The 71222-nt window shown below is 46.4% G+C and overlaps 2 protein-coding genes and 1 pseudogene across 2 annotated transcripts; all 3 read left to right on the top strand.

Moving 5' to 3' along the window:
• The first annotated feature begins 9080 nt into the window (after nucleotides 1-9080).
• LOC101610712 (transmembrane epididymal protein 1A) lies at nucleotides 9081-16058 on the top strand. The gene is given in 5 exon segments (XM_045143549.1): nucleotides 9081-9087; nucleotides 15190-15317; nucleotides 15319-15439; nucleotides 15555-15856; nucleotides 15858-16058. Coding segments are annotated over 5 exon segments (759 nt in total).
• A 10877-nt stretch (nucleotides 16059-26935) lies between these two features.
• On the top strand, nucleotides 26936-36531 carry Glul (glutamate-ammonia ligase). Its single transcript, XM_045141982.1, has 7 exons — nucleotides 26936-27089; nucleotides 29646-29824; nucleotides 30562-30723; nucleotides 32489-32635; nucleotides 33053-33180; nucleotides 33784-33983; nucleotides 34792-36531. The coding sequence occupies exons 2-7, from the start codon at nucleotides 29659-29661 to the stop codon at nucleotides 35108-35110; spliced, it is 1122 nt and encodes a 373-aa protein (XP_044997917.1). The 5' UTR covers nucleotides 26936-27089; nucleotides 29646-29658; the 3' UTR covers nucleotides 35111-36531.
• A 16875-nt stretch (nucleotides 36532-53406) lies between these two features.
• On the top strand, nucleotides 53407-54146 carry LOC101611297 (annotated as a pseudogene).
• The last annotated feature ends 17076 nt before the right edge of the window (nucleotides 54147-71222 follow it).

Here is a 71222-nt window from a genome sequence, read left to right on the forward strand (position 1 = left end):
GACAATTAGGGGCATGCTTTTGAAAGTTATGCCTGACCCATGGCTCCTATCTCTCTCTGCTTCCTGCCTGTGAAGTGAGCAACTCCCCTTCTCTACGCACCCCATCACCATGAGGATCTGTCCAAGTGCACTAGCCACGCAACCGTGGACTGAACCCTGTGAAACTGTATAAAGACTCCCTCTTTTAAGTTGTTTCTGTCAGGTATTTTGGTCCAGCAAGAAAAAGTAATACGACAGGGCTGAATAGATGTCTTAGCAGTCAAGACCCTTGCCTGCAAAGCCAAAGCACCCAGGTTCAATTCCCTAGGACCCATGGAAGCCAGATGCACAAGGTGGTGCATGTGTCTGGAGTTCATTTACAGTGGCTAGAAGCCTTGGTGTGCCCACTCATTTTCACTCTCTGCCTCTTTCTCTCTCTCTCAAATAAATGAAATATCAAAAAGAAAAGTAATATGCCAGTGGACTTTTATTGTTAATCCTTGGTCTCCTAGGTCAGCTGGTATAGAGGCATATGGCCAGTTACACAATCTATGTATGACTTCTACACAGAAATGAGCACTGTGAGGAAACTGGTCTGCATGGGGCTTCTATTCTGTCACACAAGTAGTGGCAAAGCTGGCAGCCTCTGTTCGTCATGCTGCACAGTGGTCCACAGGTCAACAGAGGTGGCATCTTAAGGCCATTCAGTGGTGGGGGGGTCTGGACAGCAGATCATAAAACTTAACCAGGAGCGTCCTTATCCAGCCCTCATGATGGTTCTGTGAACTAACGTGTCAATTTCAGTAATTTCCTTTTCTTTTAGTCAGATGGATTCTTACTATCAGTAGCAGAGAGCCTTCATGTAGTGTCTACTGTAGAAATCCACATATACATCAAAGGCATGTACCAGAATGGTCATAGGAAAGTTTAAGTAATAAATGTTTGCCAAGCAAGGAATGGTTAAATAAATTATGGAGTATTTTCGATAGCTAAAATAAATAAGAGAATGCAGGGCGTGGTGGTGCACACCTTTAATCCCAGCCCTTGGAAGGCTGAGATAGGAGGATCGCTGTGAGTTCGAGGCCAGCCTGGGATACACGGTGAATTCCTGGTCAGCCTGAGCTAGAGTGAGACCCTACTTCAAAAAATAAATAAATAAATAAATAAGTAGGAGAGAGCAACCACGTCCTACCATGGAAAGGTCTCCAAGATGAAGTGAAATAGGTAAGTGCAGACAATATGGGCCATTGGAAGTGAGGTTTGGGAGTCCAGTGTATTCTTGTTAAGTGTTTTCAGATTTTAAGGTGTCGCCCACCTGTTCCTTTGGTCACACTTTTCATCTCTGTGACAAATAACTGAGAGAAGCAGTTTCAGAGGAGGAAGGTTTCTGGTCTCATGGTTTCAGTCCTGGTCACTTAGCTCCTTACTTCCAGACCACAGTGAGACAGAGCGTCATGGTATCGAAGGCTGCGGGTCAACTTATGGCAACCGGAAAGTAGAGAGCAATGAGATGGGAAGGGACACAAGACCAGTCAAAGGACAGATACCACATCCCCTCCACCCCTAGGCACTACTTCCTATGGCTGGACCCCATCCTTAGTCTCCACCACTTCTCCAAATAGTATCACTAGCCAGAGACTGAACCCGCCCTACACAAGCCTGTGGGAGAAACTTTGTATTCAAACCATAACTTTCTGCCCTACCCCTCAAAGGCTCGGCCTTATAAGAGACCCCAGAATCTTAATAGTTTTAACATTTCTCAAAAGTCTAAAACAAAAAGCTGAGCGTGATAGCACATGGCTTTAATCCCAGCACTCAGGAGGCAGAGGTAGGAGGATCACATGAGTTCGAGGCCACCCTGAGACTACATAGTGAATTCCAGGTCAGCCTGGGCTAGAGTGAGACCCTACCTTGAAAACCAACCCCCCCCCCAAAAGAAGTCTAAAACAAATTGACTTTGAGCCCCTTCTAAAATAGCAAAACACGGCACCAACATCCAAAGCACAGAAAAAAAAAAAAAAAAGAAAATTTCATTCTGAATGGGAGGAATAAGTACACAAAAACATGCTCGAAACTCAACAGAATAAACATTTGTTCCTATGGCTCCACAGTTTCAGCCTTCCAGTCTCTTTCAAGGCCTAGATAGTGCTCCTGACATGGCCAGCCTCCACAGATCTCCACCTCAGCCATGGCTTCACCCCCGGCACCATTGTGCCCCTCTCACATGAATCTGACCCTGCCACACATGGCCTGGCTTCCCAGGGTTCAGAAGCCATGCCACATGGATGGTGCTAAGCTCAGCCACCAGCTTGAGCAGTAGCCAGTCTGCCTTCACTGGACCTTGGCTACAGTGAACTCTTGAAGTCCCTGATGGTGGGGCACGGTGAGGTGAATCTTGGGTGAACAACTTCTTAGGTGGCCCTGTGTGACCATGGACCCCTACAAAGCTTTCTTCTCAAGGAAAGCAGTTTCAGATGAATTTATACTTCCAGACCCTTGGGCCTATGATGGTGGCAAAACCATGTATTCTATAGTGAACACTGGAGGCATAAAAGCAATTGAAGTGTAAACAAGAAATATCACCCCTGGGCTGGAGAGATGGCTTAGCGGTTAAGTGCTTGCCTGTGAAGCCTAAGGACCACAGTTCGAGGCTCGATTCTCCAGGACCCACGTAAGCACAAGGGGGCGCACGCATCTGGAGTTTGTTTGCAGTGGCTGGAGGCCCTGGCACGCCCATTCTCTCTCTCTCTCTGCCTCTTTCTCTCTCTGTCTGTTGCTCGCAAATAAATAAATAAAAACAAAAATATTTTTTTTTAAAAAAGAAATATCACCCCTAAAAATTACATGTACAAGTTTTAAGGTATAGAATTAAGACCTGTAATTTTTTATTCCCCCTGGGGGCCACCTTCAATTCATTTCCTTATCTTCACACACGCCAGGAATTTCCCTCACACTGCATCCCATGTCCCTTTGGGCCTAGTGGCAATAATAGCGCCTTTTGCTACTCAACTATCCCTTGTGGCCTCTTTATCCCTTTCCAAATCTTATTGAAATACCTTTATGAAACCCTCTTTAAACTACCCAATTAGGCTTCTGTGCATTTCCCAGTGGATCTGAAACAGCACTGCAGGAGTCACACCTCAGGCTGAATTTCAACCGGGGTCATCAAGAATAATGACAAGAAGGGGAGGGGATGCAGTTCAGTGGTAGAGCATTTGTCTAGAATGCATGAGGCATTCTATGTTCAATCTTTAGCACTACCAGAGGAAAAGAAAGAAAGAAAGAAAATGCAAGCCAGTCATGGTGGCACATGCCTTTAATCCCAGCACTTGGGAGGCAGAGGTAGGAGGATGGCTGTGAGTTCGAGGCCACCCTGAGACTACATAGTGAATCCAGGTCAGCCTGGGCTGGAGTGAGACCCCTACCTTGGAAAAATAAATAAATAAATAAAAATATAAATAAATAAATAAAAATAAAAATGCCTGGGGCTTGAGACATGACCAGTGGGTAGAGTGCTGCTTGTACAAGCATGAGGACCTGAGTTCGGATCCTCATTTCCCCATCACAGCCCAGCAGGGTGGGGAGCACTGGAGAGCCAGCCCCAGGAGATGAGGATGGGAGAGCCCCTAAGGATTGCTAGTCTGGCTGGATCAGCACTATAGGGTCAATGTAAGACCCTGTCTCAAGACAAGCTGGGGCTGGAGAGATGGCGGAGTGGTTAAAGACACTTGCTTGCAAAGCCTTACAGCTCAGGTTTGATTCCCCAGTACCCACATAAAGCCAGATGCACAGAGTGGCACATGCAACTGTAGTTCATTCGCCGTGGCAAGAGTCCCTGGCATGTCCATTCACCCCTCCACTTGCAAATAAATAAATTAGTTCATAAAAAGACATGGGTTGGAGAAATGGCTCAGTAGTTAAGGTGCTTGCCTGCAAAGCTTAAGGACCGGAGTTCAGTTCCCCAATACCCACGTAAAGCCAGATGCACAAGGTGGCACGTGTGTCTGGAGTTTGTTTGCAGTGGCTAGAGGCCCTGGCGTGCCCCATTCTCTCTCCCCCGCACCCTCGATCTCTCATCTGCTTCTTTCCCTCTCATAAATAAACACAGGTGGAGAGTGATGGAGGAAGACATCGGGTGTCAACCTTTAGTGTCTGTGCATATGTACACACGAATCCACACACACAAAAACATGCCTAACCATATCCATGCATGCCACACACATGCATAATTTATGTAATACAACAAGGCTGACAAGAAAAATACCTTTTACAACTGAATTGCACATACGTTAATATAAATGCAGACTCATTGTAAACATGGTTAATAACTTGAATCTTTTACATTCCATCAAGATGAGCAAGGGACTAGTTAATCCCTTAGCATATTATAAGGAGCTACTTTCCAGGTACTATGCAAGGGTTCGTGATACAATAATGAGAAATAAAGATGTTGTAACTTATGGTAACGAACAGAGAAATGGATGGTGTAATCAGTACATTTCAAAATTCTGCCTCCACGTGCTCATATAATCCTTTCCTCGTGAGTGCCATCAAATGTAACGGAGTGTCACTCTTATGAGTAGGTACTAATAATTGACTTTGAATTAATAGGGAGATTCCCTGGATGTCCCCGTGTCAGGCAACTGGGAGGTTGGGAGGTGCAGTCTGGGCTGTGGTATCTCCTTCTTAGCAACAATGCAACCCTGTGAGAGAGACTGAGAAGATTTAGTGGATTTAGAGAAGGGTTCCCAAACTGAAGAGTCAAGACTCCTGGGTAAGTTCTCTGGGCTCTTAAGTGGTGTGGTGCTGGGCAGACAGTCATAATCAGGACTGGTAGTTGGTAAGTCAGTCACAAGCCCCAAGTTGGTAGTGTGTAAAGGATTGAATTTGGCTGGTTAAAAGATGCTTCGATCCTTAAGGGCAGCTGATGGGCTTTTGTAACTCCCGGCCCTTTACATGGTTCTTTGAGGAAATAATCCCATTTCCAGGTTTCGGCAGCAGCTATGAAAGCTTGATGTGGTTTCCTGATGTGACTTCTCTAAACCACCAGGATGTACAAGGTCCTTGTTGCAGTCATATTCGCATTGCTGGCAGAAATCACCTGATCAAGAGCAGCTTTTGGGAAAAAAAAAAAAAAAAGTTTATTTTAAGCCGGGCGTGGTGGCGCACGCCTTTAATCCCAGCACTCGGGAGGCAGAGGTAGGAGGATCATGGAGAGTTCGAGGCTACCCTGAGACTACATAGTGAATTCCAGGTCAGCCTGAGCTAGAGTGAAAAACAACAACAACAAAAAAAAAAAAAGATGAACTTATGGGCTGGAGAGATGTTTTAGCAGTTAAGGTTCTTGCCTGTGAAGCCTAAGGACCCAGGGTTGACTTGATTCCCCATTCTCTCTCACTTTCACCTGTCTTTTTTTTTTTCTCTCTCTCTCTCTCATAAATAAATAAAACAGCTTATAAAATATGCTTTTGGGGCCAGACAGATGACTTAGTTGTTAGGGCATTTGCCTGCAAAGCTAAAGGACCCAGGTTCGATTCCCCAGGACCCATATAAGCCAGATGCATGAGTGTCTAGAATTCATTTGCAGTAGCTGGAGGCCATGGTGCACCCATTCTCTCTCTCGTTCTCTTTCTCTCTCTTTCTCTCTTTATCTCTCTCTCTCTCTCTCTCTCTCAAATAAATAAATATAAAATATACTTTTATTTCTTTATTTTTCTGAGGTAGGGTCTCACTCTAGCCCAAGCCACCTGGAATTCACTATGTAGTCTCAGGGTGTCCTCAAACTCATGGCGATCTTCCTACCACTGCCTCCCAAATGCTGGGATTAAAGGTGTCTTAAAATATACTTTTCACAGCTGGGCATGGTGGCACATGCCTTCAATCCCAGCACTTGGGAGGCAGAGGTAGGAGGATGGCCATGAGTTCAAGGCTACCCTGAGATGACAGAGTTAATTCCAGGTCAACCTGGACCAGAGTGAGACCCTACCTCAAAAAAACCAAAAAAATAAAAAATAAAAAAAAAATATATATCCATATATATATATATATATGGATGTGTGTGTATAGATAGATAGATAGATAGATAGATAGATAGATAGATAGATATACACACTTTTCACTAAAATCCCACAGACACTCTAAATTTTAGAGTATAACTCCAGGGATGGTGGTGTGTGCCTGTGACCCCAGTGCTGAGGACTTGGAGGCAGATGGATCTCTAGGGCTGACTAGCCTTACTCGACATGTGAGCTCTAGGTTCAGTGAAAGACTATCTCAAAAATAATAAATATGTTGGGTGTGACGGCATTGCTTTTTTAATCCCCAAAAATAAGGTGGAGAGCAATTGAGGAGAATACCTGACATCAACCTGTGGCCTCCACATGCATATACAAGCACCTGTGTGTGCACGCACACACACACACGTACCCACATACATCACGTCTACACACCTTTTACTATATACATACCAATAAAAAGCTAAAAAAGATGCCACTTCTTTTTTATTTTTGATTTTTCGAGGTAGAGTCTCACTCTGGTTCAGGCTGACCTGGAATTCACTATGTAGTCTCAGGGTGGCCTGGAACTCACAGCGATCCTCCTACCTCCTGAGTGTTGGGATTAAAGGTGTGCACCACCATGCCCGGCCCATTTTTGAGCAATCATCTACCTCTCCAAAAACTGTTCTTTTCACTGTTTTAGTGGAATTTTCTTTTTTGCACGTGCGTGTGTAGAGTTTGTGTAGAATGGTGTATGCATGTGTGTATACAGATATATGGTACACATGTGTGCAGAGGCCAGAGGACAGCTTTAGATGCCTTTTTTTTTTTCTTTCTTTTTTTGGTTTCTCGAGACAGGGTCTCGCTCTACTCCCTCTAGCCCACGTTGACCTGGAATTCACTATGTAGTCTCAGGGTGGCCTTGAACTCACAGAACTCCTACCTCTGCCTCCTGCTGGGATAAAAGACATGTGCTATCACACCTGGCTAAATTGTAAGGTCTTTGAGGGTAAGAAGATCATACAGTCTGCTACATGCCCTTGGACACACGGCAGGACACCAGCAGTTAGTCATTTCTGAGGACCTTTTTGTCCACCGCAGCATCTTGTGATGAAAACAAAGAGCCCCTGAGGGTCTTGCAGGATGGTGGGTCCCTCTGGCAGAGAAATTATATCTGGAGGGAGTCTTTCTGTGGAGTAGCAGACAGGACCTCCACGGGCTTCTGTGGCTGAGTTGTGTTTTCCCCATGCAACACCTGTCCCAGGTACTTGGTGTCCCCAGACTGTGGATCTAGCTGTCTGGCCATTCCGCTAATCATTCACCATGCTTGGCTTCCTTCACTCCTGTGGGCAGTGTCTCTTTGGGATGGGCGGTTCCTATCTTCAAAGTCCCGAGATCAAGATGCTCATGTGTTAATGAGCAACATGGATGCTTTGATGCCTGGCCAAGGTGGAGGCCTGGTCACCCCAGATAGGAGCTTCAGCGGGGCTACTTGTCCTGCACAGATCACATGGCAGCTTCAACCGCCCGTTGCTGTTGGGTCAGAGCTGCTATTCTTCCCCTTCTGACCACTGATGCCCGGCTCAAGGCTGCCAGGCACAGTTGGGAAATGAGGGCAGGACAGCGGGGAGTGGGCCAGCGCCCTGAAGGACTAGATGTGACGCTGATGCCCAAAAGCAGATCTCCTTGAGGCCTACACAGGCCACAGGCCCTCTGGATCGACCCAGATGAAAGCACAAGGGAGATGGAACCCATGCTTCCTCCAGAGAGAATCCACGGGCCAAGGAGAACCCGGGAGTTCCCTCCTCCCTGGTCGCCTGCGGCACTGTCACTGTAGAGCTCCGCTCTGAGCAGCCTCCCTCCGCATCCAGCTCCGCCGTGCCTTCCCAGGACTTTGACAGTTTCTCAAAGGAAGAGTGCTCATCTCTGCATAATAGCATTCACGTATTTTTAAATTTTTCACTTTAGGGAAAATTAAGTCCAATAACCTTCCTTTTTCCTAAAGATGATGGTATCTCCAGGGGTGTAGCACACAGCTTTAATCCCAGCACTTGGTAGGAGGCTCTCGATCAGTTCAAGGCCACCCTGAGACTACGTAGGGAATTCCAGGTCAGCCTGATACCCTACTTCAAAAAGCCAAAAAATAAAATAAAATAATAAAGAAAAAGATAAAGGTTTAATATTCTTCAAACCAGGACAGAACTAGAAGTAGAATCCCAGTTCTGACTTCCAGTCAATCTACTTCCCACTTGCCCTTTTTAAAACCCCGTGTCTACATCTCACTGGTGACAATGGGCACAGCCAGGTTGCAGGACTATGGGAGATTTTTAATGTTCTTTTTGCTTTTATAGTTTATTTTCCTATAATGACTATTCACTAAAAGAAAATACTTAAATGTAAATTTAAATAAACAATGCATATTCACTTAAAGCACTGGGAAGTTGACTCAGTGGGCAAAGGTGATTGCTTACAAAGCCTGCCAGCCTGGGTTTGACTTGGTTCGATTCCCCAGTACCCACATAAACCAGATGCACACAGTGGCACAAATGTCTAAAGATTGGTTGTAACAGCAATAGGCTCTGGCATGCCCATGCTCTCCCCCCCCCGCCCTCTCTCTCTCTCTCTCGCACACACACACACACACACAAATAAGTAAACAAACAAATAATAAATATATTTCTTTGAAAAAGTTCCTTTAGAAGGCAGAATGAAATTTTGTTTTTCCAACTTGTCTTCGTAATCAATTCTGCCGCCACCAAATTTCACAGTAGCCAGAAGCAATCTGAGTTGTTGCCGTCGTTAAGGACAGAGAGAGATGTTTAATTTTCCCAGCATTAAGCTGACTTGGGAAAAAGAAGGTTATACAGTCCCTGTCTTAGGATGGCTTGACTTGGGAATTTTTCAACTTTACAATGGTGTGGAGGCAATCTTACTCATTAGGAACCCTACAGAGTCTTGCGATTTTTTTATTTTAGGTAGGGCCTCACTCAAACTCAGGCTGACCTGGAGTTCACTATGTAGTCTCAGGGTGGCCTCGAACTCATGTCGATTGTCGATCCTCCTACCTCTTCCTCCCAAGTGCTGGGATGAAAGTCATGCGCCACCATGCCTGGTGAGTTCTGATCATTCCCCAGGCTAGCCCAGGCAGTACTCTGCTGATGCTGGGCAATCTCCGATCCCAGTGAGCTATGGGGTGGCCAGGGGAAGCAATGCTCTGAGGTGCTCTTTGTCTGTCTGATCTGCTATAGCTTAGGTTCATTCATGTCACAATGGTGTATCAGGATGTAACCTTATCAGAATCTGTATCCGGTTAGCAGTAAGGGATTGGAGGCAATGCTACGACTAAACTTTGCTCTTCCCCACCTGGACACTATCAGCACACAGGTGTGTCCCCTGTGCTCTTCATTTGCTGGTAGTGAGAGGACAAATGAGCATGCAAAAGACTGACATGAGCATGGTCCGTGATCTAGGATCAGCTTCTCTTTCTTCAGATCACCCAGCCAACGTTCTGTGTGTGCTGCAAACCCAGGACCATTTGTATGCTAAAGACTTGCCTTAGCCGGGCGTGGTGGCGCACTCGGGAGGCAGAGGTAGGAGGATCACCATGAGTTCAATGCCACCCTGAGACTACCTAGTGAATTCCAGGTCAGCCTTGGGCTAGAGTGAGACCCTACCTCAAAAAAAAAAAAAAAAAAAAAAAAAAAAGAGACTTGCCTTGTTGCTCCTGTACTTTGTTCCCCATGATCCCCTCTGCCTATGTTCACTAGGTTATCTAGGACTTGCATTCCTAGGTGCACTGCTTCCTATTAAAATGCAAATGAAAACCAGGCTGACAGCCCATGCCTTTAATCCCAGCACTTGGGAGGCAGAGATAGGGGGATTGCAATGAGTTTGAGGCCAGCCTGGAGCTACAGAGTAAGTTCCAGGTTAGCCTGGGCTAGAATGAGACACTGCCTCGAAACAAACAAACAAACCAAAAAAGGTGTGTGTGTGGGGGGGGTGCTGGAGAGAAGGTTTAGCGGTTAAGATTCTTGCCTGTGAAGACTAAGAACTCCTGTTTGAATCTCCAGGTTCCACATGTCAGGTGCACAGAGATGCTAGTGCACAATATTTCACATGCATATAAGGGGCCGCACAAGCCTTGAGTTCATTTGCAGCAGCTGAAGGCCCTGGTGCACCCATTCTCTCTCTCTCTCTGCCTCTTTATCTCTCTCTCTCTCTCTCAAAAATAAATCATAATAATAATAGGGGCTGGAGAGATGGCTCAGCAGTTCAGGCACTTCTTTGCAAAGCCTAATAACCCGAGTTCGATTCCCCAGTGCCCATGTAAGTCAGATGCTCAAAGTGGCGCATGCATCTGCAGTTTGTTTACATTGGCTGGAGGCCCCGGTGTACCCACTGTCATTCTCATTCACCCCCTCTCTCTCTCTGTGCTTGTAAACTTGTAAACAAAAAAAGAGGAGGAGGTGGGCGTGGTGATGCATGCCTTTAATCCCAGCACTAGGGAGACAGAGTGAGGAGTATTGCCATGAGTTTGAGGCCACCCTGAGGATACATAGTGAATTCCAGGTCAGCCTGAGCTAGAGTAAAACCCTACCTCAAAAAACAAAAACCAAAAAGAAAAAAGAAAGAAAGAAAGAAAGAAAGAAAGAAAGAAAGAAAGAAAGAAAGAGGGAAAAGAAGATTAAAAAAAAGAAAGAAAGAAAATTCAGGGCTGGAGAAATGGCTTAGCAGTTAAGGCACTTGCCTACAAAGCCAAATGACCTCAGTTCAGTTCCCCAGGATCCAAATAAGCCAGATGCACAAGGTGGCACATGCATCTGGAGTTTGTTTGCAGTGGCACGAAGCCCTGGCATGTCCATTTTCTCCCCCGCCCCCACCTCCTCTTTCTCTCAAATAAATAGATAAAAATAAAATATTTAAAAGAAATAGGGCTGGAGAGATGGCTTAGCAGTTAAGTGCTTACCTGTGAAGCCTAAGGACCCTGGTTCAAGGCTTGATTCCCCAGGACCCACGTTAGCCAGATGCACAAGGGGGCGCACATGTCTGGAGTTGTTTGGCAGTGGCTGGAGGCCCTGGAGTGCCTATTCTCTCTCTCTCTCTACCTCTTTCTCTCTCTATTGCTCTCAAATAAATAAATAAAAATAAACAAAAAAATTTAATTAAAAATAATAAATCAAATAAAATACTAATGGCCAGCAACACTAGCTCACCAAAGTCATATCTCTTAATGGTATCTACAAAGCTGGAGAGATGACTCAGCGGTTAAAGGCACTTGCTTGCAAAGTCTGCTGGCTTGTTTGGGTTCAATTCCCCAGTATCCACATAAAGCCAGATGCACAACATGGCACATGTGTCTGGAGTTCATTTGCAGCAGCAGGGGACTTTGGCTCACATATACTCTCTCTATTTCTCAAATAAATAAATTTATTTGTGTGTTTATTTATGAGAGAGAGAGAGAGAGAGAGAGAGATTGGGGACACCTCTAGCCACTGCAAATGAACTCCAGATGCATGAGTCAGGGTCCTGGGGAATTGAACTTGGTCTTTAGGCTTCGTATGCAAGCAGCAAAGCCATCTCCCCAGCCCATAAATTGTTCTGCCCTGTTCTCAGCACCCTCAGTGACCACCAAGGAGAACCAAACACGTATTCAAGGACAAGGAGCTTAATTCGGGCTTAAGCTCGGTCTCTTGACTTCACCAACTCAGTGGATCCGTACAAGAGCCCCAAGTACTGGGAGGGTAGGGTTTTTATAGGGATTTGAATATAGAAGAAGGGGATGGCACATGATTGGTTGATTTAAACGGTAACTATATTTGTACTCTTCTGATTGGTTTAGGATACTGGTGGGCAGCGGTAACATTTGTGTGCTTGTGATTGGCTGGGGCAGGAAGGCAGAAGGAACAAGCCCTGGGCAAGTCTGAGGCGTGTCTAAGGGCATGTCTAGGGGTATGTCTAGGGGCTGCCTTAAAACTCAGGCCTAGCCAGGGCAGCGCCTTATTGAAGCCTGTCATGGCATCAGTCTAGTTTCTGGGTCCTTCAAAAAACTTTGAAAAGACGGTTCAGCTCCATGGTATCTACATTCTAGAGACTACACTTTAATTTTTTCATGTTAGTTAGGGATGGAAGGGGAAGGACGTCGCGAACACTCTCAAAGATGATTGGTTGAGAGGATTCCACCCATGAAGGTCAATGATACTCAGACATTGGCATACTTGCAAAGGAGTTTACTGGGATGAAAGTCACACACAAGCAAGTCCAAACTATCACAACTAATATTATAGCTAATATAATATATAACCAAATTATATTTATCACTACTAACACAAGAATATTTCTAACGAGTCTAACATGTATACAACCTGATATCGCGAGACTTGGGCTGCAGTAACGCGAGACTTGGGTTGCGACGTCTCGGACGCTTTACGACCTGGTAACGCGGGGTCGTGCTGCGACTTTTTTTCTCTTGGTTCGTGGTGTTTTCTTGGTTCACGGTGTTTCAAGCCGAGTCTTGATCGTTTGGACAGCGTGTCGGGCAGATGAATTCGGATCGGTGATGTGTCTCGCGGAGGTCTCGGTCCGGATTGCTGAGCAACCTTTCAGTCAGTCATAGTGTCGGGAAGACAGACAACGGTTGCTGAGCAGCTGGGGTTTTTATACTTTCCACTACTTATCTAGAGTTCCACACACACACCTGCTAATCTCTATTATGTCACCACACACATCTTAGTCTTAGTTTTTGCTTATAAGGTTTGATTTTGCATTTTTACTCTCACACACAAAAAAAACTTATTTATCTAAACTGGCCCTGGACCATATGCTGGTCCTTACATGCTCATAACAGAAGGATATGGAATGAGTGATCGGGATGTGGAATGAGTGATCGGGATGTGGATGGCTCTGAAAAAGCAGACTTGACATGTTTGTGGGACCTGGTCATAAGGATGAGGGAAGGTTATGGCTTCTCTGCTGTATGGTGGGCCTGAAGTCATGTCAGGTCAACAGGGCAGCGTGAAGAAAGGGACAGATTGGAAGTGGTGGAGGGCAAGGAGAGACGGAACCCTCCTATGCAAACTGGAGCTGATATGTGTCTCTCACCACCTCACATCCCTCAATGGCAGGAAAAGTACAGAAACAGCTGGTACTCTTCATACGGAGAGAAGCCCAGGGGGCCGCGGGCCTGGCTCCTCATCTTACCTGGAGGGAAGCCTGCGGGCAGTGACGTAAGTCATGAGGGACAGTGGGGCCTGGCACCAAACGCCTTCCAACCACGCTTAGGCTCTGCTCTACTTCCGCCTTCAGACCCTCATGAAAATGCCATTTGTAACCCAGCCCTAACCTAGAGCCATGTGCGTAGGGGACGTCTAGGAAATGTGGTTCAAGCTTAGTTACGCTGACACACTTAAAGGCGCCACCCGCCTGGGCTATACAGAGTACGTTCCCAGCCCCCCGAGGGCATGACCCTGCCTCAAGAAACCGTAACTGAAACAAAACACCCAACTGCACCACAGCCTATTAAGTGGATTTCAAAAGGAGGCTTTGGGGCTGGAGAGATGGCTCAGCAGTTAAGGCACTTGCCTGCAAAGCCTTATGACCTAGGGCTTGATTCCCCAGTACCTACATAAAGCCAGATGCATAAAGCGGCACATACATTTGGACTTCATTTGCAGTGGCTGGAGGCCCTGACATGCCCTCACTCTCTCTATATATATCTCTTTCTCTCCCTCGCTCTGTATCTCTAGCTTGCAAATATATTTAAAAAAAATTTTAAGGGCTGGAGAGATGGTTTAGCGGTTAAGTGCTTGCCTGTGAAGCCTAAGGACCCCGGTTCGAGGCTCGGTTCCCCAGGTCCCACGTTAGCCAGATGCACAAGGGGGTGCACGTGTCTGGAGTTTGTTTGCAGAGGCTGGAAGCCCTGGCGCGCCCATTCTCTCACTCTCCCTCTATCTGTCTTTCTCTCTGTGTCTGATGCTCTCAAATAAATAAATAAATAAAAATTAAAAAAAAAATTTTAAGGTGGCTTTGTAGATTTAGCTATGGGCCATAAAGATAGTGAAGTGATGGTGGAAGTGGTTGGGGATATAAGAGGGGTATGAGAGGAGCTAAAAGGAGATTTCTTGATAGTTTTCAAGATGCATCTACCACAGAAGACTAGGAAAGGCAGGTAGGTGGTGGTGTTAGATGGCCACATAACAAAATGTGTATACATACACATCCAGAAAGAAAGCATTTGGCTTTATAATTGGATCCAAAATTATGTCTGGGGGCTGATGGTTCAGCGGTTAAAGCCTGATGGCTCAGGCTTGATTCCCAGTACTCATGTAAGCCGGGTGCATAAAGTGGCACTTGGATCTGGAGTTGCTTTTGCAATGGCAGAAGACCCTTGTGTGCCCCTTCTCCTCTCTCTCTCAAACAAGTAACACTGTATTAAAAATGTCTGAGAATCAAGCTGGAGTGATATGACTTAGCACTTAAGGCACTTGCCTGCAAAGCCAAAGGACCCCAGTTGGATTCCCCAGGATCCACGTAAGCCAAATGAGCAAGGTGGCACATGCATCTGGAGTTCGTTTGCTGTGGATGAAGGCCCTGGCACACCCCATTCTTTCTCTCCATCTGCCTCTTTCTCTCTCTCTCAAATAAGTAAATGAAAATAAATATTTTAAGCCGGGTGTGGTGGCGCATGCCTTTAATTCCAGCACTTGGGAGGCAGAGGTAGAAGGATCGCTGTGAATCCAAGGCTTCCCTGAGAGTACATAGTGAATTCCAGGTCAGCCTGAGCTACGGTGAGACCCTACCTTGAAAAACCAAAATAATAATAATAATAATAATAATAACAACAAAATAAATAAACTACATAGTTTTCTAAAAGTCTGAGAATCGCTGAGGATACTGAGGAGATTGTAAATTCCCAGAATGTCTCTGTATTCCATCTCAACTGAAAAGCCCCCTCTATTTTCTTCTCCCCTCTCCTCTGCCCACCAGGCAGGGCAACAGGAGGGAGACAGTGAGAGACAGGGACAAATGAGACTAGAAGCTTCTCGAGGCCATATTTTACCAACTCGTGTAGGATTCTCTCAAGAAATGTTTCCTCTCCGTGGGGGGAGCAGTGAGTGGACGGAGATTATAAAGCTGAACGGAAGGCAAGTCTTTCCAGAGCCCAGACTTGAAGTGGCCCCAGCCGCTGCGGCTCTGTCTGCGCTCTGCACTTCTCCAGTCTGCCAGGCACATCTGGAGCCCGGTGGGAAGCTTCCCTGGTCACCTGTATACCCAGGCCTGTTTCTGATCTCGTGTGCACCGTATCGGGCAGCTGTGGTTTCCAGAGCTGTGATACTCAATGACTCGCTCCTATAGTCTTCATGTTTTTCCCAAGGGCCAGGGAAGATGGGCCAGGCTGTGGGAAATACCCCGCGGAGGCTGGTTGGAGATAGTGACTGACTCCCTCTTGATAGCCTATGAGTTCAGCTGCATTGAAGGAAGGTGGAAATGAGTGGAGAAGGGGATGCCCCCAAGGTTTATGCACCCCCAAAGGGTGGCAGCATGGCGCCGTGCTCACCCTCTTCACCCTCGTTGGCTGTGTAGACAGCATGGGCAAAGAGCGTGCTACCGCAGCGGTGTGTGGTGCAGGGAAGAGCCACCCTTGGCCCCAGTCTCCAGTCTCCGAGCTCCTGCTGACGCCGGTGTTGGCAGAGCCGTGGGCTCTTGGGGCGGTGCGCCTCTGGCTGATGGAGACCTTCCTCTTCCTGATGATGGGCACCTGGCTTATGCAAGCCGCCTTTATTCTCTACAAATCAGTCTCTGGCTACCCGTGGGAGGACGATGACAGCATGTTTGTCACCACCTCCTTCTGCCGGCATTTGGTCATCAGTGCCTTGTGCCTGCTGGGGAATCTACAGTTTTGCTTCCTTTTGGTATCGCCATTGCAGTCCCAGCTTGAAGCTGAGAGGGTCCAAAAAGGCTCCGGATCCTGAGAGCTCATCCAGACCTCTCCCCAGGTGGTTGCGGGAAGCCGAGCAGCTGGAGAAGGACCAGCGGGCTCTCCTCCTTGCAAAGGGCCCCGCCTGTGGCAGGGCCCAGAGCACCTAACACAGGTACCATCCCATCGTCCCCCTGTGGGTCCTCTCGGCCACTTGCACTGCACCCCTTGTTCCTCAATAAAGGTAATGGCCCCGGAGGAGGACAGTTGGTCCCCACATACTGGTGCATTTCCTGTCTCTGCGGGTCCTGAGAGAGGGCATTTGGGGAAAGGGAGGGGAAGAGATCTGTGTGCAAGGAGGAGAATGTCACGAAAGGCTTCAGAGGAAAGAGTCTGTTGAGAATCTAACGCAGTCTCCAGTTGTACTGTCAGGATTTCTTCTTGGGTAGCTTTGCTTTCGCTAAGGGGAATAACGACTCTACGATTCATCCTGATAAAACAGATACTGCTATGTGTGCACCAAAGTGGTGCCATCAGAAGTACAGCATACTCGAATTTACCATCAGCCTACACAGATTGAAACTGCTCTTTTGGGCTGAGGACACAACGCAGCTTAGTTAGAATGTTTGTTGGTATGTACCATACCCTGAGTTCAATCCCAGCATGGCAGACTAGGGTACACCCATAATCTTATGTAACACCAGCACTCAGAAGCGGAGGTAGGAGGATCAGATATTCAAGGACATCCTCAGCTACATAGCAATTCAAGACCAGTCGGGGATCCACGAGACCCTGCCTTTAAAAAAAAAAAAAACCTCCCCTAAAGCTGGATGTGGTGGCCCATGCCTATAATCCCAGCTCTCAGGAGGGGAAGTAGGAGGATCACTGTAAATTTAAGGCCAGCTTTGGCTACAGGGTAAATTCCAGGACAGCCTAGACTAGAGTACACCCTGGCCCCCTCCCACTCAGAAAAAAAAAAGAAAGAAAAAAAAAAGAAAAGCCAGGTGTGGCGGGCACATGCCTTTAATCCCAGCACTCAGGAGGCACAGGTAGGAGGATCACCATGAGTTGAAGGCCAGCCTGGGACTACAGGGTGAGTCCCAAGCCAGCCTGGGCTAGGGTGAGACCCTACCTTAAAAAAACAAAACCAATAAATAAAATAAAATATTTTCAAAAAGAAAAACAAAACAAAAATTGAACAGGCTGGAGAGATGGCTTAGTGGTTAAGGCGTTTGCCTGCAAAGCCAAAGTTCCCAGGTTCAACTCCCCAGGGCCCACATAAACCAGATGCACAAGGGGGCACATGCATCTGGAGTTTGATTGCAATGGCTAGTGGCCCTGGTGCACCCATCCTCTCTCTCTCTCTCTCTCTCTCTCTCTCTCTCTCTCTACCTGCCTATTTCTGTATCTTTTTCTCAAATAAATAAATAAAAATAAAAATATTTTTAAAAATGAACAATCCAGGGGGCGGGGAGGGAGGGTATTACCATGGGATATTTTTTATAATCATGGAAAATGTTAATAAAAATTGTGAAAAGGAAAAAAAATGAACAAATCCAATGCTCCTTTGTCTCTTCCTTCCAACCCAGTAAACTGTAAAGATTGGCTTCATTCAGATTTTACCCACAGTGACTTTAAAAATACTTTAATAATACATGAACTTGAATAACTCGATCTTTTATAGACTTTAAATGCTTGGCACATTCTACTCTAGCAAAAGCCTACCTGTTTCACCATCTCCCTCCACCCTTGCATATGTAACTTATTAGACACTGTTCTTGGGGGTTTACAATTTTTCTCTTTTGCCTAGCACCAAAAGCCAGCCCACAATCCCATTTTTACTATTATATACACAGAATAAAATCCACCTCTTTTTTTCCCCCACACCTTTAAATCCCAGCACTTGGGAGGCTGAGGTAGGAGGATTACCATGAAACACACACACACACACACACACACACACACACACACACACACAATCACCACTAAGTACTGAGCAGTACCACAAGACAGTGGTCTGTGAAAACGCTGATCTACACCTCTGTTCTCGCACTCTCAGAATTTACAGCCAATCTGCCTTTTTTTTCCCTATACAGTGGATTCCCTCTACTTTTAAAAAATATTTTATTTTTACTTATTTATTTATTTGACAGAGAAAGAGAGAAGAAGTGAGAGAATGGGCGCGCCAGGGCCTCCAGCCTCTGCAAATGAACTCCAGATGCATGAGGCCCCTGTGCATCTGGCTAACGTGGGTCCTGGGGAATCGAACCAAGGTCCTTTGACTTTGCAGGCAAATGCCTTAACTGCTAAGACATCCCTCCAGCCCAAATCCCTCCACTTTTGAAATCATTTCCTTGGGAGTGTTTTCCCTTATCAACTTGTATATAGGGTTCTAAAGAGTAGAGACTTCGCTATATCCAAGTCACACAATTGCCTGGTAGATCCCAGCTATGTGACGTCATTGCTGCTTACTAATAGCTTATTCGTTTCCACAATCCTTACCCAGCCCCCACTCATCCTGACAGGTTCTGTGACACTCTGTAGAACACCAGGTCCTAAAACCAGAGGCCATTTTCTTGAGAATGAGTCTATTCTCTTCTTTATTTGGGGAAAGAGAGAGGGGGAAAAAAAAAAAAAAACCCAAACCTCCGCATCCTGTTCCCAAACTATTGTCTTTTGTTTGGTTTTGTTTTTCAGTATTGAGGATCAGGCTCACGTGCTAGGCAAGTGCTCCGCCCACTAACCCCACCCCACCCCCGCAGCTATTACCTATCGTCACTATCTATATTTTTCTTTTTTGTCATTATCTATTTAATCATCACAAATGTTCTACGAGGAACCTCCAGAAAACTGAAGCTGAAGTAGGTGGACTTGCCGGAGGAAGACTGGGACTTAAGTGCAGGTGTGTCACACTCAAGCCTGTGACAGTGTCTTCCGGGCGACAGTGACTTGGCTAAAGGCAATGGAGAAGGAAGTGATCCTCAAAATTAAATAGGAAGGAAGGAGGGAGGGAAGTAAGAAGGAAGAGGAGGAAGGGGGAAGAAAGGGAGGGCCCGCCAGCGTTCCTGGTAGATGCAGCCCAGTGCACTTGCCCCAGACATCCCTAAAGGATTCGGTCATACTTTCTGCCCCTCCCCCGTCCCTTCTGGGAACAAGATTATCTGGCATACTCTCAACTTTTGGCTCAGTGTCTTCTGTTTATTCTTGGCTTCTTGACTCTTCTCGATTCCTTTTCTTCTCACCTTTCTTGCTCACAGACATCATTAGCTACCTAATTTCCAGTTATTTGAAGGCTAGCTTTTTGTTCGTTTTTGCTGTAGCCAGGCTGTCCTGGAACTCACTCTGCAGCCCTAGGCTGCCCTCGAACTCCTGCATCATCACGCCCAATTCGAAGGCTAATTTTAGGATAAACCTTTGGTAAGGCAGCAATTACAAAAGAATACCTCTCAAACAGTCAGTGTAGGGAAAACATTTGTGATTATTAATTTACTACATGTATAACTGAGAAGCCATCCCCATGAAGGAAAGCCAAGAAAAAAAATGTCCCCCTAGAGCCTTAGCGGAGAGAAGTTCGTAATTTTCACAGAAGCCCACCAGAGGGCAGTGTGGTGCCATCACCCTGTCCAAGCGTCTAGCTCTCCTAACTGGTAAACAAGTCTTCCAAAAATCACTTTGAAAGAATGGGGGAGGAGAAAAGGGGGCAAGGGAAGTACAGAAACTGGCTAAACAGCGTCCAAACATCCAAAATGCATATCATAGGGTTGTGTGTTTTCTATTAAAATTTGACAAACATATATAGGTACAAAACTAAATGGAGTAGGAGCAAGGTATAAAAGACTTATAGGTACAGTTTAAGATTAGATAAAAGTATATTTAAAAAAAGAAATGAAGGAAAAGAAAAGAAAAAAAAGGGGGACACAGCCAGGCGTGGTGGCGCCCACCTTTATCCCAGCACTCAGGAGGCAGAGGTAGGAGGATTGCCTTGAGTTAGAGACCACCCTGAGGCTACATAGTGAATTCCAGATCAGCCTGGTCTAGAACAAGACCCTACCTCGAAAAACCAATTTAAAAACAAATCAAAAAAGAGGGAAGGGGGACACAATTTTGATACAAATAATTTTTTCATCACAGTGGTAAATTTCCTAAACTTTAAAGTTCGCTTCAGTAGTGTTCTACTAAATTCAGAGCACATAGATAGGTCTGTACTTACACTAGCAAAGAAAAATTGTCTATGAAAATCCCAGATTTTCAAAACAGTGAAATTAGGCACATATGAAACAATTTTCCAAGAATCCTTCACCCTGGTGATTTTTCTTTCTGCTAAGGATTAAACACATAGGCCTTGAGCATGCTAAGCACATGTACCCCCTGAGCTGTATCCACAGCCCCTCCAAAGGGAGCTTCAAAGAGAATCGCTTTGTTCTTTCTTTGTAGTGGAGATCAAACTCAAGGCCCCGAGCATGCTAGTCAGGAACTCTGCCACCGATCCGCATACCCGTTTTCTGCTAATTGTTACTCACAAAGAAAATACACTGGAAGGCCACCATCTAGAAGTCACCGAGGAAGGACGCTGAAAGACTGTGACAGAAAGTTGTGGGTTGATTCTTGCACTCTATTTCCCTGGCAGGAAAAGCAAGAAATTCAGTATTTTATAAGTGGTAGCCTAGACCACCACCACAAGCCTGGGGAAATTTACTGAGGACCCTCACCTTGGGATCACCTGAGGCTGTGCATTATTGCCCAAATGTTACTTAAGCAAGTTACTAAGTATGTTCATCTTTAAGATAAAAAGATGGAGCCGGGCATGGTGGCGCATGCCTTTAATCCCAGCACTCGGGAGGCAGAGGTTGGAGGATTGCCATGAATTCAAGGCCACCCTGAGATGACAGTTAATTCCAGGTCAGCCTGGACCAGAGTGAGACCCTACCTCGAAAAACAAACAAAGATAAAAAGGTGGGCTAGGGATGCAACTCAGAAAAAAAAAAAAAAGGGTAGGATAAAAGGACATTGCTGGGCATGGTGGCACATACCTTTATCCCAGCACTTGGTAGGCAGAGGAAGGAGGATTGCCATGACTTTGAGGCCAGCCTAGACTACATAGTGAATTCCAGGTCAGTCTTGGCTAAAGTGAAACACTGCCTGAATAAATAAATAAATAAGGGCTATATAAAGAAAATTCCTAGGGCTGGAGAGATGGCTTAGCGGTTAAGTGCTTGCCTGTGAAGCCTAAGGACCCCGGTTCAAGGCTCGGTTCCCCAGGTCCCACGTTAGCCAGATGCACAAGGGGCGCACGCATCTGGAGTTCATTTGCAGAGGCTGGAAGCCCTGGCACGCCCCTTCTCTCTCTCCCTCTATTTGTCTTTCTCTCTGTGTCTGTCGCTCTCAAATAAATAAATAAAAATTTAAAAAAAAAAAAAAGAAAGAAAATTCCTAGCCTGGCTTGGTGGCGCACGCCTTTAATCCCAGCACTTGGGAGGCAGAGGTAGGAGGATCACCACAAATTCGAGGCCACCCTGAGACTACATAGTGAATTCCAGGTCAGCCTGAGCTAGAGTGAGACCCTACCTCGAAAAAACAAAAAAAAAAAAGAAAAAGAAATGAAAAAGAAAAGAAAATTCCTCCCACGCTCAGTGTCACATTACTGAATAAGTGTTATTTGGTCTTTTCCTAATTGTGTAGAGTAAAATTTGAAAGCTTGGCCAAATACAGTCTTTCCCCAAAATACACTTAAGAGGTTTAAGAATAATGTTATCCACTTTCAGAGCTTTCCTTTTCTCCTTATTCATTTGTTTTGCCTCAACATGTACTATGTTCTATTTTTTTGAGATAGAAACTGATATTGGGCCAGGCATGGTGGCCCATGCCTTTAAATCCCAGCACTTGGGAGGTAGAGATAGGAAGATCATTGTGAGTTTGAGGCCAGCCTGAGACTTCATAGTGAATTCTAAGTCAGCCTAGGCTAAATTGAGACCTCAAAAACTAAAATAAAATAACCTGAGACTACATAGTTAATTTCAGGTCAGCCTGGATCAGAGTGAGACCCTACCTCGAAAAACCAAAAAATAAATAAATAAAATAAAAAGGACACAGGTTTGATCCTCCAGTACCCGGGTAAACCAAATGCACAAAGTGGCACATCTGTCTGGAGTTCATTTACAGTGGCTAAAGGCCCATTCTCTCTCTATCTGCCCCCACTCTGTCTCAAATAAATAAATAAAATATTAATTTTTTTCTTTAAAAGGGGGGGGCATAGAGATGGCTTAGCAGTTAAAGTGCTTGCCTGTGAAGCCTAAGGACACAGGTTCAATTCCCCAGAACCCACATAAGCCAGCTGCACAAGGTGGAGCATGCATTTGGAGTTTGTTTTCAGTGGCTGGAGGCCCCTGTGTACCCATTCTCTCTTTCTCTGCCTCTTTCTCTCTGTCTCTCAAATAAATGAATAAATAAAGTATTTTTTTAAAAAAAGAAAAAAACTGGTATTGGTTTATAAAAAAACAAAACAGGTTAGAATCTTTTTTGTGTGTGTGACTACAACTTGGCTCTTAGTTGTGAAAGTTTTCACTGATTGCCACTGAAAGCGTCCCAGCATATAGCAAACCTCACTTTCCAAATGGCATATTAATGGTAAAAGCTTGGAGCTCATTTGAGCCCTACCCTAAATGTTGTGTGTAATGATTTCCAGGCAACCTCACAGGCTCAGGCCACTGGATTAAAAGCTTCAGCCTTGGAGAGAAAGAACTTGCAAAAAAAAAAAAAAAAAAATCACAGGGAAAGCCCACCCAGGTGGCTGCGCCACACTGCCCCAATGTGTTTAGCCCGGGCTATTTCTGCAGGCCTGGGACCAGCTCGTGCCCTGCAATCCTGCATTCCACTCCACCCACCCCCCACCCATGGGACAAACTACTCAGAGGGCACAGGTGACTTCAAAGCATCTGCCATCAGACCCCCTTGGCAGCTTTGATACAGTGTGTACCCAGACTAAAAAGTTCATGAGTTCAACCGTGTTTTGATGCTTTCATGATGGAGTGGGTAGAAAACGGGGGGCGGGGGCAACTCGGTGAAGAAGAGGAAGGAGAGCTAATGGCAGCAGACACAGCAGCGTCAAAGCCAATGACTTTGACTTCTCAGTTCTCTAAAAGTGCAGGCCAGGTCGAGGGTTTCCTTCTGCTTTTTCTTCCACAGTATACACAAGAGTTCCCTGGTGCAGCCCTTGGACTCATCCGGGTCCTACTTTGTTTGGTTGGATGAAGCCAGGCCCCTTGTTCACCTGAAAATCACTGGCTATAGATTCCATCCTAACCCTCCTGGAGCATGCCCCTGGTCACATGCAAGGATCAAAGGAGATCCACTTCTATTCTCGGAAATGCAGCTCAAAGCGCTCGTTCTCTTGATGGTGCCGCTGCTGAGTCTGAGTGGTCAATACATGGTCATTGAGCACTGACCCGCACACCCCGGGGCATGGATATGAAGATGGATGAGCTGCAAAGGCAGTTAGCAGATCGAGCAAGGGAAGTCGACACTCACGTACCAGAACCGCCAGAAGCTTAACAAATTGCATTTGCTCTTGACCGCTGCTTTAGCTAGCATGTTCTCCATCCCACTGCCAACGCTGGGGATGAGTGCAGAAGGCACTGTGTGCCCTCTAGTAGCTTGACATCTGAAAACTAGGATCTTTTAAAATAAGATCTCTGGGACTGGAGAGATGGCTCAGTGGTTAAGGTGCTTGCTTGCAAAGCCTAACGACCTGGGATCGGTTCCCCAGTGCCCACTTAATAAATCCACATGCAGAAAGTGGCACGTGCATCTGGAGTTTGCAGTGGTGAGAGGTCTTGGCGCACCCATATTTTCTCTTTTTTTCTCTTTCTGTCTGTTTCTCTCTGTTTGCAAATAAATAGCACACACACACACATTATGTTTTATTTATTTATTTATGTATTTATTGAGGCAGGGTCTCTAGCCCAAGCTAACCAGGAATGCACTACGTAGTCTCAGGATGGCCTTGAATTCACAGTGATCCTCCTACCTCTGCCTCCCAAGTGCTGGGATCAAAGGCGTGCTCCACCACATCCAGCTAATTTTTTTTTTTTTTTTTTTTTTGATTTTTTGAGGTAGGGTTTCACTCTAGCTGACCTGGGATTCACTATGGAATCTCAGGGTGGCCTCGAACTCACGGTGATCCTCCTACTTCTGCCTCCCAAGTCCAGCTAAAATATTTTAAAAGAGGGCTGGAGAGATGGCTTAGCGGTTAAGCGCTTGCCTGTGAAGCCTAAGGACCCCGGTTTGAGGCTCGGTTAGCCAGATGCACAAAGGGGCGCACGTGTCTGGAGTTCGTTTGCAGTGACTGGAAGCCCTGGCGCGCCCATTCTCTCCCTCTCCCTCTATCTGTCTTTCTCTCTGTGTCTGTCACTCTCAAATAAATAAATAAATAATGAACAAAAAATATTTAAAAAAATATTTTAAAAGAAAATAAGAACATGGGGCAGGAGAGAGATGGCTTACTGGCTGAGGTGCTTGCCTACAAAGCCTAAGGACCCAGGTTCAACTCCCCCAGTACCCATGTAAGCCAGATGCACAGAGTGGTGCATGTGCCTGGAGTTTGTTTGCAGTGGCTGGAGGCCCTGGTACACCCTATCTCTCTTTTTATCTGTCTCTATCTCTCTCTCTGTAATAATAAATAAATAAAATAAAACATCTAGCAAAAAAAAAAAAAAAACAACTTATTTAAAGCATGTAACTCCAATCTTGGCTTTAAAAAGAGAGAGAGAGAGGGAAAGAAAAGAACATTCACCCATCCCCTCTTCTGGTCCTCTCTCTGACCATCTAAGCTGAAGTGTTAACAGAATGAAGTGGGGACAGCTGACTGCTCCCTAGTCTAAGCTATACTATTTTCAGAAGGTTGCATCTCGGGAGTGCTCATAGAGAAAGAAACGATCCAATCCCCAGATTCTCTTGGCCTATCACAATGATAACTTTTAAACATTCACCATTCTAGATAACCTCTGCTGTATCTGCTCTCACAATTGATCCCTAAAATATAGAAAGTAGCTATTATTATGCTTATTTTATAGGTGAGGGAAACTGAGGCTTTCTGTGGTTAAGTAACTTGGCCAACATCAAGGTGGCCATAGGTAAATCTGCATTTGACCTTGGTGTCGTCTGATCGGAAGCCCTGTCATCAACCATTACAATGCTTCATGCAGCACTGAAATCTAACAAGGAACTTGCAGGGTGCCTTTCCCAGTCCAAGTCTACAGAAACTTGTCTCAGATGAATACTGCATGTCGCCTGAAAGCACCAGTGTTAAACACACTTGAAGGGAATGAGTGTTGACCCAAGAAGCCAAGTTAGGTGTGTGTGGTCGTGGGCAACATTTCTGTTCCATATTTGTGGTCCCAAATATAACCAAAAGAGCACACTTCTTCCTTTCCTCTCCCAAAGGTACTGGGAGCGTCAACGTTAGGTCTTTAAACAGGGAATCTCCGTCTCAAATACTGAAATTGCTGAGGCATGAAAGGCTAGATGCCAGCAAGTAGATTCCAGAATGCTCAAGAAATAATGCAGACACTAGATTTTGTCCCAAAGATAAACAAAACACCAAAATAAATTAAAAGAAACAAGATAGTTATGTCACCATATATATGTTAGCACAATTCTCAAGACTGTGCTTCCATACACGTTATTTCAACATGTCTGCTAAGCAGGGAGGAGAAAGAGGTAGTTGTTCCCATTTTCCAGATCAGAAAGAATCCACAATACATTATTTGAAAAGCAAAGCTAACATTCCTTTAAGAAATCTTAAAAGGTTAAGACCAGGCATGGTGTCTTCCTGCCTTTATCCCAGCACTTGGGAGGCTGAGGTAGGAGTTACAGAGTTCTAGGTCAGCCTGGGCTGGGGTGAAACCCTGTCTTGGAAGGAAAAAGCCAAAACAAAGAAGCCAGGAGTGGCGGTGCACATCTTTAATCACAGGAGGAGACAGGTGGGAGGACCTCTGTGAGTCTGAGGCCAGCCTGAGAATACATAGTGAATTTCAGGTCAGCCTGGGCTAGAATGAGACCCTACCTCAAAAACAAACAAGAAATCTTAAAATTTTCACGAACCCTATTTCAAAGGGGTCCTGAGAAGATTTGTGTTCCTTCGCTGTCTTTAGGCCAAATCTGGTGTGTGGCTCTTAATCTTTGCGTTGCTTTATTTTGCAGATGAGGATACTTGAGCCTAAGAGAGGCTGTGAGACTTGCTTCGGTCCAGACCAAGGCACTACCAAACAGGTCTCCTGACTGCCTGCCACCCTCTCGAATCTTCTCCATGGATTATGGAGTAGTTGGCTTTAAAATGCGAAGTGTGGAAGTCAGGCATTTAATCCCAGCATTTGGGAGGCTGAGGTAGGAGGATCCAGCCCTGGGGCCACAGAGTGAATCCCAGAGACATCCTGTGCTAGTGTGAGATCCTGCCTCCAAAACAAAAGAAAAATGTGAAGTTGGCATTTCTGATCCCTTTCCCTGAGCCCATTAAGGGGGCAGCAGGAAGGTGGGCTCTTCTAGACCTTGGGAACAACGGTCCCTCTCCAGGCCTGTCCAGGGAGCCCCTGCCCAGTGCTAGCTAAGAAATGGGGCCCAGGAGGCTTTCTCAACAACAAAGAGCAAGATTCGATCCTGTAGCTCTGGATTTCCACGGGGAGCCCTTCTAGCGCAAGTGCACGGTAAAGGCAGCAAGGAAAAAGACCCTCCACAAAGCCCCACCGAAGAGGGTTTGGGGGGTGGGGGAGGCCTCAGAGCCGGACGCAGGGGAGGATCCGAGGCCTGGGGTGCGGACTAAGGCTCGTCTTCCCGCCCAGGCCTCGGTCCTCCGCGCAGCCGCGGGTGCAGGGTGGCTCCCCTCCCCCGCACCCTTTTCTTTCTTTCTTCCCCAGCCCGCTGGCCCCACCCCGCGGCGCCCCGCACCGCTCGCCGCCCAATGGCCGCGGGGTCCCGGCGCGCAGCGGCGGCCTGGGGCCGGTGCTCCCAGCCTTCCGGAGCCAATCGGGATGTCGGGGGCGGGTCCGGGCCACCGATAAAAGCTGCCGAGCGGCCGGTGAAGCCGCAGAGCCGAGAATGGGAGCTGAGCGCAGCTTCTGAACCGTACACCGATCTCCTCTCCGCGCTCTCTCTCCACCTCGCTCTCGCCGCCTGCCCACCTTCCTTCCTGCCGGCCCGCGGCCGCCCAGGTGAGTGGGGATGGATGCGCCCCGGGGACCCTGCCTAACCCCCGGGGCTGCTCGGTGCCTCCGGCTCCGCGCCTCGGCCGGCCTGGGGAGGAAGGGGTGTAAAGGGGGGCTTCTGCGCGCTGATACCACCCACTGTGATGCTGCGGTCGGGGCCGGGATGTCGGGGCGCGCTCCGGCTCGGAGCGGAGTGTGGCGGAGCGGGTTGTTTTGATCTTTCGCCGCTCGCGGCCGGAGGCGCCGCCCCCGGGGGCGGGAGTCCCGGGATGGCCTGTGCGCCGTGGGGCCCCTGGCCTCGTTGTCTCCCCCCACCCCCCGACTTCTTGCAAGGGCGCAGGCAGCCCGGCTCGTTGGTGAGCCCGAGGGGCGCGCTTCGGGATTGTGAGGGTGGGGTCGTCGTCATGGCAGGAGCGGGAGTCGGTCGTCCCGAGCCGTCGCGGGGTCCCGGGGACCGGGCTGTGTGATGGAACAATGGGGCCGCGGCCGGGCCGGGCGCAGGCGGCGGCGGCGGCGGCGGAGCGCGCTCCCTCCCGCGGACGCCCCTCGCTCTCCGCCCGGGCTCTGCGCCCGGGGGAGGCCTTGCTGAGGACCCGCGCTGGCCCGAGGGGCCGGCCTCCGGCTTTGAGGACGTCCTTCGGGACGGAGCTGCCCTCAAAGTGGATTACCCCAACTCCTCCGGAGGTGGGAAGCGGGGGTCCTCCCCCGGCCGCAGATCCGCCAGAACCCCACCTCCAGAAGAAGATGATGGGGAGTCCCGCTCCTCGGAGGCTCCGTCCAACTGTTACGGCTTCGTTGCCTACTCTGTGAACTCGGCGGAGAAATCGAGGGTCAAGGTTAAATCCTTAAGCCAGCAGCCTACCTACTACTCCAGCAGCACCGGCCCCTCGGAACGCTCAGGGTCCCCCACTCCATCGCCCTCACCCCGAAAGCTCCGCTGCTTGGACCAGCGAGATACTGAGGTTGAACACAGCCATAAAAAGAGGAGGGCTAGAGACTGCAACCCCAACGATAAATTCCCCTCTCTGTGGCTGCGGTGAGTTAAAGGGGGCCAAAGAAGGACCCCGGTGCAGCAGGCGGTGGCAGCAAAGACCACCCCCCAACCCCCAGAATGTAGCCCACATGAGCTTGGGCACAGCGGGGACACCAGCTGGCATCCAACTGGTGGAGAAAGAGTAGGAGGTCAGGAAGCCAAGCCCACCTATCAGTGGTTTGGTGCTGGAGAGCACCTAACAAATTGGGTAGGAAAGCTGAGGAGGCAGCCTTCGTGGAAGTGGAAGAGATCAGGAATTGTAGTCCTGGCCTCTAAGAATGGTGGTGGGAGGGGTGATCTGACCAAATCTAGACGCTGCCAGCAAAGGTGTTGGACTTGACAGTGGACGTTCTGGTGTTTGCCAGGCGTTGGGTGAGGCGTTTGGAGAAGTAGTTGTTTGCAGCAGGGCCAACATGGACGGTTGCCCATAGAAACTTTGCCACTGTACTTCCGAAGTTGCCCAAGTCATTGGAGGAGAACAATCTGTTCCCTTTGGACCCGCCCCAGGCTGCCGGGAGAAAGGGGGTGTTTTCTCCTGTCTTGAAGCTGGTCTTGTGGCTTAAGCTTCTCCGAAAGAACGTTTCTTTTGGCTGTCGCTGGTGCCCTTTGAACTTTTGAAGTTTTAGTGGCATCTTCAAACTGCTGTGTCGTTCTCACGTTGAAATTGGAGTGTACTGAGGAATTGCCATCACACCAGTGAGATAGGTGGCATGCTCCTTGGAATCTGACTGGTGATGGTAATAGTACAGATTCTTTTATTGCAGGAATCAGCTTTTTAAACTTATAACCAGCCGCCTTGTATTTTCTTCAAGCCTATGGTGGGGATGCAAGATAAAAAGGAAGAAGCCATACCCAGGTCTTTTTGTGGCTTGATTGTGTTTATGATGGGAAGAAAATAAACATTCTCTTACTGATCTTTGTGTTCCTTCCTGCTACCTTATATATTGGTTTTTGATTTTGCCCTCACTCCTACACCCCAGCTAGGGTATCCCTTTAGCCCAGGATGACCTGGCACACACTCAGTCCTCATAGTGTTCCTCCTACTTTAGCCTCCTGGGTGCTGGGATTAACCACCTTGCCAGCCTAGGTTTGTTTTTTTGGTCAGGCAGGGTCTCACTGCAGCCCCCTCCAGTCCTGGGCATTACAGGTGTGCATCATGCCAGGTGTGGTGGTGCACGCCTTTAATCCCAGCACTTGAGAGGCAGAGGTAAGAGGATTGAGTTCGAGGCCACCCTGAGACTACAGAGTGAATTCCAGGTCAGCCTGGGCTAGAGTGAGACCAAAAAACCAAAAAAATTTTAAAAAGTGTGCATCGTCAAGTCTTACACTGTTACCTTATGCTAAAAAGCCCTCCCCTAGCTACTGTAGGGAATAGATCTTTGAAAGCAAAGTGTTCTTTGTGTTACTTCCATAAGGGAGGGCTTGCTGCTTACACTTGGTTCGGTTGTGCATCCTAAGAACTACTGACAGTCAGCGTGTTGGGGGGAGTGAAAAGGCGCTGATGACGGACGTTGCTTCTGTTTCTCCAGAACGCCTTCCACCATGGCCACCTCAGCAAGTTCCAACTTGAACAAAGGCATCAAGCAGATGTACATGGCCCTGCCTCAAGGCGAGAAAGTCCAAGCCATGTATGTCTGGATCGATGGTACCGGAGAAGGGCTGCGCTGCAAGACCCGCACCCTGGACTGTGAGCCCAAGTGTGTAGAAGGTGAGCCTGCACAGGAGTGGGGTGTGATCCCGAGAGCCAGCAAAGCAGCCTTAAGCCAACACTGAGGACCACTGGATTTGGCTTTTGCGTGGCCTGCAACACCTTTCTAAGGCAGGCTGCTCAGGCCACGATTCAGCCATCGTTAAGCTCCTGCGTGGCCTCATAGCAACAATAGAAGCCTTTATTAAATGGAATCTTGTGTGTAAGCCAACATAATGAAGAAAAATATTGAGTCTGATTTGTGGAGGGTGGGGGGGATGGGCAAAGTCTTTGCTAACCTGAGCAGCCCTGCTTAGCTGGCTCTAACATGGCTCCAGAGCCCAGTGTGTTCTCTATAGCATTGATAAATACAACTGTCCCTTTGAATTGTGTGACCTTTGATTTTCAGTGCAACATGAGCCATACTGTCACCCTTCTGGGAAGGGGCCAGAGCCCAAAACTGTTACCTCCTACCTAGTTTAGGATAGCTTACTCTTCTGTTAATGTTCACATTTGAGTGAACAAGTGACCATAATGCAGAGCCTCTTAACATTTGTGTTCCTTAATGCAGTGATCTTAGTTCATTCTGGAAGGAAGGGCTTTGGGGTAGGGAGGCATAGCAAGGTGTACCTAATGATGGTGGCATCCACATGTTACGTTTTGGGAAAGACAAAGAGTAAATCTTGAACAAAGGAAGATGAAGAGGCTGACTGTTTCTCTTGCCTGCACATATTGAACTTAATTTCTTTTTGCCCCAGAGTTGCCGGAATGGAATTTTGATGGCTCTAGCACTTTCCAGTCTGAAGGCTCCAACAGTGACATGTACCTCCTCCCAGTTGCCATGTTCCGTGACCCTTTCCGCAAGGATCCCAACAAGCTGGTGTTCTGTGAAGTTTTCAAGTATAATCGGAAGCCTGCCGGTGAGTGTGGGATGGGTGTGGGTGCCCTCGCTTCAGTCTGTGAGGTGTGGTGATGCAAAGGCGGGAGGAATGCCGTGAGTTCCAGGCTAACCTGGACGAAGAGTGAGTTCCAGGTCAGCCTGGGAAGAGTGAGACCCTACCTCAGAAGGAAAACACATTAATAAAGGATCAGGCTGGGCATGGTAATCCCAGCACTCAGAAGTTCAAAGCTAGCCTGAGACTACATAGTGAATTTCAGGCCAGGTTGGGCTAGAGCAAGACCCTACCTCAAAAAAAAAAAAAAAAAAAAAGAGGCTGTGTTTAATCCTAGAACTCAGGGAGGTAGAGGTAGAAGGATCTCTGTGAGTTCAAGGCCAGCCTAAGACTGTAGAGTAAATTCCAGGTTAGCATTTATTTATTTCTTTGACAGAGAAAGAGGGCGGGGGGGAGAGAGGGAGATAATGAGCGCACCAGGGCCTCCAGCCACTGTAAACAAATTCCAGACATGTGCACCCCTTTTGCACCTGGCTAACATGGGTCCTGAGGAATCGAACCTGGGTCCTTTGGCTTTGCAGGCCTTAACCACTAAGCCATCCCTCCGGCTCTGAGCTTTCTTATTACAAAATAGGTACTGTGTGTAGTCCATAGTTCCATGATCTTGTTTATTGGTTGCTTAAAATGGTGATGAATTTTATGTCTTTGTTGATGAGAGTCCCAGTGAGAGCCTTACCTGCCTGTAGATTTATGGTTTTTTTAATTTTTGTTTTGTTTTTCAAGTAGCGTCTCACACTAGCCCAGGCTGACCTGAAATATACTATGTAGTCTCAGGGTGGCCTTGAATTCACGGTGATCCTCTGCCTCCCAAGTGCTGGGGTTAAAGGCATGCGCTACCATGCCTGGCAGGAAGTTATATTTTTAATTAATTAAAATATTTGAGAGAGAGGGTAAACCCTCTCAGTCACTTGTTAGATTAAATGTGTTAATATGCACGAAACATTTTAGAACAGCGGTCTCAACTCTCGTTCCTTTATCCCAGTGACTTGCTGTGTCTGTACTGTGAGCATCAGGGTTCCCTATCACTGCCTTTGTTTTGAAAAGCAGTGAAGTCCTTTTCTATCTTGGGAGTTGTTTAATTTGGGCTTCATTCTTTTTGTTTTACCAGCCAATACTGCAAAACTTAAATTCACCTGGAGTGTAAACATAACAGACAAATTGTTCCCCATAAAAATGACAGATTTGGGCTGGAGAGATGGCTTAGCACTTAAGGCGCTTGCCTGTGAAGCCTAAGGACCCAGGTTTGATTTCCTAGGACCCACGTAAGCCAGATGCTCATGGTGGCATGCGTGTCTGGAGTTGTTTGCAGTGCTAGAGGCCCTGGCGTGCCCATTTTCTCTCTCTAATCAATAAAAAGAAAGTAAAATGACAGATTTGGCTGTGAATGTCTGAGAAAGCAGGGAATAAGCTTGACAGCTAGAAGCAGCTGTCTTGTGAATAGAGGGTGCAAGTGCCTGGCATGTGGTTGTTGGAAGGTGGCCAGCCTGCAGATAAGGTGACCACTTGCTCGACTCTAAATCCATCCCCATGTGACTTAAATTATAACTCTAAAGTCGTTCAGGATGTCACCCTATGAGTGTACAATTACTGCTCCTCTCTTTTTTCTGGCTTAGTGATAGGGCACAAAGGTTGGCCTTGAGTCAGCTCAGCCTTTCATTCACTCAGCTCTGTCGAGGGTGAGGACTATCCTATCCATCTCTGATGGATGGCAACTCTCTTGTCGTTTTCCTAGAAACCAATTTAAGGCACACCTGTAAGCGGATCATGGACATGGTCAGCAACCAGCACCCCTGGTTTGGAATGGAGCAGGAATACACTCTCATGGGGACGGATGGGCACCCCTTTGGTTGGCCTTCCAATGGCTTCCCTGGGCCCCAAGGTAAGTTCCCCTGTGCAATCCTTCCTTACCCAAATGTTTACTGTCCAGGGAAGTCCTTCTCGATTCTTGAATGAAAAAAGTTGAGACTGGCAGAATGTAGTGAAGTCATAGCCTTTTCCCCAAATCTAGACATGGATGTGAATGTTAACAAGTGAGGGGGGCCAGGCCTGGTGGCACACCTTTAATTTCCAGTACTTGGGGAGGCCGAGGTAGGAGGATTGCTATGAGTGTGAGGCCGCCCCAAGACTACTTCTAGGTTAGCCTGGGCTACAGCAAGACCCTCCAGTGAAGCTGTGGGAGAGGGAACCCCCTCCTGAATTCTCATCTGCTTCCTATAAGTGAGGGCAGGTTGTAATGGCCTTGATTTTTGGATTTCCTGGCTGGCTCAATCTTACCACCTTGTCTGACACTCTACAGGCCCGTATTACTGTGGCGTGGGAGCTGACAAAGCCTATGGCAGAGACATCGTGGAGGCTCACTACCGGGCCTGCTTATATGCTGGAGTCAAGATCACGGGAACAAATGCCGAGGTCATGCCTGCCCAGGTAGGTTGCTCAGGTTCCTCTCTTCTGAAGGATTTGGGGCACGTGGGGACTTGGGGTAGCAAAGGGTGCCAGCTGACACTCACTGCTCACTGACTTAAAGTTCAAGAGTAGATTGGAGATGAAAGAACACATTGGGAGCGTGAATTGGGTTGAGCCCAGTAGGCTTTTATTTTTATTGATTTGAGAGAGAAAAAGACAGAGAGAGGAAGAGAATGGGCACACCAGGGCCTCCAGCCACTGGAAATGAACTCCAGATGCATGCATCACCTTGTGCATGTGGGTTCAGGGGAATCAATCCTGGGCTTTGCAGGCAAGTGCCTTAACCACTAAGCCATCCCTCCAGCCCTCACATTTTTAAAAATTTTATTTAACTGAGAGAGAGAGAGGGAGGCAGATAGAAAATGGATGCAGGATGCACCAGGGCCTCTAGCCACTGCAAACGAACTCCAGGCACGTGCCTCACCTTGTGGATCTATTTGGCTTAGGTGGGTTACTGGGGAATCAAACATGTCTTCTTTGGCTTTTCAGGCAAGTGCCTTGACCATTAAGCCTTATCTACAGCCCGGCTTTATTTTGACAAACCCAACTCTTTATGCTTTCTAGTGGGAATTCCAAATTGGACCCTGTGAAGGAATCCGCATGGGAGATCACCTGTGGGTGGCCCGCTTTATCTTACATCGTGTATGTGAAGACTTTGGCGTGATAGCAACCTTTGACCCTAAGCCCATTCCTGGGAACTGGAACGGCGCAGGCTGCCATACCAACTTCAGCACAAAGGCCATGCGGGAGGAGAATGGCCTGAAGTGAGTATCTTCTGCTGGGGTTTCTCTGTTCTCCATGGTACCACAGGAAAGTCTTTGGCTCAAGGATGAGGAAGCTGCACATGTCTCATATTTTTTGCCTCTAACCTTATTTTTTTATTTTTTATTTTTTTTCGAGGTAGGGTCTCATTCTAGCCCAGACTCACCTGGAATTCGCTATGTGGGCCTCAAACACACAGTGATGTTCTACCTCTGCCTCCCAAGTGCTGGGATTAAAGGCATGCCCCATCATGCCTGGCTTCATCTTTTAAAAATATTATTTTTTTATTCATTTATTTGAGAGAGAATAGGTGCACCAGCTCCAGCTGCTTCGTGTAAACTTTGGACACATGTGCCACCTTGTACATCTGGCTTACATGGGCTCTGGAGAATTGCACTTTGGGCCTTGGACTTTGCAGGCAACCGCTTTAACTGCTAAGCCATCTCTCCAGTCCTAACCTAATCATCTTATTTCTGGAAGAAGTATGAAGTAATGATACTTTAGAATTAAACATGGTGACGGGGAACAGTTCCATGGATTCAAGCATTTGAAATGAATAGAGGCAAATAGATACAGCCTTAATGCTTATGGGTGGGAGAAAGTCAAGTGATTGGGGTCTTTTCAATAAGTAAACATTTTGCAGCGCACACCAGGCATGGAGGCGCTTGCTGCTCTCATGGAGTAGCATTTGCTATATTGGGACCCAGATTTAGACTTGATACTTAAGTCCATAGCTGCTCCCACCTTGATAATAGGGCAGGCTTCCTTTGATAAGACCATGCCTTCATCTTTCTTTCCTCTGTCCACCAGGTACATTGAGGAGGCCATTGAGAAACTCAGCAAGCGGCACCAGTACCACATCCGTGCCTACGATCCCAAGGGAGGCCTGGACAATGCCCGGCGCCTGACTGGCTTCCACGAGACCTCCAACATCAACGACTTTTCCGCCGGTGTTGCCAACCGCAGTGCCAGCATCCGCATTCCCCGGTCTGTTGGCCAGGAGAAGAGGGGTTATTTCGAAGACCGGCGCCCTTCTGCCAACTGCGACCCCTTTGCAGTGACAGAGGCCATCATCCGTACGTGTCTTCTCAACGAGACTGGCGACGAGCCCTTCCAGTACAAAAACTAAGGGGACGATGCTTCCAGCGACTGAGCCCTTCCCAGCTCTTCATCCCACTGCAACTCTCCCTCTCCCTGGTGTCTTAAGTATCCTCATTACTCAAAAGTGGGATTTCAAGGTCTTTTTATTCCTCATGCCCAGTGAACCTTGCTTTTCCTTGGTCAGGATAGAGGGGTCAAGTTCTTAATCTCCATGTACCCAGTCCCTGTTTTCTTCCTTTCTAATGTGTGGGTGGGCGCAGGGAAAGGTGGTGACTGCTTCTCTCTGGAGGTGTCCTTGTCTGGTAGATGTCACCTCCGCACAAAGCAGCGTGTGAAGGAGGGGAGAACTTCCTCTAAAGGACAGCTGGAAGGGCAGGCTGACTACTTATGATGGCATGTCTCCTTCAATTCTTAAGATTAAACCAACTCTCACTAGTGGAGGTTAGGAGAAGGGCAAGAACTGGGGGTTAGTTTACCTCTTGTGTTTCTCTTGCTTGGAGCCACCCACACCCTTCACAAACAGCAGCTCAGCAACAACAGATGCCTGTCCTACCTTAAGAGAAGAAAAGTTCTTTACTGCTTGGTCCTCCATTTATAACACAAAGCAAAAGTAGTATTTTTATATTTAAATGTAAAAACAAAAAAATTATATAAGGGTTGTGGATATGTGTGTTTTTCTAAAGAAAACAAACATCCTGGTCACTGGGTGCCAAATGTGAGGTAAATTATTTGGTTCAAGGGTCCCCTTTGTAAGTAAAGGAAGTAGCAGTGGGGAACATAGTACTAGAAAAATTGGTTATTTGGGACTGTTCCTCATTTTACCAGGATTTCCCTGCCCATTTTTTGCAGGCGATAGGTACACATTACTTGCAGTCTCTGAGCCCCGTGTCTAACTCTAGAAGACACACACGCACTTGTCCACACGTGGGTTTAGAAGTATGAGTTGGCTGGTCAACTTTGTTACTGACAAGGGGGTGTTGGGGTTATTTTTTGGTGGGATTTTAGCATGTCACTAAAGCAGGCCTTTTGATATATTAAATTTTTTAAAGCAAAACAAGTTTTAGATTTTAATCAGATTTGTAGGGTTTCTAAGTCTAGTTTTACAGAATTGCCTGTTTGCTTCAACTGTCTTTCCATTTGCTTCTTGGTGGAGCTGGGGACAGACCTGGAGTTAAAACACTTGTAATTTTGTATCCTAGTGTCTTGTTCTCCCAGCAAAATGTTCTTGTTTGTTAAAATTCCTAGGGAGTAGTCTTTCCTATCATAATAAACACGCGCCGCCCTGTCCTCTGTGTCCTTTGCTGTTCTCTGTGGCTTGTGTGCTGTGGGTTTTCTCTTCCCGAGATGACTTCTAATTGCCATGTGCAGTATGTTCAGAGTTAGATAACTCGTCATTGTAAACAAACTGGAACTGCCCAGAGCAGGGCTTATAAATCACCCTAACATTTATAAGATCTCTTCTGTCGTGTTTCTTTGTGGCTTAAAAAAAGCTATTTCATTCTTGTACCCAAAAAGAAGGGAATGTTTTGTTTATAGGCAAAATAAGATCAGACTTCTTTTTTTTTTTTTTCCAGTGGGGGGATAGCTTTTTAAAGTTTAGAGTCCTGTGGCAGACCTGGTGTACCCTGCCATTTTGGATGTTTGGAGGCAAGGTCTCCTTTTTTTTTTGTTAGTTGGAATTCACTGTAGTCTCAGGCTGGGCTCAAACTCACAGCGATCCTTTTACCTCTGCCTCCTGAGGGCTGGGATTAAAGGCATACGCCACCACGCTGGAGGCAGGGTCTCTTGGTATCCTTGAATTATGTAGACTAGGGTGTCCTTGGACCTAATGCATGCTAACCTGGAATTTGCTGTTTAGTCTCAGGTTGGCCTCAAACTCAGCAATCCTCTACCTCTGTGTCCCAAGTACTGGGATTAAAGGTGTGCGCCGTCACACCTGGTTTTGATCTGGTTTTGACCTACTGTTCTGTAACTTGGTTTCTAACATTCTTGGCTTATTTTGTAACAGCTCAAAGTATTTGTGTGTTACTGTCCTTATTTTCCCAAGTTCTCTGTCCAGCTGCTAGTATGTCTGAGCAGCAGACCCTGGTTGGAGCCTTGGGCTCCAGACACAGGCTTGTCCTTGGCGGTCACCTTGCTGGCACAAGGCTGGAGAACTTCTGATTTTCCCACAAGCTCCAAGATTGGCTTGTTTTTTTGGTTTTGTTTTTTTCAAGATAGGGTCTCTGCTGGGCGTGGTAGTGCATGCCTTTAATCTCAGCACTCACCTGGGAGGCAGAGGTAGGAGGATCGCTGAGTATGAGGTCAGCCTGGACTAGAGTAAAACCCTACCTCAAAAAAAAAGATAAGGTCTCGCTCATCTGGCCTTGAACTCACATTGAGTTCTGGGATTAAAGGTGTCTACCACCACGCCCAGATGCTTTTGTTTTGAGGTAGAGTTTCACTCTAGCCCAGGCAGACTTGGAATTCACTATGTAGTGTCAAGGTGGCCTTGAAACTGCGATCTCCTACCTCTGCCTCCCCACTGCTGGAATTAAAAGTATGCCACTCCATCCAGCTCAAGAGTGGCCTTTTGTTTTGAGGTGGAGTTGCCATGTTGCCCAGCCTCATTTCAAAGCCTGAGCTCAAATCTGAGTCTGCCTCCAGAGTAGCCGGGACTATAGATTGTGCCACTGAGCCTGGCTTCCAAACCTCCACGTTGACCTACTGGCTCTAGGCTAGAACTCATGCAGCCAGGGCTGACCGTTGAGCTCTTGATCGTGCCTCAGTGCACCACCAGGCCCTGCTAATGTTCTTCCATTGACTTTGCCCGTTACTCTTAGGGTAGTCCTTGCTCAGATGAACAAGAACTTCCCTCGGTTGCATGGTACTGTACACGTGCCTCAATAGCAAGAGGTAGCCACCCAACACTGTTGTGAGCAATGGTGGCTGCTTTGACAAGTTTGGGGCTAGCTGTTTTTAACAGTTCTTCAGGCAAGAGTTCCAACTTTGTTGTTTTAAATTTTTTCTTAGCAAGCAGAGAGAAAAAAATGGGTATGCCAGAGCCTCCAGCTGCAAAGGAACTCCAGATGCATGTGCTGTTTTGTGCATCTGGCTTTATGGAGGTATTGGGGAATCAAATCTGGGTCATTAGGATTTGTAGACAGGCACCTTAGCCCCTAAGCCATCTCTCCAGCCTGAGTTACAAGCTTGTTTTTTTTTTTTTTATCCTTTATCACATTTTCCAGGATTTGGGTATCCACACTTGGCAAATATGGCAGTTTGTACATACATTTACATATATACACATTTAAGTTTAAAGCCCTAGCTTTCTCATTAAATCTCATTATGATCAGGCTCCTGTTTAAGAAAAGGTAAAATGGTAAGATAAAATCAGGGAAAACATGAAATAGCTCTAACTGACAACACTCCGAAGCGAAATCCATCTCATTAAAATTTCTAAGCTTCATCCTCAGATATTTAGAATAAAAATAAACAGCCCTTTAGATACTCAGTATGGTTTAACCAGCTAGCTAAGGCCTGACACTTTGTTGTCATTTAAGGTAATAACTCTGTGTGCATGTTTATTTGTTTTTTGGACACAGCGTTTTACACTACCCCAGGCTGACCTTGAACTCACCACAATCCTCCTACCTCTGCCTCCCCAGTGCTGGGATTAAAGGCGTGCGCCACCATGCCCGGCTTAAGATAATTTTTTATTAAGACATTTCATATTTCAGTGATTAAAATTTCAGGTGTTAAAAATCTTCAAAAGTAAGATTATCATTACATTTTGAAACAGAATTTTTCACATACTTGTCTTTAAATTACTATACAAACCCATCACAGTAAGATTCAGGCCTAAGCAATATTCCTTTCCCTTTGTGGGGGGGGGGGGGGTGTTGGGGGAGGAGGTGCTGCAGCGCTAAATGAATCCGAGTTACAAGTTTTTTACAGAGTACAAAGGAGAATCCTACTGGTGGACTCCTGAGCATTCAGGCAGGATTAAGAGTGACCGCCCTAGCTGGGCGTGGTGGCGCACGCCTTTAATCCCAGCACCCCGGGAGGCAGAGGTGAGAGGATCCTGTGAGTTTGAAGTCCCCCTGAGAATCCATAGTGGATTTCAGGTCAACCTGGGCTAGAGTGAGACCCTACCTTGAAAAAACAAACCAAAAAATAAAAAGTGGCAGCCCTTCCCACTTTGCTAGTCTTGATGTTAAAACTACATAGTAACTCTTCTTTGCGCCTCAATTTCCCTCTTCCCAGCTGGGGCTGGCTCCCCTCTACCAGCTCGCTCTTACTGGTGGAATCAGGTGGCAGTGACCTGAGCACTTCGGTTTTTGTTCATTGTAACCAATTCCCATGACGAAGTTTACTTGAAAAGAAATTCTATATTGATGGCATCAGGATTTAAGTGGGAATAACTGCATGTTTCCTTTTCCACCCTCTAACCTAGAATTAGCTTAAGCCTACAGGTCAGAGTGCAATCCCCTTGTATTTCTAAGGTGTTTTCGTTATAGCTCATTTAACTGACACTGGGTTACATGGTAACTTTATCAGTGATAGATTAAACAGAATGAGAGGATAGCTTAAACAATGTGGACCAAGCCCTCAGCCTTAAAGAAACAGTAGCTGGGACTCAGTGGTTCGGCACTTTCCCAGGATGCCTTGCAAAAAAAATCTATTCATCAAAGGTTCTTCATGAACTCCTTAAACTTGAGATCCTTGGGTTGGGGTTTGGGAATATGGGAATACAGCTCAGCTGGAAGAGGTCTTGCCCTAACATGCATGAAGTCTTGGGTTTGATCCCCAGCACCAGAGAAACTTTTTGTTGTTGATTTTGTTTTTTGAGGTAGGGTCTCTAGCTCAGGCTTTCCTGGAATTCACTATGTAGTCTCAGGGTGGCCTCGAATTTACAGAGATCCTCCTACCTCTGCCTCCTGAGTGCTGGGATTAAAGGTGTATGCCACCACGCCTGGTTTCGGAGAAACTTAAAAAGATTCAGGTACAGACAGAAGAATCCATTCTAGTTCATCCTCAACTACATGGTTTGAGGCCAAGCTGGGCTACATAAGATCCTGTGTCAAAAAGCAAATCCAGGACTGGAGAGATGGTTTAGTAGTTAAGATGCTTGCCTGCAAAGCCAAAGGACCCAGCTTCAGTTCCCCAGGACCCACTTAAGCCAGATGCACAAGGTGGTGCATACATCTGGAGTCTGCAGTGGCTGGAGGTCCTGGCATGCCCCCCCCCCTCAAATAAAAGTAAAATATATTCTGTTTTTGTTTTGTTTTGTTTTTTGAGGTAGGGTCTCATTCTGGCCCAGTCTGACCTGGAATTAACTATGTAGTCTCAGGGTGGCCTCCAACTCACGGCAATCCTCCTAACTCTGCCTCTTGAGTGTTGGGATTAAAGGCGTGTGCCACCATGCCTGGCCAATAAAATAATTTTTAAAAAACCAAACATGAATTTCCTTAATATCCAACTAGTTACTGAGTAATAGTTTAAAAAGCACCACTAGCTAATAGAAGACTCTGAGGAATTCCTTCAAAAAGTACTAAGGCCGCTTAAATAGCCAGAGCTGACAGAGGTAGTTCACCCCTCCGCTCCCACTGGGGATGCTGATAACAGGATCGCCATGATTTCCAGGTCAGCCTGAGCTAAGTTCCAGGTCAGCCTGGGCCGGAGTGAGAGCCTGCCTCAAGCAACAGAGCAGCCGGGCGTGGTGGTGCAGGCCTTAATGCTCAGTGGGCAGAGCTGCGCTGGTGAGCAGCATGGTGCGCTGGTGGGTAAAAGGAGCTCTCATCTCAGTGTCAAATAGCTCACCCCAAATTCATCTGCAGCTACTGCTTTATTCGTCTCCCAGCACCCTGCAAAGCGTGGACAGTAACTTGCTGTCCCAAAGAAAGCAGCCGTTTTAATTGAAAGCTTCATGAAAGTGGGGTCTTCCGTAGGTCACCACCATATCCCCAGATCTGTCATGATGCCTGCGGAACTTTATGAGTTACTTTTTTTTTAAATTTAATTTTTATTTATTTGAGACAGAAAGTGGGTGCATCAGGGCCTTCAGGCACTATAAAAGAAGTCCAGACACATGTACCACCTTGTGCATCTGGCCTACATAGGTCCTGGGGAATCGAACCTGGGTCCTTCGTCTTCACAGGCAAACACCTTAACTCCTAAGCCATCTCTCCAGCCCTAATGAGTCATGTTTGTTCTTTTTTTTATTTGTTTTGAGGTAGGGTCTCACTCTGGGCCAGGCTGACCTGGAATTCACTATGTAGTCTCGGAGTAGCCTTGAACTCACAGCGATCCTCCTACCTCTGCCTCCCGAGTGCTGGAATTAAAGGCGATGAGTCATGTTTTAATGACTAGTTTTGTGAGCTTTAAGCCTACAACTCAACTGGATGCTATCAAATCTATGAGGCCCTGGCCACAGCACCAAAATGAAATCCTATTATTAAACATGGGGCTAGAGATGTAGCTCAGTTAGTAGAGTGCTTGCTTAGCCTGCCCAAAGCCCCAGGACTGATCCCCAGCGCCTTATAAACTGAGCAGATGGTGCATGTCTGCAATCTTAGCACTCAAGTAGTAGAGGCAGGAAGATCAGAAATCAAGGTCAGCCTTGGCTGCGTAGTTTGAGACCAGTTTGGGATACATAAGAACCTATCTAAAAAAAAAAAAAAAATACGGAAAAGAGGGAGGAAGGAAGGAAAGAAGGAAGGAGGGAAGGGAGGGAGGGAGGAAGGAAGGAGAAAAAGGAAAATAATCAACATGGCTTTGGTTCTCATTACAAACATTATGGCCCAACTGAAGCCTCTGTAAGGACATGTTGTAGCAAATGTCTGTTTGCTCTTTTAATTCAAGGTCAGGCTGGCAAGAGGATCAGGCTGGCAAGAGCTTCATGTTGCTTTAAGGGTCATAGCTAATATAAAGTGACCATTCATCATCTAACGCCAAAGGCTTCAGACTAATTGCTACTGTAAACACAGTGAGCTGGTTACAGTCTTTGCCACTTTATTGCCTTCAGCTCAACCAAAAGCCATAAAAATATAAGTACTCGGGCTAGAGAGTTGGCGTAGCGGTTCAGGTGCTTGCCTACAAGCCTAGGACCCAGGTTTGATTCCCCAGTACCCATGTATGGCAATAAATAAATAAGATATTTTTTAAAAAAATTTTATGCGAGAGAGTGACAAAATGGGCACACCAATCCAGCCACTGCAATCAGACTCCAGACACATGCGCCCCCTTGTGTGCATGTGAGACGTTGCATGCTTGTGTCACTGTGCGTCTGGCTTACCTGGGACCTGGAGAGTCAAATATGAGTCCATAGGCTTTGCAGGCAAGCACCTTAACTGCTCAGCCATCTCTCCAACTGAATAAAATATAAGACATATTTAAATCTAAGATATATAAACTGGGCGTGGTGGCGCATGTCTTTAATCCCAGCCCTCAGGAGGCAGAGGTAGGAGGATTGCTGTGAGTTCAAGGCCACCCTGAGACTCAATAGTGAATTCCAGGTCAGTCTGGGCCAGAATGAAACCCTACCTCAAAAACCAAATAAATAAATAAATAAATAAATAAATAAATAAATAAATAAATATGATACACTAAATAAGAAATAAAATATATTTAAAATATATAAGTACTAAAGTATAAATAATTTATACTCAATTTTGCATAATGCAGGTATATCAACATACACATGCATGATACAGATGCTAGGTTTGAGAGAACATGCATATATGCACACATAAAATACATGGTACTGAAGTAGGCTTGGTGGTTCACACCTTTAATCCCTGCACTTGGGAGGCTAACATAGGAGGATCACCAAGAGTTCAAGGCCTGCCGGGCTACGTAGTAGGTTTCAGAACAGCATGCCTCAAAAGACCAAAATAAATACTGTTTCTGCTTAGAACCCATTCCCTCAAGGAGTCAGCATCTTAAAAAGAAGACAGGCATTTATGAATATGTCATCCAGGAAAAAAGTACACAATTTCCTGGGCTGAAAAAGCAAGACATGGGGCCCAGGCTGCCCTTAAACTTACTGTGTAGCCCAGTGTGGCCTCAAACTTGTGGAGATCCTCTTGCCTCTGCCTCCTGGATGCTAAGAATGCAGGCCTGTGCCATCAAAGAGGCAGATACAGAAAGAGAATGGGCATGCTAGGGCTTGGGGACAAGCACCTTAACCGCTAAGTCATCTCTCCAGCCCGGAATTTGTGTTTCAATTAAAGTTTGGATAACTCATTCCTTTTGACTCTTATTATACTTTCCTATTGACATTAACCTGGAGAAAAATGCAGGACACCATCAGAGACTTAACAAACAGGGGCCCAAATCTGTATGACGTTGATGTTTTGGTCCAAGCATGTGAATGAGGAGGGCAAATGAACAATAATCCCTTTCTTCCTCTTCACATTCCTCCTGTGTCTATGGTCAACAGGTCACATCAACAGAATGAGACTTGTGATGATTTCTAATTATACTACATAATCCTCCGATGATTTTGTGAGCTGTTTTGGTAACTACTCAGATAAGACCATAGAAAGCAGTACCGTATCATATTGGGGAAGAGAATATTGTGGAAGAAATTAACATCTCTCTGGTTTCTGGGAAATAATTTGTAATCCAATTAGTAGCTAAGTTTAGACACAGAATTTAGTAAGAGACTCTCCTCAGAGTCTCCTTTGTAAGAGGAAAGCTTGTCTTCCTAAGCAAGCTCATTCTTAAGTCCAAAAACTGCTAACCTGTTAACATTTCTTTTTTGAGGCATCTAGCTCCAGGTTGACCTGGAACTCACTCTGTAGCCCAGGTTGGCATTAGATTCAAAGAAATCTTCCTACCTCAGTCTCTAGAGTGCTGGGATTAAAGGTGTGTACCACCAAGCCTGGCTATCTTAATTTTTTTTTTTGTTTTGTTTTTTGTTTTTTGTTTTTTGTTTTTTGAGGTAGGGTCTCACTCCAGCCCAGGCTGACCTGGAATTCACTATGGAGTCTCACGGCGATTCTCCTACCTCTGCCTCCTGAGTGCTGGAATTAAAGGCATGCGCCACCATGCCCGGCCTTAATTTTTTTTTTCAATGTAGGGTCTCACTCTAGTTCAGGCTGACCTGGAATTCACTATGTAGTTTCAGGGTGGCCTCGAACTCATGGCGATCCTCCTACTCTACCTCCCAAGTGCAGGGATTAAAGGTGTGCACCATCATGCCTGGTTTATCTTATCATTTTTATAATAAATATATTTGGGTCTACTACTAACCCAAGAACACTTATAACAGTTGAACTTAGAGAAAGGTTACACTAGTATTCCTGGCTAAAGAAAGTAGCCACAAAGCAGCACAAAGGTGGGGGAGCAGACGGGGAGGAGCAGGAAAGTCACAAGTATTAATACCAGGTATTAATGGTGTGTATATGAGCTACCCAACTTCCACAACTAATGTCCACTGACCTGGTCCAGAACCATTCTCATCTGCCTCCCCTGCTCACAGGACCTTTGAGTATGGTCAGGTAATTGTGCTCTCTTAGAAGCATCCGTAGTCTAGATTCCCTCTTCCCTTGAGATTGAGCAGCTGGGTGGCATAGGCTATGTGAGGCATTGAGATTGGGCAGCCGGGGGGCATAGAATATGTGAGGCATTGAGATTGGGCAGCCGGGGGGCATAGACTATGTGAGGCATTAAACGACCAGCTTCAGAGACTGATGAGGTTTTCACAGAATCCAAGTGAGATAAGCTTGGAACACCCCCCGAATTCCTCACAGATTGGGAAGTCTGTGCCATGAGAACATCCTGCCCACAATGAAGTGAAAAAGCTTAGTCAAGTTTGCCATCTTGGAAGGTAGAAGTGTTCTGAGTTATGAGGCTCATTGCTTTTCTTCTGGGGAAACATGAGGCAACATCTTATTTTAGTAGTAACAGGACTATTTATCCATGGACAGTTTGATCCACTTCTTCCAGGGAAGCCCGTTTCTCTCTGAGAACTCTGGCTCTGAGTGCTATATGCGTTCCCAGGCTATCCAACAATCACACCAGAGTAGCCCAGGCCAGCACTCTCTATGCCTGAGGGGTCTACTGCATTGGGCAGTGTCATAACCTTCTACTTATTGCTGCCCAACAATTCTCCCAAAACATATTTTAATGATGTTAAAAAAAATTATTTTCTTGGTTTTTCAATTTTTAGAAGTAGGGTCTCACTCTAGCCCAGGTTTACCTGGAATTTACTATGGAGTCTCAGGGTGGCCTCTAACTCACGGCAATCCTCCTACCCCTGCCTCCCCCCAAAATTTTTAAATTTGTTCATTTTTATCTATTTATGTGAGAGCAACAGACAGACAGAGAGAAAGAGCCAGATAGATAGAGAATGGGCATGCCAGGGCCTCTAGCCACTGCAAAGGAACTCCAGATGCATGCACTGCCTTGTGAATATGGCTTACTTGGGTCCTGGGGAATTCAGCCTCAAACCAAGGTATTTAGGCTTTACAGGCAAGCGCTTAACTGCTAAGCCATCTCTCCAGCCCCTTAATGACTTTTAAAATATGTTATTTGTTTATTTATTTGAGGTAGAGGGAGGAGAGACATAATGGGCATGCTAGCCACTGCAAATGAACACCAGATGCATGTGCCACCATGTACATCTGGCTTATGTGGGCATTGGGGAATCAAACCTGGGTCCTTTGGCTTTGCAAGCAAGTGCCTTAACTGCTAAGCCATCAAGCCATCTCCCTAGCCCCCAAAGCATAGCATCTTGAAACAGCAACTATGTTTTATCTGATATGACTTCTGAGCATGGGGAATCTGGGAGTGATTCCTTTGAGTGGGTCTGCCTCAGAGTCTTATAGAAAGCTGCAGCTAAACTGTGAGAGATTGTATGTGATCTTTTGAAGATCTGACTGGGTCCAATTCCTTGCTACATTGGTCTCTCCATAGTGCAGCCCTATCAGGTGTCTTCTCAGCATTATTGATATGAAAGAGACTAAATTTAGTCCACTTAAGGCGAAGGAAATATATATGTGTATATATATATATATATATATATACAGCACACTTCAGGAACTCCAGCTAGGCACACTTTGCATATCTTGACATTGAAACCTGAAACCCACCACCACTCCTTAAGATCCACCCAGTGACACTGCCTCCATCCAGGTGGCTGCAGATGCAAATTACAAACAATAAAAAACTGAATATAGGGCTGGAGAGATGGCTTAGTGGTTAAGCGCTTGCCTGTGAAGCCTAAGGATCCCGGTTCGAGGCTCGGTTCCCCAGGTCCCACGTTAGCCAGATGCACAAGGGGCGCACGCGTCTGGAGTTCGTTTGCTGAGGCTGGAAGCCCTGGTGCGCCCATTCTCTCTCTCCCCCTCTATCTGTCTTTCTCTCTGTGTCTGTTGCTCTCAAATAAATAAATAAATAAAAATATTTAAAAAAAAACTGAATATATTGGGGGCCATCTATTCAAACCGCTACAAGGCCTCAATCTAGCCTAGGCTCACCTTGAATTTATTCTGTTCAGGCTTACCTTGAACTCACAGCAATCCTCCTACCTCTGCCTCCCAAGTGCTGGGACTAAAGGCATGCACCACACCCAGCTGACTTCTAGTTCAGGATAGATTTCACAGCGCTGGAAACTGCTGTGGGAGCAAAGTCATCAGTAATCTTACTCAGTGGCAGATCCTGCACCCTACACAACTGACCAGCCAGGCAACATGTGCCCACTGGTACAATAGTGGCATGACTGCCATGGGGGTAACAAGCTGCTCTCTGATTAGAGCTGAGGCCCTCTCCATGGGAGGAAATTCATGCCTGCAACTGTAAGCTTAGTTGAAACCTGTGGCTGGAAGGTCATAGGCTATTGCAGTCAGGTTTGCATTGCTGGTAGAAATCACCCAATCAAGAGCAGCTTCTGGGAAAAGAGGTTTATTTTGGCTTACAGGCTCAAGGGGAAGCTCCATAATGGCAGGGGAAAATGATGGCAAGAGCAGAGGGTGGACATCACTTCTTGGCCAACATAAGGTAGACAACAGCAACAGGAGAGTATGTCAAACACTGGCAAGGGGACACTGAATATAACACCCATAAGCCCTCCCCCAACAATACACTCCCTCCAGGAGGCATTAATTCCCAAATATCCATTAGCTGGGATCCTAGCATTCAGAACACCTAAGTTTATGGGGGACACCTGAATCAAACCACCCCATAGGCCCTAGAGAAGGTTCTGCTACTTTTTTTCTAAATGGACATGCACTCATCAAATGCCTTCTCAATATCTACATTTATGCTGATAGATTAGGGCTGCTCTCAGTCAAAGCCGGCTTTGGTGGCAGTTACTACAGAGACTCAAAACCAGTTAGAGTTCTAAGAAGGAGCAATTGCTGAGTATTCATCCCTATTGCAGTCAGGTTCACATTGCTGATAGAAATCACCCAACCAAGAGCAGCGTGTGGGACAAAAAGAGGGTTATTTTGGCTTACAGTCTCGAGGGGGAAGCTCCACTGATGGTAGGGAAAACGATGGCATGAACAGAGGGTGGACATCACCCCCTGGGCAACAATAGGTAGACAACCTCAACAGGAAAGTGTGCCAAACACTGGCAAGGGTTAGCTGGCTATAACACCCATAAGCCTGCCCCCAACAATACTCTGCCTCCAGGAGGCTTTTTTCCCAAATCTCCATCAGCTGGGAACCTGGCATTCAGAATGCCTAAGTTTATGGGGGACACCTGAATCACACCACCACCACCCCTAAATGATTTGTTTACATCACCCTGTCCAAAGCTCAGAGAACATGGTGGAAGAGGGACCGGAAAGGATGTCGGGCCAGGAGGATGAGGAGGAGTGCCATAGAACTCTCTCTTCAAGACATGGGTGTCAGTGCTCTCAAGGCTGCACAGCAGCTGTAGTGACCTGTACAAGACTACACCAGACTGGACCCAACACATTTCACTGTGGATGGGGCAGAGGGTGCACCACTCCCTGGGGAGCTACTGGAAGTTAATGGCTGCTGGGAAAGAGGGAGTGGCGTGACCACTGGCAAGCTGCTGATGCTCTGGTGAGTAACCACTCGCCCTGTGCTCATGCAAGCCACCCTGACCACTTAATTAGACTCAATGGGAAGAAAGAAGAAAGAAGAGAGAAAGGAAGAAAGAAAGGAAATGAAAGAGAGCAGGGAAAAGGAGGGAAGAAGGAAAAAAGGAAGGGAGAGAATGAGAGAACGGACGGAAGAAAAGAACACATCAAAGTAGAGGTGAATAGGAGCGGGCTCAGGGGAGTGGAAAGGGGCAAAAGGGATAATAGGGGATGAATGTGATCAGGATATTATATATATATGTATGTACACATATATTTTAAAAATTAAAAAGTTTAAAAATTATTTCCCACTCAATGCTGTGATAGAGCATTTACCAAGGTTCAAGGCTCTGGCTTAGATTCCCCAGCACTGTGCACACACACACACACACACACACACACACACACGTTCCAGTTCATTCTCTGAGGAGGGAATATTGATTACTTTATTCCACTTTTCCATCCAGGAAACAAGGAAGCCCTGGCTTAAACACACACACACACACACACACACACACACACACACACACACATACAAGGTGGGGGAAGAAACACCTGTAGGAGCTACTAAACTTCTGTGGGCCATGCAGTTTGTAGAAAAGGTCCTGACTGAGAATTCCAGAGCTGGTGACAGGGGAAGATTCTTGACCTAGTCTTATATTATTTAATCACTGAGTTTCTCTTTACTACCATCTTCCACTGTCTCTGGTGAGCCTTTCCTGCCCTTTAAGATTAAAGGGCTCTAGGATCTGGCCCAGGTTTTTTATTGTTTATTTTATTTATTTGTTTTCATGGGAGGATCACGCTCTGGTCGAGGCTGACCTGGAAGTCCCTATGTCGTCTCAGGGTGGCCTCGAACTCACGGTGATCCACCCACCTCAGCCTCCCAAGTGCTGCGATTGTAGGCGTGCACCACCACGCCCAGCTTCTAGTTTGTTTTAAGGGACATTTAGTGTCTGGTGCACACAGAACCTGTAAGCCTTGTCCAGCGGATCTTCCTCGTACGGTGCAGAACAAGCAAGAAAGTCTTGGCCCTTTTTTGTCATGCTGTGTCCCCGACAGCCTGGTGTGGCAGGCTGACGGCTCTTCGGCTCTCGTAAACCGTATTATGTAAGTAACATCTTGGACGGTGGAGCTAAGCCAACTTGGAGGTCATAGCAGGAGGAGACGGGGAAAGAGCGTAATTAAAGAAGTGGAAGGAGACGGAGGAAGGAGAAACAGAAGGGAGAAGGAGAAAAGAAAGGTGAGAGTGGAACCAGGGCGAGGGTATTTAATATCTACTGCCTGCTTGTAGCTTTTGGCCTCTAGTGACAGGTTATTCTATCCTGAAAGGCTCTCCCTCGCCTTAGCTAAGCACTAGATCATCTTTAGCTCCTCTGGGTGACCGAGCTGAGTGACAGCAGCCTGCAGGCCTCACCCTAGGGCCCATCTCATGGATGTCCAGGCTGCTGGTGTGCAACACTTGTGGTTCTGGTGGAAAATAAACAGGCAAGCCGGGCATGGTGGTGCATGCCTTTAATCCCAGGCCTCTGGAGGCAGAGGTACTTGATGTTCCAAGCACTGGGGGAATCTGGTTCTCTCATCAGACTATGCTCAAGGGACATTTAATTGGCCTTAATGCTCCATGATGTGTGAATTCGAATCTCAGAGTCTTGGAAGAAAGTCACTCAAAATCTTATTGTGATATGCTGGTTAAGACGTAAATGAAGCTGGGGTGTGGTGGTGCAGGACTTTAATCCCAGCTTTGGGAAGCTGAGGTAGGAAGATCACTGAATTTGAAGCCAGCCTGAAACTACAGAGTGAGTTACAGGCCAGCCTGGGCTAGAGTAAGAACCTGTCTTGAAACCCCTCCCCCTCCCCCTCTCCCCCCAAAAAAGTTCTGTGTGTTTGGTCTCTCAGAAGTTAAGAGTTCCTATTCCAAGCCTTTAATCCCAGCAGTTGGGAAGACTGCCGTGAGTTTGAGGCCAGCCTAAGACTACATAGGGAATTCCAGATCAGCCTGGGCTACAGCGAGACACTAACTACCTACCTCGAAAGCAACAACAAAAATACAAAGAATTCCTGTTCCCAGATAATTTTGTCCAGGTTCTCAAGTTTAAGAAACTTTTCTCAGAGCAAGCTCCTATCTCTAAAGACAAAAAAAAAAAAAAGAGAGAGAGAGAAAAGAAACCTTTCTCTCTTCTTCCTTTCCTCCCTTCTTCCCTCTCCTTTTCTCCCTCACTACCTCCTTTACTCTCTCCTTCCCTTCCCTCTTTTCCTTCCTTCCCTCCCTCCCACCCTCCCTTCATTCCTTCCTTTCTTCCTTCTTTTGTTTCTCCTTTCCTGAAGCAGGTTTTCAGTCTAGCCTAAGCTAACCTGAAACTCACCCTGTACCTGTGGCTGGCGACAAACTCAGTGATCCTCCTGCCTCAGCCTCCCAGGTGCTGACAATACAAGTGGACTCACCACAAGTGGCTCTTAGGTACCATTTATTTATTTATTTATTTATTTATTTATTTATTTCTTGTTTTTTTGTGAGATAGGGACTTGCTCCAGCCCAGGCTAACCTGGAATTCACTATGTAGTCTCAGGGTGGCCTTGAACTCACAGTAATCCTACCTCTGCCTCCCAAATGCTGGGATCAAAGGTGTGCACCACCACGCCCGGCTAGGGACCCTTTATGAAGCATCTGTTACAATGATCATCCAATATATGTAAAAGGGTTTCTATGTCACGAGGAAACCTTTGCTGTTTCTGTACTGCATCATGTGGCTGTTTGCAAGTACCCTCCTTCTGTCATCTGAAACTAGAAAGTCCGAGGCCCAGCCTGCTTTCAATGACAATCTGACATTTAAGGATGGGGCAGGCACCTCCACTTCTCCTTCAGAGGAAGCATGTGCACTTAGATCTGTTCCATCATGACTTCTAGATCTTTCCCACACCTATTCTCACTCTTCTAGATATTCTGTTTTGTTAAAAAAAAAATGTTCATTTATTTATTTGCAAGGAGAGAGAGAATGAGAATGGACATGGCAAGGCCTCTCATCACTGCAAACAAACTCCAGATACATGAGCCACTTGGTGCATCTGGCTTTATGTGGGTACTGGGGAGTTAAACCCTGGTCATTAGGCTTTGTAAGCAAGTTACTTAACCACTGGGCCATATCTCAAGGTAGGGTCTCACTCTAGCCCAGGCTGACCTGGAATTCACTATGTAGTCTCAGGGAGGCCTCAAACTCACGGTGATCCTCCTACGTCTGCCTTCCTAGTGCTTGGATCAAAGGCGTGTGCCACCACGCCAAGCTTCTTCCCAACTTTTAAAGCATTTACGAGCATATATTACCTATACATGACAATTGATTTCAACATGGCATTTTCAGTATGTAAATAATTCTTTTGAAATCGGGTCTCACTCTATAGCTAAGAGTGACCTCACATTCATGGCAATACTCCTGCTCTGCCTCCCAGTTGCTTGAATTATAGGCATGAGCCATCAGGGCCAGTTGCCGTTCTAATCTTCACCACTTACCATGCACTATGACAGTAATTTTTAGTTTTCTTGAGGCGTGATAGTAAAACTAAGCTCTAATTTTTTTGCTTTATAGTTTCACAAGTAGGTTGTTCATTTGAGGAGGGGTCTCACTCTAGCCAAGATTGACCTGGAACTTACTTTGTAGCCCAGACTAGCCTCAATCTGGAGCAATCCTCTACATTTAGCCTCCCAAAGGCTGTTTTTTTAAAATTTAATGCAATTCATTTATTTATTTGCAAGGAGAGATGAGACAGGGTGAGCATGGGTGAGCCAGAGCCTCTTGTCATAGTAACAGAACTCCAGAAACATGCACCACATGGCGCATCTGGCTTTACTGGGTCCTGGGGAACCAAACCTGGACACACAGGCTTGACAAGCAGTGCCTTGAACCGCTGAGCCACCTTCCCCAGCCCAGGTGCTGGGTTTAAAGGTATGAGAGGGTATTACCATGGGATTTTTTTTTTTATAATCATGGAAAATGTTAATAAAAATTAAATAAAAAAATAAAGGTATGAATCATTACAGCCAGTAGAAGATTTGATTTTACTGTTCATCTTAACAACCTCAACCTATGATTTCTTTTTCATGTACAGAAAGCAGTTCAAGAGCTGGAGAGATGGCTTAGCAGCTAAGGCGCTTGCCTGCAAACCCAAAGGATCCAGATTTGACTCCCCAGGACCCACATAAGCCAGATGCACAAGGTGGTGCACGTGTCTAGAGTTCATTTGCGGTGGCTGGATGCCCTGAAACACCCATCCTCTCTGTCTCTCAAATAAATAAATAAATGAATGAATAAAAATATTAAGAAAGAATGAATGAAAGAAGAAAGGAAAGAAAGAAAGAAAGAAAGAAAGAAAGAAAGAAAGAAAGAAAGAAAGAAAGAAGGAAAGAAAGAAATTTCAAGCCGGGTATGGTGGTATATGCCTTTAATCTTAGCACTTAGGGGACAGAGGTAGGATTGCTGTTAGTTCAAGGCCAGCCTGAGACTACCTAGTGAATTCCAGGTCAGCCTGGGCTAGAGCGAGACCCTACCTCGAAAACAACAATAATGGGCTGGAGAGATGGCTAAGTGGTTAAGATGTTTGCCTACAAAACCAAAGGACCTAGGTTCAATTCTTCAGTACCCACATAAGCCAGATGCATAAGGTGGTGCATGTGTCTGGAGTTCATTTGCAGTGGCTGGAGGTTCTGACATACCCATTCTCTCTCTCTCAAATACATAAATAAATAAATAAACAAACAAATAAATAAAATATTTAAAACAACAATGACAAAAAGCAGTTTACAGTTTCTCTTTAGCATATCTAAATTACCAGCATTGCTACAGCATTTTGGGACCATTATTCAGTAAAATGAAGGTTAAACACTGTGATGTGATAACAGAGGTGACTATTCAGTCACTGGGGACAAAGGATGATTCAGACAGGACAGAATAGGGGGGCTATTCTTGCTAGTCATGTGATTTCTGGGACATTCCCCCCCTTTTATTTATTTATTATTTTGTTGTATGCTGGAGACAATGAGATGATCAAAAGACCAGTCCCTCTCCCCACCTCCCCCAAAATACTTAGCTGGGCGTGGTAGCACATGCCTTTTAATCCCAGCACCTGGGAGGCAGAGATTGGAGGATCGCCATGAGTTCGAGGCCACCCTGAGACTACGTAGTAACTTCCAGGTCAGCCTGAGCTAGAGTGAAACCCTACATTGGAAAACAAAACAAAACAAAAGCCCAGGACGAACTCCTCCTGCTGTCCATCATGGTGGAAAGGAGAAACCATGCCTAAGCTTCACATGCACAAGTTCTAGCTGAGTGTCTTTGCGGGGAAGAGTGAACACAGGCTGAGCCTGGCAGCCAGAGTGTTGGAGTGGCTCACAGGCCAGACCCCGTGTTTCCAAAGCTGGACACTCCATCAGGCCCATTGGCATCAGGACCAAATGACAAGATTGCTCTGTATTGCACAGACCATGGAAACAAGGCAGAAGAAATCCTAGAGAAAGATCTAAAGGTGTGAGCGTCTAAGTTAAGGAAAAAAAAAAAAAAAAAAAAAAACTTCTCTGGTCCTGGAATCTTTGGTTTGGGGATCCAGGAACACATTGATCTGGGCATCCAAGATGACCCAAGCATTGATATCCATGGCCTGGATTTCTGTGTGCTGTTGTTACGGGGAAATTTAGTCACATAGAAATGGCACCAGGGATAGAGTGGAGAATCAGAAAATTTATTCATGTTGACATGGACTCAGGGGAATAACTTCCAGAGCCTGAGGACTGAGCTCTGATAGCTCAGAGGACTTTTAAATATATACAACAACTCTGCTCAGCACAGCAAGGGGGAGAGACAGGGACTTTAGTTTGAAAGCTCCTCCACAGGGCTGGGTGGGCAGGTTTCAGCATCGCAGACAAGAAGCACATGACAGGATGCACTGAGCCCAAAACAGAATCATTAAAGAGAAGGCCATGTGTGGTCCCAGCAGAAGTATGATGATCGCCCTTTCTGGCAGATAAATTCTATCTAAAACGCCAATAAAGCCAGGCGTGGTGGCACACGCCTTTAATCCCAGCATTCAGGAGGCAGAGACAGTAGGATCACCATGAGTTCGAGGCCACCCTGAGACTACATAGTGAATTCCAGGTCAGCCTGGGCTAGAGTGAGACCCTACCTCAAAAAAACAAAACAAAGCAAAACAAAACCAAAAGCCAATAAAATGTTTTCAGTGAAAAGTAAAATAAACAAAACCCAAACAAGTCCCCAAGGCGTCATGCATACTCAGCAAATTCTCTACCACCAAACTAATCTATAGACAGGGCTTTTAAATTTAATATTTTTTTGACTAAGATTAACCTTGGGCCAGGTGTGGTGGAGCATGCCTTTAATCCCAGCACTCAGGAGGCAGAGACAGGAGGATTACCATGAGTTCAAGGTCACCCAGAGACTACACAGTGAATTGCAGGTCAACCTGGCCTAGAATGAGACCCTACTTCAAATTAAGCAAACAAATAAACAAACAAAACAAAAGATTAACCTCGGAAAACTGAAACCTCAGAAAGCAAAACTGAAAACTGTGGGTATGTGGGTATATACATATACTTATATAGGTAGAATATATGTATATTGTTAATATATGCATATTCACACTTGTCATGGACATCTCCACCTAGAGTATATGTCTGTACACATCGACTATACCTGAGGAGGGCACAGTTACTGATAGCAGCTGGGCTGGGCTTGGGGTAGCTGTGACTCCCAGTTCTTGGGAGGTGGAGGTAGGGGAGGTCAGGAGTTCAAGGCCATCTTCAAGTACATAGCACGTTTGAGGCCAGCCTGAGGTATATGAGACCCTATCTCAGAGAAACAGAAGGAACACACTAAAAATAACAACTAACATTCTAGGGAGAGAACCTAGAGGCAGAAGTTTTCTTTTCTTTTTTTTTAATTATTTTTATTTATTTATTTGAGAATGACAGACAGAGAAAGAGGCAGGTAGACAGAGAGAGAGAGAATGGGCACGCCAGGGCCTCCAGCCACTGCAGACAAACTCCAGATGCGTGCGCCCCCTTATGCATCTGGCTAACATGGGTCCTGGGGAGTTGAGCCTCAAACTGGGGTCCTTAGGCTTCACAGGCAAGCGCTTATCCATTAAGCCATCTCTCCAGCCCAAGGCAGAAGTTTTCTGATGTTGTCTACAGTTTAGAGTTTCTAAATTCGGAATTTATGATCTCAGGAAAAGTGCTGAGCCGCTGTGGTACTGAGCCAGTGGGGAGCAGTGGATAAGTCACTTACTCTCCTTAGAGTCAGTCTCGTCACCTGTAAAGTGGCTGTACTGATATATGCCCCTGACTCTATGCAGGCCACTCCATGGACGTGCTAAAGCTCTGGGTCAGGACATCTGAGTCTGATCAATCTTGTTGGTCACTTTTTCTGTCCACTCCAGAGGTAGGTTCAGACACTGACATGTCAACTCTCATGGCTTGAGTTTCCTTTCCCTGGCCAGGAAAGTCATTGCTCATGCTGCAGCTATTTAAATCAAGTGACCTTTCCTGCTAAGGCTCCAGGACACCTCTATCTTAGGCTGGGGATGACGAAGGTTGCTGGGGGTGTGTTGGGAGGTGGGGCAGGGGTGGGGGCCTACGGTGACCTCTGCAGATTTCTCTGGATAGAAATGCCGGCTTGCCAGACTGGTAATCTTGGCGAAGACAGAACTAGCCGGCTCTAGGTTCCAGGTCTCCTCCTTGCTCGGGCCCTGTGTTGCTGGAGCTCTGGGTTACTTCTGCCGTCTTGCTGCCTCGAGCTCTCTCCTGAGGTCATGGAGCCAGGCCACAGAAGCACCTTTGGGCTGGGCTGGTAGGTGTGCTTCCGGAGAACTTGAGCTGAGACACTGACCAGGATTATTTCATCATCTCTCTAAGAGGCACTGCCTAGACATCATGGTCTTGCTTCGTGTATTCCAGCCCAGGAATACCACCCACAAAGGTCTGGCTTCTCCTATTTATTCCCGACAGGATCTCATTCTCCATATTCCTGTCTCCATCTCCCAAGTGCTAGGATTACAGGCACGCGCCACCACAGCTAGCAGTCTGGTTTTGGGTTTTTGGTTTGTTTTGTTTTGTTTTTCCAAGTAGGGTCTCGCTCTAGTCTTACGGTGGTCTTGAATACACGATGATCCTCTTACCTCTGCCTCCCAAGTGCTGGGATTAAAGGTATGCGCCACCATAGCTCATCTTTAGCTTTTCTATCACTAGCTTTTCTATAAATATTTTTTAATTTTAATTTTATTATTATAATTATTATTATTATTATTTGGTTTTTTGAGGTAGAGTCTTGCTCTAGCCCAGGCTGACCTGTATTTAACTATGTAGTCTCGGAGTGACCTTGAACTCACAGCAATCTTCCTACCTCTGCCTCCCAACTGCTGGAATTAAAGGCGTGTGCCACCACGCCCAGCTCTATAATTTTTATAAGTATTTTTTTTATTTTATTTTTTTGTTCAGTTTTTATTTATTTATTTGAGAGCGGCAGACATAGAGAGAAAGACAGATAGAGGGGGAGAGAGAGAGAATGGGCGCGCCAGGGCTTCCAGCCTCTGCAAACGAACTCCAAACGTGTGCGTCCCCTTGTGCATCTGGCTAATGTGGGTCCTGGGGAATCGAGCCTCGAACCGGAGTCCTTAACGTTCACAGGCAAGCGCTTAACTGCTAAGCCATCTCTCCAGCCCTGATAATCCTTTTCTATTCTAGCTCTTCTCACAGTACCCTTACCCAAGTTCACGAATGTTTCAAGTCCTGATGGCAGATGTGGATCGTGGATGTTGTCTGTACTTGAACCATATAGCATGGCAATGAAGAGTCAAGTCTGGCTGGGATATAATAGGTCAGTGGTAGTACACGTGTCTAGTGTGATTGAGGCCCCAAGTTCAAGCCTCAGGAGTCTAACTTTGGAGTCGGGAAAACACATGTTCAAATCCATGTGGACTTGCCTCAGTTTTCATACCAGTAAAGTAGAGGTAATCATTGTTCCTGCCTCCTAGAGCTGTGATAAAGATTAAATAAATTTCAATGTGGTGGCACATGTCTTTAATCCCAGCACTTGGGAGGCAGAAGTCAGTTAAAGGCCAGTTTGGGACTACAGAGTGAGTTCCGGGTCAGCCTGGGCTAGAGTGAAGCTTGGCCTTCCTCGAAACAACTGTAGGAAAAGAATACTGGACTCGTCAGCATACTGAATAATGTTTGAACATTTCTCATGTAAAATATGGGGAGCTCCTTAAGCAAGGCTATAGCCTCTTCCTCCTGGGTGGTTTTCTAGCATTGATGCACAAATCCATTTGCTTTGTAAAAACTTAAAACCTGGGTGGAGGGATGGCTTAGCTGTTAAGGCATTTGCCTGCAAAACCAAAGGACCCAGGTTCAATTCCCCAGGCCCCACGTTAGCCAGATGCACAAGGGGACGCATGTGTCTAGAGTTCATTTGCAGTGGCTGGAGACCTGGCGTGCCCATTCTCTCTTTGTCTCTCCCTCTCCCTCTTTCTCTTTCAAATAAATAAGCAAATAAAAATTAAAAAAAAAAACTTAAAACCTAAGGGAGAGGGCTAATGTCCCCTTTGACAATCTTGCCCTTTTAAAAAAAAAAAACAAAAAGAACTATAATCATTAAGTAACTTTTTTTTTGCTTTTATAAAATAAATATATATGCATGTCTATGGAAAATATGAAGCATTTAAAAATGACATTTATGGGGCTGGAGAGATGGCTTAGTGATTAAGGCATTTGCCTGTGAAGCCTAAGGACCCAGATTTGATTCTCCAGGTCCCATGTAAACCAGATGTACATGGAGGCGCATGCATCTGTAGTTCATTTGCAGTGGCTAAAGGCCCTGGCGTGCCCATTCTCACTCTGTCTCTCTCTCTCTCTAATAAATAAATAAAAACGTCTTAAAAATGACATTTGTGGGGCTGAAGAAATGGTTTGGCAGTTAAAGTGCTTGCCTGTAAAGTGTAACAACCAGGATTTGATTCCCTAGTACCCACATAAAGTGGCACATGCATCTGAGATTTATTTGCAGCAGCTGGAGGCCCTGGCACAGCTATTCTGTCTGTCTCTCTGTGCTTGCTAATAAATAAAAAAAATTTGAAAATGTCATTTGTGGGGCTGGGTAGATGCTCAGTGGTTAAAGGCACTTGCTTGCAAAGCCTGCTGGCCCAGGTTGAAATCCCAAACCACCTAAAGAAGCCAATTTTGTTTGCAGCAATAAGATGCCCTGGCATGTTTCCATCCCAAACACACACACACACGCACGCACGTAAATAAGATGCCAGGCATGGTGGCGCATGCCTTTAATCCCAGCACTTGGGAGGTAGAGGTCAGAGGATCACCGTGAATTTGAGGCCACTCTGAGACTACATAGTGAATTCCATGTCAGCCTGGCCTAGAGTGAGACCTTACCCTCGAAAAACAAGCAACAGCAAGAGTCATTTGTAGCCAGGAGTGGTGACTCATGCCTGTCCAGAGCTTTGGAGGCTGTGGCAGGAGGACAGTTGGGAGTTCAAGGCTAGCCTGTGCTGTAGAGTGAGTTCCAAGTCAGCCAGAGATAAAACTCAACTTTGCCTTCTCCCAGTAAAAACCCAGATCCTTCCACCCTCCTTCCCTTCTTACAGTATTTCAAATCCTATGGAAAAGTTTCTCTTTCTAACTTTATCAGGAAAATAAGAGGTTGGGTTTGACCTTCAATGACCTCCAAGCCTAATGTTGGCCTAGACAGCTGTTCTACCTCTCAGCTATGACCCCTGCTGTGTTCACAGTTTCAACTGTGAGACTGGCTCTAAGTTGCCCACACTGGCCTTCAACTCACTCTGCAGCCCAGGCATGCCTTGAAATTTATTTCTTTTTTTTTGTTGTTGTTTGTATTTATTTGAGAGCTACAGACAGGCAGAGAGAGAGACAGAGGGGAGAATGGGCGCATCAGGGCCTCCAGCCACTGCAACTGAAATCCAGATGCAGATGCCACCTTGTGCACCTGGTTTAAGTGGGTACTGGGGAATCGGGCCTCGAACCAGGATCCTTAGGCTTCACAGGCAAGTGTTTAACTGCTAAGCCATCTCTCCAGCCCCACACCTTGAATTTTCAATCCCCCTGCCTCAGCCTCCCAAACCACTGGGATGAAGATCTGAACCCCCAGGCCTGGCTCACGCTGTTTTCTGATGTAGAAGAGTCCGTTGTGGAGGTCAGTGCTGGGCCCTCTCACATTCTACTTGGAACCAGGGAGAAAAAAAAAAAATCCAAATTCCTGTTTCACATCGTGTGCCAATCCTGTCATAAACTCAAATTCCTGCTCCTCCCCCACCACCCTTGTTTGTAATTGTTCAGTGTTCTTGTGAAGATAAATGAGATAATCGTGGTGAAAGCAGCAAGGGTTCTTTTCAAGGCTGGAATGTAAGTAGAACAATGGGGTGTCTGCAGTCCCCCCCCAACACCCACCCAAGGTACAGTCTCTAGCTCTTGCCCAGGCTGACCTGGAATTCATCATGTAGTCTTAGGGTGGCCTTGAACTCATGGCGATTCTCCTACTTCTGCCTCCTGAGTGCTGGATTAAAGGTCCGTGCCAGCTGGCGTGGTGGCAGGTGAGACTAAATCAGGAGAATTGCTATGGGTTCATAGGCAAACCTCAACTGCTGTGTGAAACCTTGCTTCAAAATAAACAGGCAAATAAAACAAACTTTAAGTAAAATTAAGCTGGGTATGGTGGCACATGCCTTTAAGCCCAGCATTTGGGAGGTGGAGGTAAGAGAACCGTAACTTGGGGCTACAGAGGGCTTCAGGTCAGCCTGGGCTAGAGTGAGACCTGGTGGAGGTGGGGAGAAACCCCCAAATATTTAAGTAAAAAAAAAAGTTAATCTGTCCTAGCTGAGGGGAGAGAGAAAATATACTAACTTTTCTCTGGAAAAACAAAACAAAAACAAAAACAAGCTGGGTGTGGTAGCATTTTTTTTTTTTTTTTTTTTTTTCCATTTTTGAGATTGGGTCTCCCTCTAGCCAGGCTGGCCTGAATTCACTAGGTAGTCTCAGGGTGGCCTGGACTCACGGCAATTCTCCTACGTCTGCCTCTGGAGTGCTGGGATTTGTTGTATCAGAGTCAGGGGGCACATAACTACTAAGCCATCTCTCCAGCCCCAACTTTTAGGTTTTAACTAGTTGTCTGTTTTTTTTTTTTCTTTGAGGTAGGGTCTCGTTCTAGCTCAGGCTGACCTGGAATTCATTATGTAATATTCTCAGGTTGGCCTTGGACTCACAGAGATCCTCCTACCTACCTCTGACTCCCAAGTGCTGAGATTAAAGGTGTATGCCACCATGCCTTTTTTTTTTTTTTTTTTTTGAGGTAGGGTTTCACTCTAGTCCAGGCTAACCTGAATTCATTATGTAGTCTTAGGTTGGCTTTGAACTCAGAGTGATCCTCCTACCTCTGCATCCTGAGTGCTGGGATTAAAGGCATATGCCATCACACCTGCCTCCCCTTTTTTTTTGAGGTAGGGTCTCACTCTAGCCCAGGCTGTCTGGAATTCACTATGCCTCAAACTCGTGGCAATCCTCCTCCCATTGTCTCCCAAGTGCTGGGATTAGAGGTGTGTGGCACCACACCCAGCTTTTGTATTTTTATTTTTATTTTATTTTTTATTTTTTATTTATTTATTTGAGAGCGACAGACACAGAGAGAAAGACAGATAGAGGGAGAGAGAGAGAATGGGCGCGCCAGGGCTTTCAGCCTCTGCAAACGAACTCCAGACGCGTGCGCCCCCCTGTGCATCTGGCTAACGTGGGACCTGGGGAACCGAGCCTCGAACCGGGGTCCTTAGGCTTCACAGGCAAGCGCTTAACCGCTAAGCCATCTCTCCAGCCCTGTATTTTTATTTTGAGACAAGGTATTACCAAATTGCCCAGGCTGGTTTGAAGTTGAAGGTCTTGAATTGACCATCCTCCTGTCTAGCCACCCAGTACTGGCATTAACAGGTGTGTACTACCACACCCAACAGAGTAAACACTGCTTCTTGGGCTGGAGAGATGGCTTAGCAGTTCAGGTGCTTGCCTGCAAAGCCAAAGGACCTTGGTTTGATTCTCCAAGACCCACGTAAGCCAGATGCACAAGGTGGTGCACGCATGTGGAGTTTGTTTGCAGTGGCTGGAAGCCCTGGTGTGCCCATTCTCTCTCTCTCTCAAATAAATAAAAATAAAATAAAAATGTTAAAATAAATAAATACTACTTCTAAAGCAATCATGCAGTTTTGATTATTTAACCAACTGAAATAAAATTGAAATTTATTTGTTTAGTAATTAGTATGTGCCAAGTACCATCCTGGGTACTGGGGATTACAGGAAGAAAGGTAAATGCATCCATGCCTATTCGGCTCACAGCCAAATGAAGGGCCATGCGAAGGGCAGCAGTGTTTCCACTTCACCAGGTTAGCATTTTGTTTATTTATTTATTTGACAGAGAAAGAGGGAGAGAGAGAGAGAGAGTGGGCGTGCCAGGGCCTCCAGCCACTGCAGATGAACTCCAGATGCACGCACCCCTTTCTGCATTGGCTAACGTGGGTCCTGGGGAATCAAACCTGGGTCCTTTGGCTTTGTAGGCAAACACCTTAACCGCTAAGCCATCCCTACAGCCCCTTGTTTGTTTACCTATTTATTTTGGTTTTTCAAGGTAAGGTCTCACTCTAGCTCAGGCTGACCCAGATTTCACTATGGAGTCTCAGGGTGGCCTCGAACTCATGGTGATCCTCCTACCCCTGCCTCCCAAGTGCTGGGATTAAAGGTGTGCGCCACAAGGCCAGGCCCTATTTTGGTTTTTGAAACAGGGTCTCTCCTCTCTCTCTTTTGCCTTGGTTGAAGTGGTGGTATGCACTATGTGGACTAGGCTGGCTTCTAATTTGCAGTAGCTCTCCTGCCTTTGCCTCCAGAGTTCTGGGATTACAGGTGTGTGTTACCACATCAGGTCAATTTATGGTATCTGCTGTTAGACATATTTCTCTAAAAATAAGTAACTAAATAAAAATGCAGTTAGAAGAGAAGGGATGAAAATGCCCAACTTTGCTTCCCAGGCACAGGAACCTCACAGTGGAGTAGGTGAGAAAACCATTCTTGACAGCGAGGCACAGTCTTCAGGCACCTGATAGCATGTGTAGCCAGGAAACTTCTGTTCTGCTCTACCGGCTGCAGGGAGCAATTGCTTATCTCAAAAGGACAACAAAGGACACCCCACACTCTTCTTTCATTGCCTCATCTGAAGCCAGTGGCCAAGTCTAAAATTGAATACACATTTGCAGAGTCACCGAGACAATTAAATACATATTTGCAGAGTCACGGAGACAAAAAACACACTTTAAAAATGTTTATTTTTATTTGTTTACTTGAGAGAGAAAGAAACAGGCAGAGAGAAGGAATGGATGCACCAGGGCCTCCAGCCATTGTAAACAAACTCCAGACACGTGTGTCACCTTGTGCATCTGGCTTACGTGGGTCCTGGGGAATCGAACCTGAGTCCTTTGGCTTTGCAGGCAAACACCTTAATGGCTATGCCATCTTTCCAGCCCCATACCTCCACGTTTTTTTTGGAGACAGGGGTTCACATGGAGTAATAAGATATCAAATGTACCACCATATCTAGGGGCTGGAGAGATGGCTTAACAGTTAAGCACTTACCAGTAAAACGTAAGTTCGAGGCTGGATTCCCCAGGACCCACATAAGCCAGATGCACAAGGTGGCACATGCATCTGGAGTTCATTTGCAGTGGCTGGAGGCCCTGATGCGCCCAATTCTCTCTCTGTTCCTCTTTCTCTCACTGGCTATCTGTCACTCTCAAATAAATAAATAAATAAAAATTTAAAAATGTACCATATCTAGACTACAGTATTCCTTTCTCAACTGGATTGGGGACACTGGTACTTTGTGCAGTGGGGTGGGGAGAATGCATGGAGGTGGTATCCACTAAATATTCAGTCCAGGGTTGGAAAAACTCTAGAACTCTTGAGAAATGATATAAGCTTCAGAATCCTTGGTATTCTTTTAGTTGATACACATGAAGACTACTCATTTTGACTATTCAAAAAAATACTCATCTACCATCTGGAAATAAGGGGGTTGCTGCGTGTGGTGGGACACACCTATAATCCCAGAATTGTTCGGAGGCAGAGGTGGGAGGATCACCGTGAGTTCAAGGCCGCCCTGAGACTATATAGGGAATTCCAGGTCAGCTTAGGCTAGAGGGAGACCCTACCTCGAACGCACCCCCCAAAAAATGGGCAGTAATGGGCTGGGATATAACTCAGTGGTACAGCACTTGCCTAGAATGTCAAGGCTCTGCCTTCAATCTTCAGTTCAAAACCAGGGGTGGGGAGGAAGTGCTTCTTGTACTGCTCTGGAAATGGGTAAAGGGGGAGGAGGAAGCACCAACATAAACTTCCCCATGGCAATGTGGGAAGAGCATGAGCGCTCATCTTTGCTGCAGTGTTTGCAGTTTCAGTCCTAACAAAAAGGAACTGGAGGGAAGAGCCCAGTATGCTAAGGTTAAGGCAGGAAAACCCTTGGATTTTTTTTTCTTTCTTTCTATTTTTGGATTTGCATGGCAGGGTTTCACTCTAGCCCAGGCTGACCTGGAATTCACTCTGTAGTCCCAGGCTGGCCTCAAACTCACAATGATCTTCTTATTTCTGCCTCCTAAGTGCTGGGGTTAAAGCTGTGTGCCACCACACCTGGCATTACCTGTTCTAAAATTTTTTTTTTCTGTTCTTTTATTATTTATTTGCAAGGAGAGAGAGAGTGTGTGAGTGAGAGAATTAATTGGCATACCAGGGCCTCTTGTTACTATAAAGGAACTCCAGACGCATGGGCCACCTTGTGTATCTGGCTTAAGTGGGTACTGGAGAATCAAACCCACGTCATCAGTCTTTGCAAGGAAGCACCTTTAACCACTGAGCCATCTCTCCAGCTCAGAATTCTGCCTTTTAGCTGTTTTCCTTGGTCCTGGTGATGGACTTACAACCGTCTGAAGGAATGGTGGTCCAATAGGCATCCAGACTAATTAGGATTCAGGAGAAAATGTTTGGAACAGGGTCCCCTCATAAAGTGGTCTCCACCCAGGCTTCCTTATCCAGGGGGAATAGGCCAGGGCTATGTTTGCTTGAGAATTACTAGCTTCACTCAGAAAGTAAGACTGTGGTAGCTAGTGCTTATGAAGTCAACTCCAATGTCATCCTGGTTTTTGTAGGGTCTCGCTATAGCTCAGGCTAACCTGGAATTCACTATGTAGTCTCAGGCTGGCCTCAAACTCATAGAGATCTTCCTACCTCTGCCTCCCAAGTGCTGGGATTAAAGACGTGTGCCACCACACCTGACCTCCAATTTCATTATTTATGCTGGAATAGCTAGAAGATGGGCAAAGTGATGCTTCTTCCCTGAGGCTAAGCTGGGGGCCAACGACGGCATCTGGAGGGCCAGGACACAGCAAACGTGGGTTACAAGCCTCCTTTAGAGCTCACCACACAACTGAAGGGCAGGGCATACCATTTGTAAAAAATGTTTCATTTGTTTATTTGAGAGAGAGAAGGGTGGGGGAGAGAGAGAGGTAGAGAAAGAGAGTGGGCAGTCCAGGGCCTCTAGACACTGCAAAGGAACTCTAGACACATATACCACATTGTATACGTTAGGATTCTCAGGCAAGTGCCCCAACTGCTGAGCCATCTCTCTAGCCCCAAGGCATTCCATTTTTGTCCTCACTCCACCATTAGCCCTTTGCACTGGCTTGGGGTTGTTTTGCTGTTTTCAGCTCTCTGGGTTCCTCCAGGTTCCAGAGGGAAGGCGGATGGCTAGGTATTATTTCTGGCATGGACTAAACACAGGAGTACTGGAAAGAATGTTTCTGACACTGCTTGCCTTCAGGGAATCAGTGAGACTCAGAGACAAACAACTGGTCCACAGCATCAGAGTGGCCTCCCTAGAGGGGATGAACAAGATGCCATGGCACCCAAGTTGCTCCTCAGACAGTCTCAGCGCAACTGCATCCTGGCTGCTCTGTGTATTCACTCATCCTGTATTAACTGCCACTAGCCAGACCTTATTCTTTGCAACTGTGTGGAGGGTGTGTGTATACATGTGTTCTGTGCAGATACAGGCACGCTGTGGTGGTTTGATTCAGGTGTCCCCCATAAACCTAGTTGTTCTGAATGCTAGGTTCCCAGCTGATGGAGATTTGGGAATTAACACCTTCTGGAAGCGGTGTATTGTTGGGGGCGGGCTTATGCGTGTCATAGTCAGTTTCCCCATGCCAGTGTTTGGCACACTCTCCTACTGCTATGGTCCACTTATGTTGGCCAGAGGGTGATGTCTCCCTCTGATCATGCCATCATTTTCCCTGTCATTGTGTAGCTTCCCCTCGAGCCTGTAAGCCAAAATCAACCTCTTTTTTCCCACAAGCTGCTCTTGGTTGGGTGATTTCTACCAGCAATGCGAACCTGATTGCAACACATACCATGGACGTGCAGGCAGAGGCTGGAGAGAACTGGATGCCCTTCTCTCTTGCTCACCCTGGTACTTAAAAAAATTAATATTTTATTTATTTATTTATTATTTGAGAGAGAGAAAATGGGTGCACCAGGGCCTCCATCCACCGCAAACAAACTCCAAATGTATGTACCACCTATTGCATCTGGCTTACATGGGTCCTGGGGAATCGAACTTGAGTCCTTAGGCTTTGCAGGTAAGTGCCTTAACCACTAGGGAATTCCTCCAGTGCCCCCACTTTTGTTTTTGGTTTTTCAAGGTAAGGTTTCACTCTAGCCCAGGCTGACCTGTAATTCACTATGTAGTCTCAGGGTGGCCTTGAACCCATGGTGATCCACCTACCTCTGCCTCCCAAGTGCTGAGATTAAAGGCATGCGCCACCATGCCTGGCTTCCCTAGTCCTTTCTTGAATCAAGCATGATTTGCATGAAATGTCCTCCAAAGACTTCATTTTTTTTTTCATTTCTTTTTATTTGCGTTATTTTTTTGAAAGAGAGAGATGCAGATATATATAGACAGGAAGTGGGCATGTCAGGCTCTCCAGCTCCTGCAAATGAACTCCAGATGCATATGCCACCTTTTGCATCTGGTTTATGTACGTCCTGGGGAATTGAACCTGGGTCCCTTTGCTTTGCAGGCAAGTGCCTTAACTGCTAAGCTATATCTGCAGTCCCTCACATGGTTTATTTTTTATTTTTTATTTTTTTTCCTTTTTCAAGGTAGGGTCTCACTCTGGTCCAGGCTGACCTGAAACTAACTATGTAGTCTCAGGGTGGCCTCGAACTCACGGTGATCCTCCTACCTCTGCCTCCTGAGTGCTGGGATTAAAGGCGTGCGCCACCATGCCCAGTTTACATGCTTTTTTTTTTTTTTTTTTTTTCCTCAAGATAGGGTTTCACTCTAGTCCAGGCTAACCTAAAATGTAGTCTCAGGGTGCCTTCAAACTCATGGCAATCCTCCTACTTCTGCTTCCCGAGTGCTGGGATTAAAAGCATGCGCCACCGCGCCTGGCCCCTCACGTGTTTTTTATTTATTTATTCTCTAGAGACAGGGCCTCACTATGCTGCCCAGGCTGGAGGGCAGAGGCTATTCACAGGCGTGCTCCCACTACTGATCAGCACCGGAGTCTTGACCTGCTCCGTTTACTGAGAAGTCCTGGGATTAAGCATTTACTGGTTTTGATTTCAGGTTGCCTGAGAAGGGGAGAACCGGCCCAGGTAGGAAACGGAGCAGGTCAAGACTCTCTAGCATCCCCTGGTTTCCCTGGTTTTAGTCATGAAGACCTAACATCAAGTAATGATGACAGTAAATCTAATTTGAATACATTAGGCAAGACAACTCCAAGTACAGATGGACTCTACTTCCTTGGAGACAGCACCACAAGATAATAATCAGAAGAAAGTAAAAAAAAAAAAAAAAAAAAAAATCCAGGTGTTATTTGATGGTCAAGTTACTCAAATTTGTGGGTTTGTGGGGCTGAGAGTTGGCCCAGTGGTAAAAGGCACTTGTTTGCAAAGTACTTTGCTTGCAAATTTGATTCCCCAATACCCACATAAAGGCAGCCCCACAAAATGGACCATGTGTCTGAAGTTTGTTTACCACAGCAGGAGGTCCTGGCATGCCCATATTCTCTCTCTCTCCAATAAATACTTTTTTTTTTTTTGGTTTTCCAAGATAGGGTCTCACTCTAGCTCAGGCTGACCTGGAATTCACCATGTAGTCTCAGGATGGCCTCAAACTCACAGCAGTCCTCCCACCCCTGCCTCCCAAGTGCTGGGATTAAAGGCATGAGCCACCACGACCAGCTCCAATAAATGCATATTAAAAAAAGAAAAAGAAAATTTGTCAAAGAATGGTAATGCGCCAATTCGGAATGATTGGGTTTTCAAGGTAGGGTCTCGCTCTAGCCCAGGTTGACCTGGAATTCACTATGGAGTCTCAGGGTGGCCTTGGACTCATGATGATCCTCCTACCTCTGCCTCCCGAGTGCTGGGATTAAAGGTGTGCGCCACCACGCCCGGCCCACTTGCATTTATCCACACCCCTCCCCCCCCACACTGGGATGTTAGGGATGTTCCCCAGCGAATATCCTTGTGTCCTGCACTGCTTTCCCATGTGGCAGCAACAATACCCTGAGGACAAATCTTATTTCAGGAGCACAGTTTTATTAGTCCCTTACTCATATGTCTCTCTCTCTCTCTTTTTCTCCATATATATATGTATGTATAAAAGAATTGTCTTTGTGGGTTCTAAATTCTTTTCTAAAAATTTATTTTTGTTTATTTATTTGAGAGCGCGAGAGAGAGGCAGATACAGAGAATGGGTGCACCAGGGCCTCCAGCTACTGCAAACGAACTCCAGACGCATAGCCCTCCGCCCTTGTGCGTCTGGCTTACATGGGTCCTGGGGAATCGAGCCTCAAACTGAGGCTCCACAGGCAAGCGCTTAACCGCTAAGCCATGTCTCCAGCCCTTGTTAATATTTTTATTTGCTTGCAAGCAGCGAGAGAGATAGACACAGAGAGAAAAGTTCTGCCATCGGTACCCTCACAGCTTCCTGGGTTCACAGTGACTTCCTGGAATGAATAGATTTTGCCTTGAGTTCCTGGGTTCAGCACCTCTCATCCCTCCTAATGCCCCAAACCTCACCTTCTTCCTTCTTGCCCATGTAGCCGCAGCCCAATGTGCAAACACTGGACGCTATCGGGTTATGTAAGCTTCCTAGTCAACCAGAGGGGTGACTCAGCACCAAGGTGGTGCCCAGCTCTTTCCCAGCTTCAGGCAGGCAGCAAACTGGAATGGAAAACAAGCCCTGCTAATGGGGTCCAGCTGAGCTCAGGGAACAGCCCCGGGCAGTGGAATTCTCCACCTCCCCTGCTCATTTCCGGTTTCCTCCCCTTCTCATCTCTGGTGGGTGATCAGTAAGATTCTCCCCCGGCTCCCCTTTGTCCTGGGTCTGCTTCCTTCAGGGTCCCAGTTAGGGATGGATTTTTTTTCTTTTCAAAAAATTTTTTATTAACTTCCATGATTATAAAAAACATCCCATGGCAATGCCCTTCCTCCCCCGTATTTCCCCTTTGAAACTCCATTCTCCATCATATCTCCTCCCCTTCTAAATCAGTCTCTCTTTTATTTTGATGTCAGCATCTTTTCCTCCTATTATGATGGTCTTGTGTAGGTAGTGTCAGGCATTGTGAGGTCATGGATATCCAGGCCATCTTGTGTCTGTGGGGAGCACGTTGTAAGGAGATGGAATGCTTTTGTCTCCTCACTTCAAGTTCATATAGTGAGGCTTTAATCCCCAAGGTGATGGTGTTAGGAAGCAGCCTTTGGGAAATGATTAGGTTCAGGAGAGATCACGAGGGTGGAGCATGCATAATGGAATTAGTGCTCTTGTAAGAAGATGAAAGCCAGACGGCCTTCAATCCCAACACTCAGGAGGCAGACGTAGGAGGATCAGCCATGAGTTTGAGGCCACCCTGAGACTACATAGTGAATTCCAGGTCAGCCTGGACTAGAGTGAAACCCTACCTAGAAAAACTAACCAACCAAAAAAAAAAGAGAGAGATAGTGGAAGAGAAAGAGATACAGTCTGTAAAACAGAAGTGCACCGTCAGAACTCAACCATGCCAGCACCTGGATCTTGGACTTGCCACCTCCTCCCCACCCAGGAGAAACAAATGTACAGTCCACCAGGCCAGTGGTGTTTTGTAGTTGCAGCCTTAAGAAGTGGAGGGCGGGCTGGAGAGATGGCTTAGTGGTTAAGCGCTTGCCTGTGAAGCCTAAGACCCGGGTTCGAGGCTCGGTTCCCCAGGTCCCACGTTAGCCAGATGCACAAGGGGGCGCATGCGTCTGGAGTTCGTTTGCAGAGGCTGGAAGCCCTGGCGCGCCCATTCTCTCTCTCTCCCTCTATCTGTCTTTCTCTCTGTGTCTGTTGCTCTCAAATAAATAAATAAAAATTAAAAAAAAAAAAAAAGAAGAAGTGGGGGCATTTGCTTGCCACTCAGGCTGGACCCCAGTTCTCTCGCTTCTTTGCTCCAGGGCCCATCATGGAGTAGGAAACTGGTCAGGAACGAACGCTGCCTGTGGAGAGCAGACTGGCTGATGTTGCGCTCATCTCTGACTTTCCCTTATCTCCCTCTGCTTCTTTCCAGACAGGGACAAGTGCTGGATCCCAGGAGCCAGAAGACCCCAGATTCTAGTCCAGGTTCTGCCACCGACCCAGGGAGACAGCTCTGTGCCGCAGGGACCACCTGCCTGACACCTGCCTTAGAAAGAGGTAGAAAGGCTGGGCGTAGTGGCACACGCCTTTAATCCCTGCACTGGGAGGCAGAGTTTATGGGGACACCTGAATCAAACCACCACACTGGGTCATTAGGCTTTACAGGCAAGCGCCTTAACCACCATCTCTCCAGCCCCCCATTTTTTGTGTGTATACGTATGTATGTATGTATGTTATTTTCATTTGTTTGTTTGAGAGAGGTAGAGAGAGAGAGTGAGAGAGAAAGCGAGCACACCAAGGTATCCAGCCACTACAAATGAACTCCAGACACATGTACCACCCTGTGCATCTACCTTATGTGGGTCCTGGGGAATTGAACCTGGGTCCTTTGGCTTTGCAGGCAAGTGCCTTAACCACTAAGACATCTCTCTAGCCCCAAGTTTTGTATATTTTTAGGTAATTAATTTGAGAGAGAAAGAGAGAGAACATAGATATGCCAGGGCCTCCTGCCACTGCCAATGAATCCCAGATACATGCTGTACTTTCTGTGTCTGGCTTCACGTGGGTAATGGGGAAGCGTACCCAGGCCGTCAAGCTGTGTAAGCAAGTGCTTTTAACCACTAAGCTATCTCTCCAGCCCTGTTCTTTCTGTTCTTTTCTTTTTAAAATTAGGCTCTCATTCTAGCCCAGGCTGAGCAGGAACTCACTCTGTAGCTCCGACTGGCCTCTAACTCATGGCGACCCTTCAGCCTTACCATACCAAGTGCTAGGATTCAAGGACTATACCACCGTGTCTGGCCTAGCAATTGAATTGTCATAGACATTTTATTATTCCAGTGACAAAGAACTAATTCATTTAGTAAAATGATTACCTACTTTAGGTAAAAAACCCCTGTGTTTTCTGGGCACAATGGCATAGGACTAGCATGCCTGCCTTTACCTCCCAAGCACATGGATTTACAGGTGTATGCCCTATACCTGACTCCCCTATATTTTCAGGGTCACTGTGAAGTAAGAGGTCTATCATTTCCTGAAGTGTGGCGACACAGTACTTGATTGCGTAGCATTGGCCATCCAGAGTACCTTCAGAGCCACACACCTAACCCAATGTCTGCAGTCTTTGTTTGGTTGTGGGTGCTTCCTGATGCCTTACTCAGTCTCTCTCTTCAGCAAAGCGAGAAGACGACACTGCGTGAAACACCTTTCACCTCCGTAGCAGCGTCCGGCTACATTCCGCCAGCGGCTCTGTTTCCCTGTTTTCACAAAATATTGTAACGTAGAATCCAGACTGAACACAACTTTTCCAAGTTCCACATTTAGTAGACCTTCT

The sequence above is a fragment of the Jaculus jaculus genome, chromosome 1, assembly GCF_020740685.1.
Source record: "Jaculus jaculus isolate mJacJac1 chromosome 1, mJacJac1.mat.Y.cur, whole genome shotgun sequence".
Lineage (NCBI taxonomy): Eukaryota > Metazoa > Chordata > Mammalia > Rodentia > Dipodidae > Jaculus > Jaculus jaculus.

What these genes read in the sequence shown, in the direction of transcription:
- Glul (XM_045141982.1), top strand. Translation starts at nt 29,659, where the DNA reads ATGGCCACCTCAGCAAGTTCCAACTTGAACAAAGGCATCAAGCAGATG. An exon ending in TGAGCCCAAGTGTGTAGAAG is followed by an intron (nt 29,825 to 30,561) that starts GTGAGCCTGCAC and finishes TTTTTGCCCCAG; the next exon opens with AGTTGCCGGAATGGAATTTT. An exon ending in CGGGAGGAGAATGGCCTGAA is followed by an intron (nt 33,984 to 34,791) that starts GTGAGTATCTTC and finishes TCTGTCCACCAG; the next exon opens with GTACATTGAGGAGGCCATTG.